Source organism: Diceros bicornis, chromosome 35, assembly GCF_020826845.1.
Source record: "Diceros bicornis minor isolate mBicDic1 chromosome 35, mDicBic1.mat.cur, whole genome shotgun sequence".
Classification (NCBI taxonomy): Eukaryota; Metazoa; Chordata; class Mammalia; order Perissodactyla; family Rhinocerotidae; genus Diceros; species Diceros bicornis.
This window is the reverse complement of record NC_080774.1, coordinates 16904013-16973964: the sequence shown is the minus strand read 5'-3', so window position 1 is coordinate 16973964 and position 69952 is coordinate 16904013. Positions and strand designations below refer to the sequence as shown.

Below are 69952 nucleotides of genomic sequence, written 5' to 3'. Positions count from 1 at the left end.
GGATTGGCATGGATGTTAGCTCAGGGCTGATCTTCCTCACACACACACACAAAATTTATAGCCTGTCAGTCAGAAGCACAGGTAACAACCACCTGGGCTTGTGACTGGCATCTGAAATGGGGTGGGTGGGCAGTCTGGTTGGACTGAACCCTTAACCTGTAGAATCTGATGCTATCCCCAGGTAGATAGTGTCAGAATTGTGTTGAACTGTAGGATACCCAGCTGATGTCCGGAGCATTGGTTGTTGGTGTGAGGGAAAACCCCTCTTCCTCACACACAGTAATTGGTGACAAGAACCCTATTAGAGATGCACAAGAGAACAAAACAGGCAAAGTCCCTTCTTCATGGAATTTATATTCTAGTAGGAGAAGAAAGATAAGCAAAAATATCTCAGACCCTGATAAGTGCAATGGATAAAAATTAAGTAGAATAAGAGCACCAAGGGTGACAGGGCGGGGGATCTTGTTTTGAATAGAAGTTTCTAGGCAGGACTCTCTGCAAAGGTGCCATTTGAGGCAAGACTTGATGACCTGGATACTGGGTGGAGGATAGAGTATGGGGAAGCGGGTGGGAGCAGAGAGGCCAGGTAGAGGCTGTTGCAACAGTCTAGGCATGAGGTGATTGTGGCTCGTGGAGAGGTAGGATGAGAGGTGGTTGGATTCTGGATATATTCAGCTGAAGGTGGAGCTGACAGATTTGCTGATTAATTGAATGCAAGGTGTGGGAGAAAGAGAGGAGTCAAGCACGACTCCAAGACTTGTGGCCTAAACAATGAGAAGAATAGATTCGGTTGAGAAAGGCTGGTCAAAACAGAAACAAAAAATTGTTTTGGCCATGTTAAGTTTATGATATCTATTAGACATTCCAAGTGGAGGTGTCAAATATGCAGTTGGATATATGAGTTCTGGGAAGATGTCCGGGCTAGAGCTATAATTTGGGGAGTCATCAGCTTATAGATGACATTTAAAGCCATGGGACTGGATGAGATCACCACCAAGGGAGGAGTACGTATACATGGAAGAGGTAATTGCCTATTCAGCTAGCAACATTCTCTGAGCTTTTTCCATGGGCCAGGCCCTAAGCGAGGTGCTAGGTATAGAGATTTATGTCCCTTGGCACCTCCCCAAGAGATACTCCATTTATTGAATTTTTCCTGCCTAAGTGCTTTGGCCACTTAAAGGATACACATTGAGAGTTCCTGCCCTGCCTCTTAGTCACTTATTCATTGTTTCAACAGATATTTATTGAGTACCTACTTGGTGCAAGGCCCCCCTCTAGGCACTAGGGACATTAAAGTCAGATATGGCTCCCGTCCTAATGGAGTTTACATTTTGTGTGTGGAAGAGGTGGGCTTTGAACAAGATGCACATGATGATGTGATTACAGTTGTGACAAATGCAATGACAGAGAAGGTAGGCTGGTATGAGAGCTGTTAATGGGGGCTCTGCCCTAGCCTGGGAGGCAGAGAAGGCTTTCCTGGGAAGTCACATTTGAGCAGCAATCTAAAGGAGCAGGAACCTAGGTAAAGGGGAAGTTCAGGGAGCTTCTCAGGTGGAAGGAACAGTATGCTCAAAGGCCTGAAGGCTGGAAGGAGGTTGAAAGCTGAAGAAAGGCCAGCTTGGCTCCAGAGAAGTGATCTGGGGGAGTGGAAGAGATGAGACTGGAGGGGTGGGCAGCAGCCAGACCTTCGGGGCCTTGTGAGCCTGGTTAAGACACTTGGACTCATCCTGGGGCCTCCAGTGGTAGTAAAAGGCCATAGGTGGGAATCAGATGATCAGAGGGTCACTGAGGAGAGTGGGCCAAGGGGGCCCGGTGTGGCAGCTGGGACACCAGTAAGGAGGTTCTTGAGTGTTGCCCCTTTGCCTCAGTCTCTCAGTTTCTCCATTTTAAACATGTTTGCAGAGGCCCAGTTCTCCCCAGGGCAAGGGGATTGTTCTCTCTCAGTAAAAGCAGAACGCTTGGTAGCCCCACACTTGTCATCTGGGGGTCTCAAAGCCAGAGTTTAAGGCTGGACATGAAAATCTGTTTCTTCCAGGAGCCACTTCCCCCCAGAAGCTCCAACGATGTTGTTTCATTAGCAGGAGTGCCAGGCAGTTCTGGCCAGAGCCTCTGTGACTCTCTTCTCTGTGACTATTTTCTATCTGAGTTCATATAAATCAGCCTCCTGGATTTATCGGCCCTTTACCACCAGGCTATGAAGTAAAATAATGTAATTAGTGCAGCCAGCTGAGGCTGTTCTCAGTCTCAATGTCACAGCCATTATGTGTGGGAAGTTTTTAACCAATTGGTTTTCCTTCCTTTCATTTTTTATTAAAAATTACAAAAATAATACGTACACAGCAGAAGATACAGAAGAACATAAAGAATAAATTAGAAATATTAACTGTACAGAGAAGACCATTGTTAATATTTTGCCCTAAATACATCGTCTTTTTTCTATGCATATGTGTATATATATATATATGATACCTATATATGTGTATATACACACACACACCTATACCATATATATGATACCTATCACACTGTGCATATCCTTTTTATTACCTGCTTTTCCATGTCTTTATTTATTTATTTATTTTTTGTGAGGAAGATCAGCCCTGAGCTAACATCCTTGCCAATCCTCCTCTTTTTGCTGAGGAAGACCAGCCCTGAGCTAACATCTATTGCCAATCCTCCTCCTTTTTTTTTTTTCCCCCTTTTTCTCCCCAAAGCCCTAGTAGGTAGTTGTATGTCATAGTTGCACATCCTAGTTGCTGTATGTGGGACGCTGCCTCAGCATGACCGGAGAAGCAGTGCGTGGGTGCGCGCCCGGGATCCGAATCCGGGCCGCCAGCGGAGCGCGCGCACTTAATCGCTAAGCCATGGGGCCGGCCCCTTCCGTGTCTTTAAAAAGCCTTCTACAACATAATTTTTCAATAGCTTCTTAATAGTCCATAACTTTTTGAAACAATGACTAATCATTGGACACTTGGGTTGTTTCCAATTCTTCAGTATTGTAACAATGTTTTGTTCTGATGAACATCCTTCAAAGTTAAAAATAATCTTTGTTTTATTCTACTTTCAGAAGTAATAGGTACTCATCATAGAAAAGTCAAACACTGCAGAAATTTAGAATCTGGAAAAGAAAGTTCCTGGTAATCTTACAACTCAAAGATAACAACTGTTAAAATTAGATTTTTTTAAATGCATATACTGTAACAGTTTTTTCCTTTCTTTTTACCAAAATGGAATGATTCTGCATTTTTCATGTCATGACATATAGATCTACTTCATTCTTTTAATGAACTTCCCTACATTCCCACCACCACCTCTACCCACCCACCCACCTCTGTATGTACACACTCTGCCTCCCCTCCAGTTACCAGGCATGAACCATTCATGCTCCTATCTAAGCCCTTCTCCTTGGCGCTGAGTCCATCTTCTCCTACTCCTGTGATTGTCTCTTCTCCCTCTCCTGCATCATCAGTTTCCCCTGTCTACTGAATTGTTCCCATCAGTGTACAAACATGCTGCAACATTCTCCATCTTTACAAAATGCCTCCCTTGACTATACATTCTCCTCTAGCTACCACCCCATCTCAGCTCTCCTCCAAAGAGTTGTCTGTACTCACTGTTTCTGATTCAGAACTGTGAGAAATAAATTTCTGTTGTTTACGAGCCACCCAGTATATGGTGTTTTGTTATAGCAGCCTGAACAGACTAAGACACCTTCCATTCTCTCTTCAATCCATTCCACAAAAACAGCTTATCAAGGTCACCAGTGACTGCCATGCTGCTAAATCCAGTGGCCAGTTCTCAGCGCTCTTCATTGATGTATTTGTCACAGTTGCTCTCCTCCTCTCTAAAGCTCTTTCTTCACTTGGCTTCCAGGACCCCCAGGACTCTGCAAGTTCTCCTCCTATCTCACTGGCTGCTCTTCCTCAGCTTCATCTACTTGTTCTACCTCTTCTCTGTGACCTCTAAGGAAGGAGTGTCCCAGACCTCAGACTTTAGGCTACTTCTCATGGTCTCCATTTTTATGACTTTAAATAACATCTCCATGCTCATGACTCCTTTCTGAGTCTGTTCAGGCTGCTATGACAGAATACCATAGACTAGATGGCTTATAAACAATGGAAATTTATTCCCCACAGTTCTGGAGGCTGGAAGTCCAAGATCAGCTGCCAGCATGGTTAGGTTCTGATGAGAGCGTACTTCCTGGTTCATAGATTGCCATCTTCTCCCTGTGTCCTGACATGGTGGAAGGGGCGAGGGTGCTCTCTGAGGCCTCTTTTGTAAGGGTCCTGATCCCATTCATGAGGATTCTACCCTCATGACCGAATCACCTCCCAAAGCCCCACCTCCTAATACTGTCACATTGGGGGTCAGGTTTCAACATATGAATTTTTGGGGGTATATAAACATTCGGTCTATAGGAACCCCCAAATTTGTAGTCAGCCAGGAAGAAGTGTGGGTAGACTGGGTACCCTATTTGCAGCTGGCATCTAAAGTAAGTCTTGTGGGACTAAGCCCTTAACCTGTGGGAGTCTGTACTAACTCTGGGGAGTATCAGAATCAAATTGTTGGGGCCGGCCCCGTGGCTTGGCGGTTGGGTGCGCGCGCTCCGCTGCTGGCGGCCCGGGTTTGGGTCCCGGGTGCGCACCGACGTGCCGCTTCTCCGGCCATGCTGAGGCCGCGTCCCACATGCGGCAACTTGAAGGATGTGCAACTATGACATACAGCTATCTACTGGGGCTTTGGGGGAAAAAAATAAATGAATAAATAAAATTAAAAAAAAAAAAAGAATCAAATTGTTGGACACCCAGTTAGTGTTGGAGAATTGGTGTGGAGAAACAACACATTTGGTGTCAGAGGTGGTATCAAAAAAAGACATCACAGGAAGTCACTGGGTATTAGCACAGTGCTAGATATACAGACTTCAATAAATATAAAAATTATAAGCCACAAATAAGAGGGAAAAAAAAGACGTGAATAAATGGAAAGTGATACCAAGCTTCTGGATGGGAAGGCCAAATATAGAAAGAATAAAAAAAACTTCCCCATGTAAATTTATAGATTTAACACTATTCCAATTAAATGCCAACAAGAAGCCATACAGAACTTGATAAAAAGATTCTAGAATGTGCTTAGACAAAGACTGGCAAAAATACTGAGGGAATGAAAGGAGCAATAGGGGACAACTAGTCCTTTCAGAGGGACAAACTGGGAGGAAAGGTCTAGACTTGGGTCACACAGTTCTTGGCACCACTGAATACCAACTCACTCAGTCAGGAACCTGAAGGCCAAGGAGGGCTTGGCCAGGCAAAAGACTGGGGAGGCAGAGATGGAGAGAGAATCAATGTTCCAAGGAGAATAAGTAGCCCCTGCAAAGACCCCTAGTCTTCAGACACAGTAGATCTTAGAGAAGCTGGCAGAGGAGAAGCGGGAGATGAGGAGAGGCTGGTGGAGGCAGATAAAGGGCCAAGATAAAGGTGTGGAGATGGGGCTTTCTCCCAGTGGGCAGACACTCTGTCTCCTACACTGCTCTGAACTTAGCATCTAGCACGGTGCACACAGTAGACATTCCATAGGTATCTTGGAGATCTTTCCATACCTGCACGTAAGGACTTTGTCTTTTGAGTGTCTGCATAGTATTCAGAACTATGCATTTCCTATTTAACAAGTCTTCGCTGGATGGACCTTGAGGTCGCTTCCAGTTTTTTTTTGGAATCATAGTAATTATTAATAAACATCCTAGCATCTTGAATACAGCTCCCCCTGCTCCTTCTTCCTCAGGCCCCGGAGGGATCATTGGATTTTCGCTTGGTCCTGTTCTACTCTCTTTCTGTCTTGCAAACAAGCACCCTTTTGCTATTCACAGCTCCTCTCAGAGACTGTGGGACTATACTCTCCTCAGCCTCTCCCCTCCCCTCATCCTGAACCTCCCATCTTCTTTACAAGCATCCTATTCATCAGGGATATACAATCAACATTTGTATGGTAAAGGCAACTCACACTGATTTCCATTGAGCCGCTGAAGTACTTAGGACTTACATGTATAATCTAACTCTGCCAGGCTCTGATTTACATTTCGGCATCTCACCCTAAGTCACTTGTGGCTCTGGAGTGAGAAAGAACACCCCTCACCCCTACCTCATGCCTTAACTGTGCTGAACTATTTAGCTCCCCTGAGGCACCAAGCTCTTTTCTGTCCTCCCAGCACATGCTTTTCCTTCTGCCTGGAATGCTTTTCTTCTCCTCATTCACCTGGCTAACAAGAGCTGGTTCTTCAGGTCTCAGCTTAGAAGCCACTCCCTCCAGGAAGTCTTCCCTGAACACCTCACTCCAGTCTGGGTTAAGAGCTGCAGGAGCACCTTGTATTTCTCATAGCACATATCTCATTTCATTGTAATCGCTGTTTTAGTTGTCTGTGGATGGTGTGACAGCAGAGTTTGGGTCTTGTTCACCATTGTGTCCCCAGCGCTCAGCACAGAGCCAGGTGGTTCTGTGGCTCAATAAATATCAGTTGAATGAATGAACAAATGTCAAGTGGGAAGGAGTGGGGAAGTCACCAATGTCCCAGATGCCACGTACACAACCCTGGGGTCTTAGAGCTGGAGTTGAAGCATTCCATGAGGGAAAAAAAACTGGTCTCCTGTAAGCATCTTTAAGCAGTGTGCCATGACAAGGCAAACTGGCAGCCGGTGAGAAGGATGGAATAACAAAAGAAACTGGTCCCCAGCTGCCTCTCTCCAGGGAATGTTTGTCAATGTGACATTCAGAGAAGCCCTGCCCATGTGCTGACTGAGGGGGAGAGCCATTCTCAACCAGACAGAAGGAAGTTCAGCCACTGTGCATGTGTTTTTTCTTTTTTCTTTTTGTGAGGAAGATCAGCCCTGAGCTAACATCCATGCTAATCCTTCTCTTTTTGCTGAGGAAGACCGGCTCTGAGCTAACTTCTATTGCCAATCCTCCTCCTTTTCTTTCCCCCCAAAGCCCCAGTAGATAGTTGTATGTCATAGTTGCACATCCTTCTAGTTGCTGTATGTGGGACGCGGCCTCAGCATGGCCGGAGAAGCGGTGAGTCGGTGCGCGCCTAGGGCCGCCAGTAGCGGAGTGTGCGCACCTAACCGCTAAGCCACGGGGTGGGTCCATGTGCATGTGTTATCACTGGGGGATGTGTGCCTTACAAGCTTCTTGGCTCTCCGTTCGTTTTTTCCGCTTTTTAAAAATCTCCAGATATTTCCCATATTTGTGTTTTTACCTTTAAGGAATGTTTTTACTTTTCAGGTGCCATTACCAAATTATATTGACACAGTTCATTAAAAATCTGTTTAGTACAAAATTGGTTTGAGTCCAAAACACATTAGGATTCTATTAAATAAATGCATCCTCTTGCTGCATCAAAAAACATTACTAGCATTGTCATTAATCATTTCGCAACACTTTGCTTGTATTTCTGGTTTACTCTGCTGTAAAATAAGTTTCAAAGGTATGTGACAGAGTGGAAAATGTTTAGGGAAAAGTTCTGTGTTGAGAGTAGGGAATTTGGGGCTTACAAAATAAAACGGTGAACTTGAGGAGCCAATTTGACATTTTGTACCTCAGTTCCCCTTTTCTGGAGCTAGAGTAATTCTTTTTTCAGTACTAGTGAATAAAATCAACAGGTGTTTATGAAGCACCTACTATGTGCCATCACAACAGGGCTGTAAAGGGAAGCAACTGGTCCCAGTGGTTCTTAACCTTTTTTTCGGGGAGGTGGGGGCGTGGTTTACACACCTTTGAGAATGATAAACTGCACCATCCCGTATACGGTAGCCACTAGCCACATTTGGCTATTAAGATTAAAATTAATTAATTATAATACAATTAAAAATTCAGTTTCTCAGTTGCAGTAGCCACATTTCAAGTTCTCAATAGCCACATATAGCTAATCGCTACTGTACTGAACTCAGATATAAAAATGTTTCCATCATTCTACAAAGTTCTATTGGACAGCACTTCATGGATATTCTCCCCAGAATAAAGACTTTCTGCTCATGTGCAATATTGTGCCATCCAACTTTACTTTTACAACTTTGCAGGGTCAGGGTGGGCCTTGGGTAGGGAGGCAGTGGTTCACTGAGCCCTGAAGCCCATGGATGCAAGAAAAAGAAGCCCTGATATGCCAAGCTATTTGAGGACTCCATGTCAGCATATAACAAGTTGGCAAAAATTGAGCAATGAAGCTGCTACAAATTCAGTACACTCACTGCTTTAAATGTACCTCATATAAAACCAGACCCTTGGGTTACTACCTGTCTGGCCACATTCAAAGAAACATCAGTTCATTATCCAAAAATAATTGAAAAACAATGTTAAAGATTTTCTTCAGTCTCTTAAGAAAACAACAAAGGGGAATAATACAACACACTGCAACTCTTCTTGAATTATCTTTCCCATCTTTCTCCTCTTCTCATCCTCCCACACATGGCACTTGCTTCCCTAAAGCTCTTTGCACCCCCCTTCCAAACTCTCTCCAAACCTCCTAGTTCTGCTGCTGATTCTCCCTCCCTGCATGGCTCAGCTCCAGAATATGTTTTATTTTACCCCATCACACAAATATAGTGGCAAAGAAAGACAGAGAGACAGCTCCCAGGGTGCTGTGACCGGGAACACATTCCATGGGGACCCAGCCCACAGCTCTCCTTGCCAGCCTGGACCAGTTTCTCTAAGATGACTCATTTTCCCACTGATGGTCTACACCCCCATCACTTCCTCTTCTGCCCATTCCTCCCAAGGGCCAGGGTCTGGGAAAAGATCATGTCTGAGCTTGACAGAGAAGAAAGCATTTTGCTGGGATGCCAGAGGCGACTGATGTCATAGGGAAAGGGAGGAAACCAGATGGGCAGGTTGGCAGCATGTTTTATCTCCAGTGTTAATTGTTTGTTTTTTGGGTTTTTTTAATTGGGCACTGCCCTACTCGCTAGTAGGGAGTAAATGGCTTGCTGTGGGAAATGCATTAACTCTTTTAACAGTCTGCCAAGGTCAAAGTCTTCTTTTCAGTCTGAAGACAAGCCAATTGGTGTCATTCTTATCATGATATAAGGACTGATGAATTTTATTGAGTTCCCATATATTGTAAGTGAAAGCTTCTCCCTGTAGGAAGGGCAGTCCTATCCCATGTATCTGAGGACTCCAATGCCTATCACCATCATTAGGTCATGCACCTGGAATTCTGTTTTCAGTGGAGAGGGCACAGAGAGCCTAGAGCCATCACACTTTTTATCCTTCCTTCTTATATCCTCCACACATACCTCATCATCGTCCATTCCCTGCAGATCAGTTCCTTCTGCTTTATTCCCCATCTCAAAATGATAACCACTGCCTGACCAGTCCCCCAAGCCAGAAATCAACCTGGACTCCTCCTCCTTCCTCAGCCCCCCTCCAATCTATCTCAAAGTCCTATGATTTCATCTCCTTGGAATCTCTCAGCTCCTTAGTATCTATCTCTATCACCTTACATCAGGCCACTGGCATCTCTTGCTTGGATGACTGCAGTGGTCTCCCAGCTGGTGTCTCCCTGCACCCGTTCCCGTGTTACTTCCCCATGTAACCTTTTAGGCAATGGGCCATTTGGGGCTATCCCTGTTCTCACCTATACTCACCTTTAGGCTAATCTAAGCACACTGTCCTATCTTCCCAGAACAATAAGAATCCAACTTTAAAATCATTAATGGATAATGTAGTTTTTAATGATGGAATCTATGAAGTCACAGGAGGAGGCTTACTCTGCAATCACACAGCAATACTTCTTACACTGGCCCCTTAATTCTCTCTCCTCTTTCCCCAAGTTTCCCTATCATGGCAGCTGCTGCAGTATCTCTCTTTCACTCCTTTTCCTTCCCCTATCTTGCAGACACTCTCTAGTCAAATTAGCTCTCAGTCTCCTCCCCTATTCTATATCTCTAATCCCCTCAGCTGCCACTTCCTACTGAGAAGGTCTCATCACAACATAACTCCTTAAAACCCTTCAGTGGCTACTCACTGCCTTCAGCAGAGTCCACACTCCATAATATGGTCTACTAGGCCTTGCCAGCCCCAGCTCCTTCTCTCTTCTTTACTCCACTTCAACTCCTTGCCCTAGCCATACCGTAGGGCGGTGGGATTTGTCCTCAGTCTGCCTTGCTCTCTCTTTTTATTTTTTGGTGAGGAAGATCAGCCCTGAGCTAACATCTGTGCCCATCTTCCTCTACTTTATACATGGGACACAGCCACAGCATGGGCCATGGCTTGATGAGTGGTGCACAGGTCGGCGCCGGCGATCTGAACCTGTGAACCTGCGAAGCCTGGGCTGCTGGAGCAGAGCTCGCGCTCTTAACCACTACACCACTGGGCTGGTCCCTGCCTTGCTCTCTTCATTCTGGGCAATCGCTCATGCTGTCCTCTTTGCCTGAAAGCCCTCCCCTTCTTCCCTATGGTTAACTCCTACTGGTCTTTCAGGGCTCAACCTAAACATCTCCTCCTGGAAGCCTTCTTTATAATCTCTAAGACTGCATTAGGTGGGGGCCAGCCCTGTGGCTTAGCGGTTAAGTGCGCGTGCTCCGCTGCTGGCGGCCCGGGTTCGGATCCCGGGCGCGCACCGAGGAACCGCTTCTCTGGCTATGCTGAGGCTGTGTCCCACATACAGCAACTAGAAGGATGTGCAACCATGACATACAACCATCTACTGGGGCTCTGGGGCGGGGGGACTGCATTAGGTGGTCTCACAGCAGCTTACCTTTATCACAACTGTACTCTAAGTGACTGAATAGCAACTTGAATATACACTTGGAGGACAGAGTTGTATTGCTACATGTTGTGGGCCTTGTACAGTGCCTAAACTATAGCATGCATTGGATGATGCTGAATAATTAGGTGAGCAAAAGCTCAAGAGGGCGTCCCTGTCTAGGGACGGTGGCCTTAGCAGGGAATGGAGCTCATGGGCCCCTTAAGCATTAGGCCAAAATTCTGGCCTCATTTGTGTTCTAACCTGCAAAGGTTAGTACCTGGGATCACAGAAACAAAATTCAACTTTGGGGTTCCATGGATGATCATAAATGCCTCCTAGCAATTTAGCTGTGTTCCTTCTAATCCAGAAAGGCTGTACTTGCTACATCCCCACATCTGGGCACATTTTCTAGGCTAGGTATGAACCCTTTAGTGATTGCATTCTGCAAGACTTTGCATAATACAAGCTGAATCATTACTATTTACAAGCAGTCTTCCTTCTAGAGTCCTATTAGGTCACTGAGCTGACTCCACTTCTCTCTCCTTAGGAGACTACCCAACTGCCTCCGACAGCATTTTTTTTTTTTCTGGTCTTTCCTGGCAACAATCACATAGGAGTGGTAGCACTCAGAGAGTGGTGTTAATACCCCTAAGCACATCCTCAAAATGAGGGAGCACCTGGACTTTAGCATGCCTTTAAGATACATAAGCTCCTACAAGGCTGTGTACTTAGACTCAAGATCATATTTGGCCAGGGCTCTTTCCTGCTTGCCTCCTGAAGGCCAGCAAAGAACAACTAGAAGCTTTACATAATCCAAAATACAACAGATGGTTCCAATTGTTTTACTTTAGAAATAATTTATTGGGTTTTATTACAATTGTAAAAGTAGTACACGCTATTTACAGACAATTTGATAAATACAGAAAAGCACAAATAGAAATAAAAATATAGAAATCATTTCCATCAAGAGATATCTCCACAAACATTTGGAAGGTTATTTTTGTCCTATACTTTTTTGTTACAAGCAATGAATATTTATATATATTTATATATAACATATATTCTCTTGTACATATATAACATATATTTATATATTTATATATATATTTATATACCTTGAATATATAACATATATTCTCTTGTACAGAACTGGATAATGCGTAAAATTTTATTTCCTTTTTTGTTTTTTTCAGAATATAAAAAATGAAACAGTTGCAGTAACATCTTCAACTTTACAAAAATGTATGACATCTAGAGTGAAAGTTCCTACAACTGCATTCTTTAGAGACAACTGGTGTCAATTAGTTTAACAGATTCATTCAGAATATATACTCACACGTGTATATGTATATATTAAATATCATTTTTAATTCATTTTCATTATAACTAAATCAGCATGACCTTACTATCCTTCAAAACATGATTTAATAATTGTATAACATCCAACAGTATTGCATGGACCACTATCTTATTATCAGCAGTTTAATTTTTTTTTAATTGCAGAGAATGCAATGAACATACATAATTTATTGTCAGAATTTCTTATTTCCTTATGTTAAAATCCTGCAAGTGGAATTACGGATCAAGTACGGATATGTACGTTATCAGGGCCTGACGTATACCATCAATTTGCCCTCCAAAAAGGTTACACACTCAGTAGTTCTGTGTGGGTGCCTAATTTTTTGTTTGTTTTGATTTTTAAAAGGCTCAGAGGTGGTATAACTACAAATCAGCTACCTTCAGATTAAATGTTTGGTTTTGTAGGATTCCAAAAAGGAAATCCAACTCCAGTCTCGGGAAGGCGTGGACCCACAGACACAGGAGACCGAGCTTGATGCAAATGCACGAGGTTTTATTAAGCGGAGCTCCGGGTCGACACGTATCTCTCGCAGGAGACAGAGGGGTCGACCCCGAACCTTAAGGGGCAAGCTCTTTTATAGGATTCGGAAGCATAAAGAGGGAAAAGGTTGGCGCGGTCTTACATGATTGGCTAATTTAAAACATTTAAACAGTTACATTTTATGGCGCGAATTGCTATGGCGCGAAGCAATTATCAGGTTACACACACGCGTCCCCATCTGGACCCCCTCCACCCCGACCCTCCCAAACTTATCCCTCTGGAGCACTCTCTTGTTCTCAATTTTCCCCGAACAGTTTAGGGCGAGTCTTCTATGAATAGAGTCAGTCAGGATCGATAAACGTTCCGCCTTATACCAGGAATCCTTAGGGTGTGGAGGTGCCTGTCTCTAAGGTATTAACTTTTAAATTTTTAATATAATTTACTTCCTTCATTCCCCACTTCTTCTTTTGTCCCTAGTTCTAATCTTAGAACTTAGTTTTCGGAGTCTACTATCAGTGGCTCATTGCGTGGGAGAGCTTGGTAATGGCGTTGGAGCATCATAGCATGCACTGCATTGACTCTTTTTCTTATGAAAGCAGTAATTCTATTGAAAACACATGGTCCGAAAACCAAAAGTAGACAAAGAATCAGCAAGGGTCCTGCTAGGGAGGATAGTAAGGTCGTCATCCAGGGGGACTTAGTGAACCAGGATTCAAACCAGCTTTGTTGCGCCTCCCTGCTTTGCTGCCTCATGTCTAATCTTTTCTTTAATCTTTGCATTGAATCTCGGACTACCCCTGTGTGATCTGCATAGAAACAGCAGTCTTCTTTAAGGGCCGCACAAAGTCCTCCCTCTCTTAAAAACAGCAGATCTAATCCTCTTCTATTCTGGAGCACTACTTCAGACAGGGAGGTGAGGGACTCTTCTAATTTAGAGATGGACTGTTCTAAAGTCCTGAGGTCTTCATCTATAGCATTGCTCAAGGCAGTTAATCCCCTTTCTCCTGTGACTAAGGCCGTAGTGCCAGTCCCTACGCCCGCGGCAACTCCCAGTCCCAGGAGTACAGCCAGGGTGAGGGATACTGGTTCTCTTTTCCATAATCTGGATCTCTGGTCAAATTCATCCTCGAAACTATTGGCAGTATGATAATAAATTCTAGGCACCAACTGCACAAGCACGCAAAAATCTTGTGACGAATTGAATACGCTAGTTGAGATGCAGGGGGTTAGGCCCGTGGTGCAGGCCCACCACCTATTGGGTCCTGGTACCAAAAAATGACCAGGAGTAGTCGGAAGGCTGACTTCAATCTTATTACATAGAGCCTGGTAGCCTGGGGGAATTTTTCCTAAGCATAGTCCTGAACCGGTCCCCGACACATCCGTTAGGGTTAGCCGCCCTTCTTTGCCCCAAAGACAAGTCGTGTGGTCTGGGGTGTTATTATAGACCCCCATGGTGGCAATTCCTTCATAATAAGGGGGGCTGACCGCTAGGCATAGCCAGCATGATTCAGTCATTTCAGGGTTGGAATCATTCAAGGCGTCTCAGTAGGTACTGCGGGAGGTGGCGTAGATGGTGGTCGCAGAGCAGATCTGGTGACCATATCTACGGCCCCATTTAGGGTTATGGATTTTACCTGGGGGGGTTTGGGGCTATTTAACCCTATCGGTCTGCTGGCGGGGGATTTTTGGGGCAGAGGGGACCTCTGATCGGCTAGGATCCCGTTTGGCCCTATTGGTCTGCTGGCGGGGGGTTCTATTTTTAATCTAATAGAGAAGGTCAGGCCATCATCGTACCGTTCTTTGTACAATCTTATTCCCCATGAATGACCATTCCCGATCCAGGTTTTAATTGTTTTTCCCTTCCCTGTGAACTGAATGGTTAAGGGGTGGCACCAGGTATTGCATTCTGAGCCCCGACTCATCTGGTGGCTATAATTTGCTCTAACCCTGATTAAATCCCAAGAAGAGGAGGGTTCCCAATAAGTAGTCCCACTGGTTTCACATCCCCAGTTTTTACAGTAGAAGTCTTCTTTGCCCCCGCACCAGGAGTCAATTGAACGAGGTCTGTGGTGACCGGGGCACACGTAAAAGGGGTATGCCTTTAGTTTACCCTTGCGATGGGGGGAGTGGCATCCTCCGGCTTGTTTTGCCCCCCTTCGTCGACCCATGAAATCCCAGTCAGGGGTTCCTATAGCCAGTTTACAAAGGTCAGGGTGTAAGTCTGGCCACCATGTCCAAGGGGAAGCAGTTTTTTGGATTGACCAGGTTATATCTCCTACCTGGGAGACGACTTGCCACGTGAGCAGTTGAGGAGCGTGGGGATTAGGATTGGACGACCTGCTCGCCGTTCCCATGACGCAAACGCAGCTTAAGAGGGTTATCAGTCTTTTCCACCTTCCAGAGATCTGCTGCATTCTGGGGTGCCTTCTTTACGTGTGTGGCGTGAACCCAAGAGGTTATACCGTCCACCTTGACTGCTGTGGGCGTAGTGAGGAGCACCACGTAGGGCCCCTTCCAACGTGGCTCTAATGACCCCGTCCGATGTCGTCTCACAAGGACAGAGTCCCCAACCTGGAATTGGTGCGGGATGAGCAGATCACCAGGCTGGTAGGCCTCTTTTAGCTGGTTCCAGATGTCGCGCCTGACGGCCTCGAGTGCTTTCAAGCGGGCTGACAAAGGTATAGAAGGTATAATGTCAGGGTCATGTATCCCTATTTGTGCCAAAGGGGGAGGGGTTCCATAGAGGATTTCAAAGGGTGTAAGTTTTAAGGGTCCCTGTGGGGTGTTCCGGACGCGGAACAGGGCAAAGGGCAGGAGGGCTGTCCAGTCACTATCGCCGGTCTCTATGGACAATTTAGTTAGGGTCTCTTTAATTGTTCTATTCATCCTTTCTACCTGGCCTGAGCTCTGGGGTCTATAAGCACAATGTAATTTCCAATTGATCCCCAGTTGACTGGCCAGTCCCTGACTTACCTGGGCAACGAATGCAGGACCGTTGTCAGATCCAATTACCTTTGGGATCCCGAATCTCGGGAGGATTTCTTCCAATATCTTCTTGGCTACTACAGAGGCAGTCTCTTTTCGGGTGGGGAAAGCCTCTACCCATCCCGAGAAGGTATCTACAAATACTAGAAGATATTTATTTCCATACCGGGCCGGTTTGATTTCAGTAAAGTCTATCTCCCAAAAGGTTCCGGGCCTATCTCCCCGGAGTCTATGTCCAGTGCGGTATTTGGTAACTGCAGCATTTGTGAGAGCGCAAGCTCTACAATCCTTATAAATTTCCTCAGCCGCCTTTCTCAAATCTGGTACCTGGTACGGGGAGGCCTCAATAATTTTAATTAGTTTCTGAGGGCTCAAGTGGGTTAGCCGGTGTAGATGTGATAGATATTCTCGCCCTTCTGCAACGGAAAGGACTTTCTCTTCTTTAGTTAGTTCCCCACCGGAGACAGTTTTGTTGACCTTAGCTCCCTGGAGAGTCAGGACCATAGGTCCTAGTGCCGCCCGCTTGGCTTCCAAATCTGCTAAGCGGTTCCCTTGAGCTATGGGGTCGGTGCCTTTCTGATGACCTGGGCAATGGATGATTGCCACCTTTTTAGGCAAATGTATAGCCTCTAGGAGGCCCAGAATCTCTTTTTTATTTTTGATATCTTTTCCGGCCGAGGTAAGCAGCCCTCTTTGTTTATAAATAGCCCCATGAACATGGGCAGTAGCAAAGGCATACCTGCTGTCCATGTATATATTCACAGTCTTATTTTCAGCTAACCTTAACGCCTGTGTCAGGGCGATAAGCTCAGCCTTTTGTGCAGAAGTCCCTTCCGGCAAGCTGCTTGCCCACAGAGTCTTTTTCCCGTCTACCACAGCAGCCCCAGCCATCCTCTTACCTTCTGCCATAAAGCTGCTGCCGTCGGTGTACCAATTAGGGGCCCCAGCCCATGGCTCATCCGGCAGATCGGGTCGGGTCCCCGTTTCTGATGCCAAGATGTCGCCGCATTGGTGAACAGGTATTTCATCATCTGCTTCGGGCAGTAGTGTGGCCGGGTTTAAGATGGCCGGTGGGGCGAAGGTAATTCTCTCAGTTAGGAGCAGACTTTGGTAGTGAGTCATCCGGGCGTTAGTCATCCATCGATCTGGAGGCTGTCTGATAATGCTTTCTAAGGCATGGGGGGCTACTACGGTTATCTGTTGGCCCAGAGTTAACTTATCTGCATCTTTTACCAGCTGGGCAGTGGCGGCGATTGCCCTTAAGCAGGAGGGCCATCCACTGGCTACCGGATCCAGTTTTTTTGATAGATATGCGACTGGGCGCTTCCAGGGCCCAAGGGCTTGAGTTAGGACTCCCCGGGCGATTCCCTTTCTTTCATCTACATACAAGGTGAAGGGCTTGGTCAAATCTGGTAGGGCCAACGCGGGTGCCTCTAATAATGCCCGTTTTAGAGTCTCAAAAGCCTTCTGGTGCTCTAGAGTCCAGACAAAGTTCCCACTTTCCTTAGTCAATGGGTACAGTGGAGCAGCCAGGGTAGCAAACCCAGGGATCCACAATCGGCAGAAGCCGGCTGTCCCCAGGAATTCCCTTACCTGGCGAGCGGAGGTTGGGGCCGGAATCTGGGTCACAGTCTTTTTCCGTGCGTCGGTTAACCACCTTTGGCCGTCCTTTAATGTGTAGCCTAAGTAGACTACTTTTTCCTGGCACAACTGTGCCTTTTTTTTCGACGCCCGGTATCCCAACTCACCCAACTCGGCCAGGAGGCGCTTGGTCCCTTCTTCACAGTCTCCCGGGGTTTCCGCCGCCAACAGTAGATCATCTACATACTGTAAAAGAGTCACTTGAGGGTTTTTAACCCTATAATCAGTCAAGTCCCTGTGGAGGGCTTCATCAAACAGGGTAGGGGAGTTTTTAAAACCTTGAGGTAGTCTCGTCCAAGTCAGTTGTCCAACGATCCCCATATCAGGGTCGCGCCACTCGAAAGCAAAAAGTAATTGGCTTTTTGGGTGAAGCCGTAGACAGAAGAATGCATCTTTCAGGTCCAAGACAGTGTACCATTTTCGTGATGGGGGGAGGGAGCTGAGTAAGTTATATGGGTTTGGCACGGTAGGGTGTAAATCCTGCACTCTCTTATTTACTTCTCTCAAATCCTGGACCGGCCTATAATCATTAGTTCCAGGCTTTTTTACAGGCAGGAGGGGGGTGTTCCAAGGAGACTGGCAAGGAACCAGGATTCCTTGTTGGAGCAGCCTCTGGATATGGGGGCGGATTCCTTCTCTGGCCTCTTTGCTTATTGGGTATTGACGCACCCTTATCGGGAGGGCTCCGGCCTTAAGATCTATCACGACTGGGGGAATTCTCGTAGCCGTCCCTAGTCCCCCGGTTTCAGCCCATGCCGTTGGAAATTCGATCAGCCACTTATCGGTATTGAGCCGAGCTCTAGGCTTAGGCTGCTGATGGAGCCGATATTCTTCCTCTAGCTCCAGGGCCAATATCATGGTGGTAGGTGCGGACCAGGATACTGTAGGCCGAGGTTGAGCAAAATCTATTTGAGCTTTCAGTTTGGTTAAAAGGTCTCGACCTAGCAACGGGGTCGGGCATTCAGGAATCACTAGGAAGGAATGGGACACCCTTCCTTTCCCCAAGTCCACTGTCCGGGAAGTAGTCCATGAGTATTGTTTCTGCCCAGTGGCTCCAACAACCAGAGTCTTTTTAGTTTTTAATTTCCCCAAAGGTTGCTTCAGTACTGAATATTCAGCCCCAGTATCAATCAGAAAACTCATAGGGGTCCCCTCAACAGTTAGGGTTACCCTAGGCTCGGGGAGGGGGCCCGAGCCCCGTCCCCGCTATTCTTCGTCCTCTCCTAAAGACAACACCTTGGGTGTGGCCCTTTTCTTGGGGCATTCCCTTGCCCAGTGTCCTCTCTCCTTACAATAGGCACATTGGTCCTTGTCCAAGGGTTGCCGTCTGCGTGAGCCTGGTCGTGGGGCGTTGCCCAGGTTCCCTGACTGTCTGTGATCTGGCCCTGTCGCTTTTATCACTGCGGCCAGTATTTTAGTTAGTTTTTTTTCTCGTCTCCTGTCTCTTCTGTCTTCCCTCTCCTCAGCCTCCCTTCTCTCTCTCTCTCGCTTTTCCTCTTCACTCTCCCTTTTATGATACACCTTTTCAGCCTCCTTTATTACGTCCCGCAGGTCGTAGTCTTGCAGCCCCTCTAGCCTTTGTAATCTCCTCTTTATATCTGGGGCTGACTGTCCAATAAAGGCCATAATGACAGAGGCCTTCTGCCCTTCCGAGGACGGATCAAAGGGCGTGTACCTGCGGTAAGCCTCCATCAATCGTTCTAGAAAAACGGAGGGGGGTTCGGTGGGTCCTTGCTGAATCTCTCTTACCTTAGCCAAATTGGTGGGCCGCCTTGCGGCTCCCCGGAGACCCGCCACTAGAGCCCGGCGGTAAGCGGACAGCGACCCCCTACCTTCAGCCGTGTTATAGTCCCAGTTGGGTCGGTTGTGCGGAAACCCTTCTTCCGCCTCAGCTATCGTTGCCGGCTGCCCGTTGGTGCCTCGGATATTCTTTCTTGCTTCCTGTGTGATTCTTTCTCTCTCCTCCGTGGTGAAGAGTGCCTGTAAGAGCTGTTGACAGTCATCCCAAGTGGGCTGATGGGAAAACATTAGGGACTCTATCAGGGCGGTTAATCCGGCGGGGTTTTCTGAAAAGGGGGGATGGTTATTTTTCCAGTTATACAGGTCTGAGGAAGAGAAAGGCCAGTACTGGAGGGGTGACAGCTGGTTGGGCCCCGCAGGAGCTCCATACTCTCTTAGCGGGAGCGCCACCGTGGTATCAGGCCCGTCCGGAGTGGCTCCGCGGCGGCTTCGGGTTCCAGCGGAGGGACCCGAGCCAGTCGCCCTCCGTCCTGATTGCGATCCTGGGGCGGGGGAGGGGTAAGGGGGAGGCGAGAAAGGGGGCCATTCGGGAGGAGGCTCAATCTCAGGGTAGACCCCGGGGGGGGCCGAAGGGGTCTCCGACTCCGCTGTTCGAGTTGATTTCGATTTTTGCCGTGTCTCCGCATCCTGCAGCGCCAGGACTCGGGGGCTTAGTTTTTCTGCTTTTACCCATGGCTTAACCCACGGGAGTGGGTTCTGCACCAGATCCTGCCACACTGTAATATATGGTCGTTGGTCAGGATGGGACCCCGGTCTCTCCTGGAAAACAATAGCCCTCACCGCGAGGATAACAGTTAGATTAAACGTCCCCTCAGGGGGCCAACCCACATTGAGGGAGGGCCACTCAGAGGTGCAAAAAGTCTGCCAACGCCCTTTTTTTATTTCTACCGACAATTCGTGCGCTCTCGCTCTCACTTCAGTCCAGTGGTCTAAGGTCAAAGAGAGGGGGGTCGTCATAGTCTGTCCCATCCCGTCAAATGAGGTCCACGTAACGAACAAAAACAGAACAATGAACATCAAAAACACAGCAAAACAAAAACAACTTTGCCCGGTTGGTGTCTGTACAAGCCAACCGAAGGCGGTTTCAGACGGGAGGGGTTTTCGTGTCCTCCCTGGGAAAAAGAGTGCCGTTTCTTTTTCTACCTTAAAGGGGGTAGTCAGGCTTTCCTGACTCCCCTTGTCCCTTGGGGCGTCCCCCAGGGTTGCAGCCTGCAGTTCCCAGCACGTCTGCCACTGCAGCCGCTGGGCCCTCTCGGCCCGAAGCGGCGGCTGCCCAGATACCGAGACCAAAGCAATGCTTCGCGGCGCCGCACACACTCGCACACCCAGTCACTCAGGCTTACCTCCAAGGGGTCTTCGGAGTCTGGGGTGACCGCGCAGATCCCGGACGAGCCCCCAAAATGTAGGATTCCAAAAAGGAAATCCAACTCCAGTCTCGGGAAGGCGCGGACCCACAGACACAGGAGACCGAGCTTGATGCAAATGCACGAGGTTTTATTAAGCGGAGCTCCGGGTCGACACGTATCTCTCGCAGGAGACAGAGGGGTCGACCCCGAACCTTAAGGGGCAAGCTCTTTTATAGGATTCGGAAGCATAAAGAGGGAAAAGGTTGGCGCGGTCTTACATGATTGGCTAATTTAAAACATTTAAACAGTTACATTTTATGGCGCGAATTGCTATGGCGCGAAGCAATTATCAGGTTACACACACGCGTCCCCATCTGGACCCCCTCCACCCCGACCCTCCCAAACTTATCCCTCTGGAGCACTCTCTTGTTCTCAATTTTCCCCGAACAGTTTAGGGCGAGTCTTCTATGAATAGAGTCAGTCAGGATCGATAAACGTTCCCCCTTATACCAGGAATCCTTAGGGTGTGGAGGTGCCTGTCTCTAAGGTATTAACTTTTAAATTTTTAATATAATTTACTTCCTTCAGTTTTATGCCCTTGCTATTGCTAGCATTAATAGTTTGTTTTGCACAAGTTTCATACCCCTCGACATTTTATTATGAAAATTTTTAAGTACACAGAAAGGGTGAAAGAATGGTATAGTGAACTCACTGAATACACCCGCGGTCTGGATTCTATAGTTAACATTCTGCCGCATTTGCTTTCTCATATATTTATTTACCCACCCACCAATCCAAAGAGGTTTCATTTTTAATACGAAAAATCTTTTTAGATCAAGAATCTTCTGATGCGAGGCCTCATTTTTGTACCGTCTCCAGGTTCAATGCCCTGCACAATGGGAGGTAAATGTGAAAAGGTGCCAAGGTGGGAGTCTACCTGGGCTCCTGAGCTTCTGAAGGACTCAGCACATAGGCTGGGAGCATGGCTCTGGGTTCTAATCCCGACCCCAATACGAGACCTCAGTTTTCTCACCCGTAATATCGGAATCCCTCCATCCTGGGTGAGGATGAAAAGTACAAACCGCAGGAAGCACTCTATAACAATAGTTGCGACAGTTACGATTCTTTTCCTCCCTCTTCGTCAACTATGAACTTTAAGTCCAAGCTATGGAGTCCGTCTCAGCCCTCTTACATCCATCTTACACCCTCAGTTCTAAGCAACTGTAAAATGGGGACAGAGTGGTCCAGAGGACTACTGACCTGAGGCTGAGGACCGCGACAGCCCCGCCGTGTCCAGCCGTCGGGACTCCTCCAGGTCGCTGCGGGGTCAGCCTGCGGCCGGGGCCTGACTCCCTCCCTCCGGTGCCCCGCACACAGAGTGACAGCCCGCGGGCGCCCCCTCCCTGGCACTACACCCGCGTCGTCTCAGTGAGCGCTCACAAAAGCCTGTGAGGTAGGAGCGCTACACAGGGAGAAAACTGAGGCCCCGGGAGCCTCAGTCACTTGCCCAAGTCCGCGAAGCTGGTGAGCGAACCGCCTTCGGGAATTGAATCCCACTCGCCCAACCCCACGCTCTCCCTCTCGTCGCCCCAGGGCCCCGCCTGCACCTACCGGGGGCGCCTGCCTGCGCGCAGGCGCAGTCACGGCAGCCGCGTCCCCTTTAAGAGGATTCCTTTTGCCTCCTCCGACCCCTTCGCTTCCGCTCCGCGTTCCCACAATGCAGTGCGGCTGAGCGCCTCCGAGCCCGCGGGGACGCTGCGGGGGGACCCCGGCTGAGGCGGCGGCGGCGGCGGCGACGTGGGCTGCGGCGGGCCCGCGGCGTCGGGCGGTGCGGATGTCGGGCTGGGCGGACGAGCGCGGCGGCGAGGGAGACGGGCGCATCTACGTGGGCAACCTTCCGACCGACGTGCGCGAGAAAGACTTGGAGGACCTGTTCTACAAGTACGGCCGCATCCGCGAGATCGAGCTCAAGAACCGGCACGGGCTCGTGCCCTTCGCCTTCGTGCGCTTCGAGGACCCCCGGTGAGGCCCCGCTCGGTCCGCCCGCCGGCCCGCGGCCCGGCCCCGCCTTCCCGCCTCCCTTCCGCCTCGCGGCTCCCCTCCCCCCCGGCGCAGACCCCTCAGGGCGCCCCCGGGTGGAGCATGAGGCCTCCTCTCGCCGCAGGCTCCGGGCCGTCCTCTGTCCCGTCGCCACTTCCTCTATTATTATTTTTGGACTTGACTTGAAAACACAGAAGCTGGGCCTGTGGAGGGCCGTGCCCGCGCAGACCGGCCTCCGGGACGGTGCAGATGACCATCCTCTCCCTCACGGCCGGAGAGGCGCCCTGAGGGGAAGCGGCCCGGGGCTCGGGAACCCTGGCCCCTGAGCCAGCCCGGAGAGACTCCGGGAAGAGCGGGAGTGGCCGACCGCCCTCCCGGAACGCGCCGTTAGGGGGCACAGACTGCGGGGCTGGGGCTGCCTTTGCAGGTCGTAAAGGGGTCTCTGTGACGGGTCAGATCTCCGTCCGCGCGCCCCGCGCCGCAGGGCCAGGGCTGCGCCTTGTGAAGGCACCGGGGATTTGGAAACACTTCTGAAGCAGTCTGAGGGGTCTCTGAGTTCACGCCCCCCGTCTAATGAGGGAGGCCGCGCTAGGTGCTAAGGGCCCCCCGGATTCGGAAGCTCTCGATCCCTAAATCGGCTCAAAGGGGTCTTTGTGCTTTTGCAAACATCGTGGGCCCTCGGCCCGGAAAAGACCAGGAACTTTCAGGTGGTTCCTAGAAGCCACCGCACTGCCCTGGTCACTGCGCCCGGGGTAGACAGGAGCCCGCGCTCTTTTCCAGCATGGTCTCAGGGAACGCCTTACCTGGGCTGCGCCCGGCGGCTTCACGACAGGGAGCGGGGCAGGGTGTCTTGCCTACCTGGCGGGGTATGGGGCGAGGAGGGCATCCAGGACGGGGCGGCGGGAAGCACCCTGAGGCGTTGGGGGCTGAAGACTGACGGAGCTCATTCCCAGTGTCTTGCCGTTTGCCTCAAAATGGAACTAGGCATTTTCACACCTAAACTGGAGAAGGTTGTGCCTCTATTAATTAGTAACAGTTCGGTGTGTTTTTTGAACAGTCATCATGCTACGTATTATTTAGCATTTTCCTCAATGTATAAGGTAGGTACTGTTAACCACATTTTACAGATGAGGAAACTGAGGGTTTAGAGAGTTGATAAAAGAGAAGGCTAGTAAGGGATTAAGATACGATTTGAACCTCTGTTCTGCCCCTTAAAATACAGGCTTATTGTATGATATGCTACATTGTCATCTCTTTCCTCATTCCTTTCATAAGAGAAAAGCTTTCTTTTGATATCACTAGATGCCAAGTTTCAAGCAACGCACTGCACACATAGTATCTTATTTAATCCTTACAATTACTCTGTGAAATAGGCATAGTACTCACATTTAGAGATGTAAAATCCTGATCCCTTCCTTACCCAGAGACAGCTACTAGTAAGAAGCAGAAGAATGATTTGAACGCAGGTCAATTTGTATTCAAAGTCTGCTCTTAAACCCTAACACTCTCCTTTCTCCCACTGCATTATAAATAAATGTAACTAGGGTTGCACTGGATGTGGTCCTCATTGCTTTTAATCCTGACTAGAATCTTGATAAGTGAGTATGTGCCTGTAACAACTGAATGACGCCTTCATTAGTACATCCTCAGCTCTGCTTGTCCACCCATGCTCTGAGGGCATTCTTTCTCCCATCTAATACTGGAGAACCAACTTGGCATTCTAACTCACCTAGAGCCCTAGAAAAGATTTAAAGAACTTTATTGAATATTTATCTCTTTTGGCAAAATCGTACCCAGAGGGTGGTTTTGACAACTTAGTTCCCAGACCGTGCTGAAAAGATACCCTTGAGAGAGTTCCATATTCCTCACAAAGCACTAATTTGCATTTGTCTTTTGAGCCTTCTTTTTAAATGGGTTTTTCTGTTTATAGACTTGATGGTACTAGGCCTTGTGGAAGAATATTGAAAGAATAGTGTATGGTATGCATTTTGAGAAACTGCTCACTAAAGTTAGAGAAACAATTTTATTGGCAAAATCAAACATCTATTAGCAATTTATTCTTTTTTTTCTGAATTAGTCTTAAGTTATGTTTACCCATTCATACCTAGAAAACCCAGTGTGTGACATTTGTGAAGTTTAATTCTAATATCGTGAAAGGTCTTCAAACCAAAACAGTAGTGCATCAAGACCCTGTTTGGTTTTGTTTTTTTTCCTCACTCTAGGTTTTCTTCTTATACTTGTTACTCATGCCCCTCACTGGGAAGTCAGTCAGCCTCCTGAGAAGCACTGACTCCAAACTTTTCTTTGCAGAGATGCTGAGGATGCAATTTATGGAAGGAATGGTTATGATTATGGCCAGTGTCGGCTTCGTGTGGAGTTCCCCAGGACTTACGGAGGTCGGGGTGGGTGGCCCCGCGGTGGGAGGAATGGGCCTCCTACAAGAAGATCTGATTTCCGAGTTCTTGTTTCAGGTATGTTCCTTTCAAACTGAATGAGATGATACATGTAAAATACTTAGCACAGAGTCTGGCCTCCAAGAAATGTTAGCTGTTATTCTTCAGTGCACGGGATATGTGGGGCTTTCTTTTCAATAGCCTACGCACAGTGACAGTATGAAGCCCTGCCCTGTCTTGCCATTGAGGCAGGTATCTTGCAAATGAAATTGCACCAGTAGTGCAGCCTTGGTAGAGTATAAACTTGCTTCTTATAAAGGAGTTTTCTAGTGTTGAAAGGGAAGATGATGGCAAAACCCCTTGAGCTGGAATTCTAAAGGTGTTTTCTTTTGGAATGTACCCTGGTATCAGACTAGCTAGAAAGACATTCCAGGACCCAGATTTGAACAATTGACCCAGCTTGAATCCTGAAAAGGGCCAGATTTTGTGGTGGTTTTGGAAATATGTAAAGAAGAAACAAAACAACAACTTGAAGTCTTAGGGATTGTATTGCAAAGTATAGAACAAAATGTCTAGTATTGACAAGTGATGAAATGCTAAGCTCAAAGGTTTATGCATCTTTTTGAAATATTAACACACTGGTAAAGACAAGGGGCCTTCTGCACATTGCAGGGGCATTTTAGGGCACTGGTGGAGTGAAATCTATTGAGGAGCTTGGCACCTTCTTAGATGTGAATGTCACACAATCAGCAGACTTCCATGGTGCTTAAGAGTGATACTGTCAGTATCTGCCTATCTTGTGTCCCTTTGTAATTTTTTAACCCCAGAACTCTATTCCCTCCTTCAGGATGTCATACATATCTTTTTTTCTCTCCATGCTGCTCTGAAATCCTGCTTAGAAAACTATTAGGAAATGGCTGCAGTCCTGAGCTGTGAGCGGTAAACACAGCCTTTGAGAGCAGGAGCACATTTCCCTTTCATGACATCAGGTAGGGTTGTATGACTCCCAACTAGTTTTAGCGTCTGAGTCTTACCTTTTCCCCCACTGTATTGAAGAATGTTGGTGATCTTTTAAGAGGTACTTTGTCTAGTTTGTAAGTCATTCACACCTATAAGAAAACAAACCTTAGATTTTCGTTGTGTTGTTACTTTCAGCTACACTTTGGTTATTTCATTGGATGGTTTCAAAATTTCTTTGTCCTGGTAACCCAGTCAGGCAAGAAATAATTGGTACTGATAAATTGCATAATGGAAGAAATTAGAACTCAAAGTCTTGAGAGTTTGGTATTAATCATGAAGGACAAAGAAAGGAAGGCTGTGAATTCTCAGAGATACTAAACCTGTAATGGAATGGACTTCCTACTCTGTTGGAAAGGCTTGGTCTCTGGAAGATTAGCCTAGGACCAGCTTCTTAAGGTGGTTTACCACATATACTTTAGTTTTCTTCTTTGGTCTCGTGTGCCTTATCAAGATTTATGATTTGGGGACCCTCAGAATTTAAAAGTAGTGATTGATGGAGAAGGGACTCTAGGTATTGCTAGCTCTTAACAGGGCATTTAACATGGCTGAAGGATGTGGTTTTTTCTCTTATGTTCTCCGTGCCCAGGACTTCCTCCATCAGGCAGCTGGCAGGACCTGAAGGATCATATGCGAGAAGCTGGGGATGTCTGTTATGCAGATGTGCAGAAGGATGGCATGGGGATGGTTGAGTATCTCAGAAAAGAAGACATGGAATATGCCCTGCGTAAACTGGATGACACCAAATTCCGCTCTCATGAGGTGGGTCTCCACCTTCTGTCAAGGAGCTTATACCCAGACCACTCCACCTGAAGCTGAACTAGCAGAAGTAGCAACAGGCCATGTGTTTGCCATTTGGTGACCTCACAGTACCATTAAGTGGACAAAGCCAAGGAATTCATCATGCGTAAGCCCTGCAGGGTCATAACAGAGAGAAGTCTGCAGTCATAGTATTTTTAACCTGGAGAGAAAACTGGTACAGTCTGTCATAATGTGGTGAGCTATGCTGTGATAACACCCTTTCACAACTGGCTTAATCTGCAATGTCCCTCTGTGAACCTAATTATTATGGCTGTCCCTCTGGGTCTAGTCTGGGCTCTACAAGCCAACTTCATCATCTCAGCCTTTCTAGGTACTGCTATTGGGGCTGAGTTTTCTCTTCACTTTTCCTTTCCCAAAAGTAGTACAGGATCCTTTTTGAAACCTGAGTCAGGTTGTTGTTTTCTTGTGGTTGATCACCTCACCCTTGGGACTTAGTTTAGTTCTCGATGTCCTTTCTTTTAAGAAGGTGGCTGCTGCTTTGGATCTCTCAGTCTGATTCAAATGGTGACTATCCCTTTGATGTCATTGAGACCAGATACCAGACCACCAACTGGATATCATTTTTTCTGGTTATCCTGTCCTGACTTGGTGTGGAATTCAGGGATGTCTGGGGACATAAATTTCTGGGCCCATTTCTTTTTTAAGGACTCATACATATAATCCCTAATTTTATGGTATGGAAGCTGTGCAGTTTAACAATGCTTTGCTCAGACTATCCTTTAGGACTTGAATTTGGAACAGAAACAAAACAGCACCTGGTCCTCAGTTACTCTGCAAAGGAGGCTCTCAGTAAGGGCAGTTATTGACTTCACCTGGGGAAAAGCATTTGGTTTCTTTCATCTTAGCATCTTTGTTTTTTTTTTTTTTTTAAATCTCCATGACCTTGGGTTTGGCGATGAGTTTTTATTTTATTTTTTTTATAATTTTTATTTATTTATTTTTTTCCCCCAAACCCCAGTAGATAGTTGTATGTCATAGCTGCACATCCTTCTAGTTGCTGTATGTGGGACGCGGCCTCAGCATGGCCAGAGAAGCGGTGCGTCGGTGCACACCCAGGATCCGAACCCGGTCCGCCAGCAGCGGAGCGCGCGCACTTAACCGCTAAGCCACGGGGCCGGCCCCATCTTAGCATCTTTGTATCTTCTAGTAATGCTGGCTGAGGGCAAAGGGCCTGGAGATAGGCCAGCCTGGACATAACTCCTCTGCTGCTTATTAAAGTCTTAGCCGAGCTACTCTCTGAACCCTGGTTCCTCCATATGCAAAATAGTCACAGTAATAGCACTGTCTTATATGACTTGCCAGGAAGCTAAATTATGAAGAAAACTAGGGCATCTAGCCCAGGCCTTTACACCTGGGAGGTGCTGAATACAGGTTACCTCCTTCCATTGGTGCCCATCCAAAGATGCATATATGAGGTGGCAGAGGATTGAACCATATATATGACCTCTGAGATCCTTTCTAGTTCTTAGATTTTGGGGCTCAGTGGCAGTAATTCAGATACATTAACAGTATTTAGCATTTACTACATATCAAGTTGCCATTTATTATCTGTCACCTTGGGCAGATAACATACAATTTTTCCCATTTTTGCAGTGGGCTAATTACTTATCTCATAGCATTGCTGTGAGGGTTTAAGGAGATAACATCGTGCCAGATAAACAGTAAGTGCTCAATACTTAAATATTATTGTTAGGCAGCCATGTTAGGTGTTGGTGTGCTTTATTCTTCTGGGTCTGACTTTTTCCTTTACTCTTTTTGTTTGGATTTCAGGGTGAAACTTCCTACATCCGAGTTTATCCAGAGAGAAGCACCAGCTATGGCTACTCACGGTCTCGGTCTGGGTCAAGGGGCCGTGACTCTCCATACCAAAGCAGGGGTTCCCCACACTACTTCTCTCCTTTCAGGCCCTACTGAGACAGGTGATGGGAATTTTTTCTTTATTTTTTAGGTGAACTGAGCTGCTTTGTGCTCAGACTCTACATTCCAGATTGATGATTTAGTGTCTTAGGAAATTTTTTTAATTTTTTTTTTAAAGGAAATAAAACTACATAATTTCTACCAGGGCCATATTAGCAGTGAAACATTTTTAACTGCAGAAATTGTGGTTTTGGTTCAGAACAAGTTGTATATTTTTCACCCCTGATTATGGGAAAAAATCAGTGCTGTGTCTTTGTGGGTTGCTCTGCAATGGAGATCAGCAGTTACTGTGACTGAGTCGGCCCATTCTGTTTAGAAATATATTTTAAACGTTTAGTAATTGACATGTGTGGTTGTCCTTGATTAAGTTCATAGATTTCACCAAACAGGCACAGTGATTAAAAAAAAAAAATCATTGAGTTGAAGTGGCAACTTGTAACCAGTTGGTAAGGAGCAGGAGTGGATAACTTTATTTGGGGATAAAGATGGTTGCTCTGGTGGTGGTTTGAGAACTTCAGTCCTAAGGGCAGATTCAGAGTTCTCTTGTAATTCAAGCCCAAGCTTGTAAGTTAAGCTGCTTTAAAGAAAAAAGGAGCATTTCGGATAGGGGAAGGGAATGGGAAGAATAAAAACAGACTTTTTAAAGTGGGTAGCAGCGTAAAGGTCATGGGGGAATTCTTAGCCAAAACTAACTTTGGCAGTTTGATTAGGAAAAAAACAATTCTGGTTCTATCACTTTTAGTCCTAAATCAGTCTCATTTATCATTGGTATCTGAGCTTTTTTTTTTTTTTCCTTGTGAGGAAGATTGGCCCTGAGCTAACATCCATGCCCATCTTCCTCCACTTTATATGGGACGCCGCCACAGTATGGCTTGAAGGCGGTGTGTCGGTGTGTGCCCAGGATCTGAACCTGCGAACCGCGGGCCGCCAAAGCAGATTGCGAGCACTTAACCACTTGCGCCACCAGGCCGCCCCGGTATCTGAGCTTTTTTAAAAAACAAAAACCCTACTATCTTGGATTCCACTCAATTCAGTGATTATGGTGGGGAGGGGCTACTTTGTTCCAGGTCCGGGGCTATTTTTAAAAAAAAACTTTTTTGAAGTATGAGTGACATGTAAAAAGCGGTACTTATTTAATGGATCCAACTCAGTGGGTTTAGGGTTACATATACAACCATGAAACCATCACCACCATCAAAGCCATAAAGATATCCATCACCTCCCAAAGTTTCCTCCCTACTCCTTTATTTATACCTGGTAAGTTAAGATGTACCCACTTAGCAAATTTTTAGTATACAATACAGTATTGTTAGCTACCTCAGGGCTATTTTTATGATAAGTTCTTTTCAGAAAGAGAAACTCTAGGTGCAGCTAGTGTCCTTTTGGCAAATAATCACTTTTGTGGGAGTGGATGGTTCTAGGTTAGGAGCTCCCAAGCTGTAGTTTGCTTTGAATACTCTCCAGACTTGAGGAGAAAGTTAGCCCTCTGCTTGGAATAAAGTGAGTATCCAGGAAAAAATTCAAGTGTGTTCAATAAAGATAAAAGGTTGATGGAAACAGGAACTAAAAAGCACAATTTAGGTTGTCACATGGTGATCAGATACAGTGTCTAACAGTTATGTAAACAGAAAAATTCACCAACGTGTAGTTTGGTAGATAGTCTTTTGGGGTAGAGATAAATGGGGATAACATCTTCCATACGGAACAGCCTGTGAGTAAATACTTGATCCATTTCCTTGGAAACTGACAATACCTTTTACTTCTATTAGCATCAGGAACTCATTGCCTTGTTTTGATGAGATCTTTGCCAATTCTGTCTTCAGAAGAGTTAGTTACAAAAAAATACTTAACCATCAATTTTTTCAGGTGACTGAAGGAAGTGGGAACATTAGTGTTCATAATAACAAAATATCATTGCGCTTCCACGTGTTTGCAGAGTACCCTTCCCAGAATAGCTACTCAGCTATGTGAGAAGCGCTCTTGTTCATCCAGCTTTGGCAAAGAGATATTACCTGTTTGAAAACAATAACAAAAAAGAATGTTTACAGCTGACCTTGCTTCCCAACTGGCTCTACTGAGCTAACTTACCACTTGATTTGTCATGGAAAGTAAGCAATGGAAATAAGTGTAGCTACTATCCTGTTTTTCTAACTATCTGAAAGAATCAGTTAATAAGAGAAGCCTAATAATACTTTTAAGTAAGGAGCAGAGACAAGTTAATCAGCCATTTATATGCATATGGGAGTGGAAGGAAAGACTATGAATGTGAAGTCAGTTTGCCCCAAGAAGCAAAGTCTGACACAAAGTTCTACTTGAGAAACAGCATATATGATCAATGGATATGTCTGCTGAAACAACTCTGAGATCAGGCTCTGAGATAGATTATAAAATCTTATTTCTCTCCACAGTTAACTCAGGTGGCTTAGTGAATCAGAGGCATGATTAAGAGTAGAGCTCACAGGGGCCGGCCCCGTGGCTTAGCGGTTAAGTGCGTGCGCTCTGCTACTGGCGGCCCAGGGTTCGGACCCCGGGCGTGCACTGACACACCGCTTGTCCGGCCATGCTGAGGTGGCGTCCCACATACAACAACTGGAAGGATGTGCAACTATGACATACAACTATCTACTGGGGCTTTGGGGAGAAAAAGGGGAAAAAAAAAAGGAGGAGGATTGGCAATAGATGTTAGCTTAGGGCCGGTCTTCCTCACAAAAAAAAAGAGTAGAGCTCACAAATTTTTTAGCTTTCCTTCCCATCCTTGCTTCAACCAGAGCTTTCCTTTAACTGGTTGGTCTTGATCAAAGAGGTAATCCCTGAGCTGGAGGGTTAATGTTTATCTCTGAAGCCTGCTCAGAATGGTTCTTGGAGGGGATCTGAACCTGAAGTTGGCACTTGGAAAGCTGTCTACCCGAGTACTTACGCTAGTCTATTCCCAAATGTCCAGAGGGATGTAGCAGCTCTGAGAACCCACCTATCTGCAGAGGAGATGTTAACAGTTCAACCTACCCAAGGTTCTTGATTTTATTATTGGCCCAGTGTTATTTTAAAGCTTCCATTTAAAATAGTTACAGTGAGGTTTAAAGATGCAAATCTCCACACCAGTAGTTGCAAACTGATGGCTTACAGGATGCATCTGGCTTGCAGGTATGTTTTATTTGCGTGGTATTTTATTTTTTTAAATCTTGAATTAGTTGCCAATACTTAAAATTTCAGAAATATCAGAAAAAATGCCAGGTGTCCAGGTTCTCTTGGAAAATGGACTCACATTCTTCCCTGGCACTGAGTGAGAAGCAGCAGATGCCAGTTGCCCCTTTAGGGAGAGCTTGAGCTCCAGATTTGCCACTGGACACATCCCTCCCTGTCCCAGTCCTGTTTTGCTTGTTCCTGTTACTGACTGGCCCCTAGAGGTGAGTGTGAGCCTGGGACTCTACTGCCACCTTAATGCCACCACCTATATGCACTTTATACTTATTTTTATTGTTAATACATGTGTTTTTTATTTTTTATTATTTTCAGTTTTATTGAGATATAGTTGATATATATCATTATATAAGTTTAAGTTGTACAACATATGTATATATTGCAAAATGATTACCACAATAAGATTAGCGAACATCTGTCACCTCACATAGTTACAGTTTTTTCCTTGTGATGAGAACTTTTAAGATCTACTCTCTTAGCAACTTTCAAATACAATACAGTATTGTTAACTATAGTCATCATGTTGTACATTACATCCCAGGACTCATTTATCTTACAACTGGAAGTTTGTACCTTTTGACCACATTCACATAATTCCCACTTTATACTTTTCAGAGTGCTTTCACATAGCAAATTTGGGACTTACAGTTTCTACTATTTTCTTAGGTCACTGTGGGACAGTCTGTTAAATCACTTTGGGGGACACGTACCTGGGGGGGCCACAAAATACTCCTCCACAACTCGATGAGAGTTTTGTAGTACTTCTTCAGCACAGTTGCCTTCTATCACATTATCGGATCTCAAGTATAGACATCTACAAAACCAGAAGTTTAAGGTTACCTTCTCAGAGGACAGGGCTTCTAGGGCATGGGTGGAGAGGGTCATGAATGGGAGAACAAGGGAGCAGCATATTCTTGAGTTAGGTTCAAAGATGGAGGAGCTGGGGTCAACAGTAGACCAAATAACAGTCTACGGTTTATAGATTCTCCAAACAACCCTGTGAGGTAGGTGGTAATTATTCCTTAGGATTGATATGTTTAATAAATATTTTTGGATGATCACTATGGGTAAATTGCTTGTGGTGGAGATATATAAAGGCAATTACAATACGCTGTTAAATCTAACAAATGCAAGCAAGGTTTGCCAAGGGAGTAGAAGGGCAGCTAACCCAGCCTGGGTGAGGAACAGGTACTCAGAATAGGTGATGTCACTGCTAAACGATAGGCAAGAAATAGCTGGATTGCGGGGATGGGAAGATGGACTTCCTGGCAGGTGCAGAAACTTGCTCAAGAGTGGGTTATAAGTGACTGAAGGATATTAGCTCTTAAGTGACAAGACTGAGATTTGACCCCAGTTCTGGTACCCCTAATATGAGTGCTTTTTTCACCACAGCCACCTTTGGGGATAATAAAAGTGCCTGCCCTTGCAAGATGCACCACAAACCATAGCTCAAGAATCTGCCACTGTTCTCTGGGCCTAGTGGCTTCATTAAAGTATCCAGATGGCAAACCAGTGAAACCAAATAGGTGAACATACCTATGAGGTTTCACTACTGTTTCAAGGTTTAACAGTGCATGATGGGGCCAGCCCTGTGGCGTAGCAGTTAAGTGTGCGAGCTCTGCTGCTGGCAGCCCGGTTCGGATCCCGGGCGCGCACAGAGGCACCGCTTGTCAAGCCATGCTGTGGCGGCGTCCCATATAAAGTGGAGGAAGATAGGCACAGATGTTAGCTCAGGGCTGATCTTCCTCACAAAAAAAAAAGTGCATGACAAGAGGTCTGAGCCTGCTTCCAGATACTTGGGCTGGAAAATAAGCAGTTTGTTCAATCACTGATTGGGGAGCAGCCAAGCTCTTTCTGCTTTGAGCCAGACATAGACTGAGGGCTAAACCTAATGGGACAAAGGGGCAAGCATGTGACATGAACATCTGGACAGAGGTTGCCTAAAGGGCTAAGCTGTCATGATAAGATTCTTTTAGGAAAGGACTAGTTCTGTTTCTTTTGTGGCACTCAGCCTAAGACTAGACACAATAAACATTCATAGTGTGGAGAGTGGAGAGTTGGAGTCTATTCCAGGATCTGGCACTGTCTTAACTGTGTGGCCTTGAACAAGTATGATCTTTCCAGGCCTAAGTTTCTTGCCAAAAAAAAGGTGAAGGCTGCACTAGATTTTTCTTCTTTAACCGTACAAGGATTATGCATTCATTTAAGAAAACTTGGAGGGCCAGCCCCAGTGGCCTAGTGGTTCAGTTTGGCATACTCCGCTTCCGCGGCCTGGGTTTGGTTCCCAGGTGCAGACCTATACAACTCATCTGTTAGTGGCCAGGCTGTGGTGGTGGCTCACATAAAAGGAAAACGAGTAAGATTGGCAACAGATGTTAGCTCAGGGCGAGTCTTCCTCAGCAAAAAAAAAAACAACAAAAAAACTTGGAGAACAAAAAATAAAAATCATCCATAAAGGTGACCATTGGACTTTTCTGGAGTTTATATTTATGTTGGGCAGTATAACAAAATGGCTAAGAGCTTGGGTTCCTGAATCACAGCTGAACTCAAATTCCAGAGCCACATGTGGCATGTGTGCAAGTTACTTATCCTCTCCATGTATCAGTTTCCTTATGTGTAGAATGCTTCATAGAATTTCTGGGAAGATTAAATGAAATGATGTTAAAAAAAGATGATCTGCTAATGCTAGGCCTGCATTCTCATGGCAATAAGAGGAGGGTGCTAAAGAGCACCTGCTCCTTTCAGAAGGAGTTAGTGCACCCCAGGTCCCCCTCAGTCTCCACCACTCAGAGTATGCCTATGCACATCACCTGCTGTAATCACACATAACCTGCCTAGTACATACAGACTGGATGGAGGCTGCTAATTGTTCCTGAGTGCTTGGAAATTTTGACAGAAGTAAGACTACTCTGCCGACAGGTAGTTAAAAGCTTCTGCTTCCCAGCAGATCTAATAGTAAATGATTTATTCACTCATTTGGTAATCAGGTTTCCTATGTAAGTGACATTTCCAAGAAAAACAAAATTCACCTCTTTCACTATCACACACTTCCACCTAATTACTGTTTATGATGGAGTTGTTTCTAGAATAAACCCACACCACCCTATTTTCTTAATCATAGGCTACTGAACCCAGGATCTCCTTGAGGGTGGCACACCAAGCAGACCCCTCAGTTGGCAAGTCGCTTAACTTTTCTTGACCTCGGAATCATGCATAAAACACAGAATGAGACCAGATGAGCTGTTTAGGTGCTATCAATTACTGATTGACTAAAAGTCCACCTCACCTCATCTTTCTCAGTTGGGGTTCTACAAGAGAATTAAGCTCACATACTGTAGGACACCCATTTTGAGAATAAATCAACTTATATGCATCTGGGCTGACAGTTATGTACCATCCTTGGGGAGAACTGAAAAAGTCACTTGAATCTTTCTGTGTTCTGGTTCAGGTGAAAAACCCTGGTTGAGGAAGGCTTCACCTGTGAACTAGAAATTCCTGCCCTCTAAAGCTCACAGACAAGGCAAAATTTAAACCAGTAACTGGGAAATGCTAATAAATAGCATTTAATTTAATGGAAAGCACTATGGCAGCATGGAGGAAGAAGCGCCTCTGTCAGCCCTTGGATTGACCAATGGGACAGTTCTGCCACTGTTTTAATTTCTTTCTGCCTCTTTTCCTGGTATTAGGCTGCCAGGAGTCATTTCTGTGGGCACCACTCTACTTCCATCTACAAGCCTTTTCCCTCCCTCCTAATTTATTTCTAGTTTAATGCAGACTGGAATGAGAGCTAATCGATTTGGCTAAGAGTTTTTGTTTCAAATGAGGCTCTGAGGGACATCCTTTTTTTTTGTTTTTGGTGAGGAAGATTAGCCCTGAGCTAACATCCGATGCCAGTCCTCTTTGCTGAGGAAGATCGGCCCTGGGCTAACATCCGTGCCCATCTTCCTCCACTTTATATGGGATGCCACCACAGCATGGCTTGACAAGCGGTGCAATGGTGCGTACCCGGGATCCGAACCTGTGAACCCCTGGCCACCACAGTGGAGCGCGCGCACTTAACCGCTTACACCACCGGGCCGGCCCTCTGAGGAACATCCTAAACACTGAAGTATTTGGCTGCAATCAGAGACGTCGTCATCTGAGTCAGTCTCTGGATTTGAGATGAAAGTGTCTAGTAAAGTTTCTAGGGGTTGACTTTAGATGGCATATCTAGAGCAGTATTTGGGAGCAGAGGCTCTGAGTTCCAAGTCCTGGCTTCACCTCTTACTACCTGTGAAACTTTGGGGCATAACCTTTTTGAGCCTCAGTTTCTTCACCTATAAAAGAGATACTAGTATTTACCTTCCAGGGTTGTATGTGATAACTGAGATAATACATATAAAATCTTAGTGCTTTGCACATAAGCACACTAATGCTTTTTAGCTCAAACCAAATGACAGGTTATTAATATGCCAAGAGATTTCTATTAGCCAGTCAGGGCTTTTACAGGTAGTGTGGCTATCACCTAAAACCGTTTAACACTTGTCTTCACTTAACTAGGTTCTGTTTCAAATGCCAGACAGTATGTTCAAAATGTCGAAGTCCTACAAGTGTCACATCTCTAAAATAGAATCATTAACCCACACTGGTTCCCAAATTTATGGCAAGATTGCAGATCGCTGAATACGAAGTCACCGTTCCAGCTGCCAGATCCAAATCCTTCATCTTTTTCACAGACTCTTCCCTGAGTAATATGTGCATTTTTTAATAGTTACCCTCTAGATGACCTGGGAAATTCTGACATCTCTTTGAGCTTCTAGTCCCTCCTTTCCCATAGATACTAATAAAGAACATTCAACAAATATTTACTGAGTGTATGCTCAGTGCTAGATACTGAGAACATGATGAGCAATAACAGACATGCTCCCTGCAACAAGGATGAGCAGTAGGAGAGGGGCAGAGAATGAAATATCACTCAAACAGATGTATATAAATACATGTAAAATTACAACTCTATTGAATACCATGAGAGCCACAGGTCCTGGAAGGGAACTTGACTTAATATAGAAGAATGAAAACTTCCTTGAGGAAGTGGCAGTTGAAATCTGAAGAAGAAAGGAAATTGAGTAGGCAAAAAAGAGGAGTGGGATGAGATGGGGGTAAAGGCAAGGACCCAGAATTCTAAGCAGGAAAAAAAATGGAGAGCTCAAGGAATTGAAAGTTACAGCCCTGTCTAGGAGAGGTGGGCAGGGGCTAGGTTAAATGATGCCCTGCAGACTGGTGAAGCTTTCGTCTTTATCCTAAAGAGCACTGGGAAGCCACCTGAAGGGCTTGGGTAGGAGAATGACATCAGATTTCTGTTTTGAAGTGCTGTATAACTTTGGGCAAATTGGTTAACCTCTCTAGACCTGAGCATCTGATTACAAAATAGAGACAGGATTTGAAGGAATCAAAGCCTGGAGGTGAGAACAGGAGGCTAGAAAGCACTTTACACAGAGGTTATGGTGACATATAGGTCTGTCTCTCCCTATTGGCACTGACTAATGGCAGCTAATCTTTCTTGCTCCCACCTGTACTAGGAGTTTGTTTTTTTTAATTCCAAAAGGAAAAGTTGTAGATTGCACCTATCTTTATGAGCTACATACCCATCCTTTCTAAGAAGCTGTAGTCCCCAAAAGCAAACAAGTATGCTTTTCAAAAAGAAGCATTTTCTTTAAAAATGTATTAAGCAACAATAGGTAGAGGTGGGTAGAGGCTTTAAGGTGCTCTTTAAGTATAGTGTTCACAAGCTCCTTTGTCCAAGACCCACCCCTCCCTATTGCATTATACTACACTACTTCACTACTTGTATTACTACCCTGCCCCCTTAGGCATTTGTGTTTTTGGCCCTTGATATAAATGAAAAGTTAAAACTTCACTCTGCATCTCCACTTTCTTTAAAACTAACCACAGTTAACAGTTTCCTGCATGCCCTTTCAGGAAACAAAACAAAATGCATACACCAGAATACATAAAATAGCCTACACATAAAGTATCAATAATACCATACACAATGTTCTCAACTTTGCCATTTTTATTAAATATATCTTGGAGACCTTTGCATACCAGCATATACTATGGTTATCAGTTTCACTGTATTTAACAACTGCCAAATATTACATTTTATGATAATGTGTTTAGCCATGAAGGACACTTAGAATTTTTTCTCTTTTTTGTTTGTTTGTATTGTAAACAGATTTGCATACTTTGGAAACTAGTGCATATATCTTGATGCACTTTCACAGATATTTCCATAGGGAACCACTAGGTCAGAAAATATGTACTTGTAAAATTTTGAGACAGGAATCCAACAATAAGCAACTCAGACATAAGCTCACGTTCTAACAGCAAGAGGCACAAATCAACAAAAATAAGATGATCCAGAAAAATATTAGAAAACCCAACAGGATAAGGAGTTAGTGACTGGAAGAGGAGAGGGGATTTGGAGTGGTCAGGAGAGGCCCTTTGGAGGAAATGAGCCAAAACCTGCTAAGGAGACACTGTCCAAGAAAAAGGGAATAGCAAGTGCAAAGATCCTGGAGGAGGAACGAATTGCGTATGCTGGAGAAACTGTAAGGAAGTCAATGTGGCTGTATTGATGAGCAGTATGTCCAAGTAGTAGGCAGGGACTCTATGAAGTAGGGCCTCGAGGGCGATGATGAGCAGTTCGGATTTTGTTCCCAGTTACACTGGGAGGCCTCGAGGATTTTAAACAGGAGTCAAAGGATCCACAGTGAATAAGGAGAAGAGTGAAACCACTTACCTGCAGGGTGACTGTGGGCAAGTTCCTGCATCTTGTTAAGGTTCTTTCTCGCTCTGTGAAATGAGACTGATCGCCACCTTAAATGGTAGGCAAGGCTTTGGGGGCCGCAGCCGCGAGTTTACCTGTCCTCCAGTACTGACTCCATGGGCTCCACTCCGTCTGTGTCCACGGCGCGGAGCCGGTCCGCAAAGGCGATGGCTTTCTCCAGCCGTGCCACGGCCTCTTGGCTCCCGAAGTCCACTAGCGCTAAACGCTCCAGGTGCTCGATCATCTCGGCCGTGATCCGAACACTTCCCTGGGGGATGAGGCGGAGGGTATGGGTCACAGGTGGGGCCTGCTCCGCCTCCCGACCTGCTGCACCACCCGCCTAGACGCTCCTGGCCTTTACCTGAGGACCCGCCTTGGCGGTGAGGCCGCGGCGCCCGCCCGCCGGGGCCCGAAAGGCCAGCCACACCGCCCGCGCCCACATTCCCCTCCTTCTCAGCCTCCGTAGTGCGTCTTCACATAAAGCCAAGCGACGCGCCTAAGAGTGATGACATCAGAGGGCGCCGCTACTGCCGCCGCCGCCGCCGCCGCCGCCATGAACAGCGTAGGGGAGGCTTGCACGGACATGAAGCGCGAGTACGACCAGTGCTTCAATCGTTGGTTTGCCGAGAAGTTCCTCAAGGGGGACGGCTCCGGGGACCCGTGCACCGACCTCTTCAAGCGCTACCAGCAGTGTGTTCAGGTGAGCTGCGGCCCGAGCCTTCTCGCCTCTACCCCCGGGTTCTCTACGGTGTCCCCGGCCACAGGCATGTTACTGGAACACGGGTCCACTTGGTGCTCATCCTAAACTTGCAAAGTTGGCATAGTTATTCGTATTTTATACATGGAACACTCACGCCCAGAAATAAGAAGTCATTAGTCCAAGTTCACTAGAATCAGTTTCCTTGATGTTTGCAGTGGTGCACTTTTCCACTATTGTTGGGGGGTTGGGGGGCGAGGCGGGATGTTAGCCTCTCTCGGGCCTGTTAGACATTATGAAGGGTCTCTTTTTTGTTGTTGCTATAATCCCTTCATTGGCCTGTTTTCTCTCTCCTGACCAACCAGGAAATTTTCATTCCAGCCCAGTGAATGTGCAACTGCTTTGAATTTTAAGAATAGCACTGGGCAAAGTACTCCCAGTTAGTTAACTTAAAACATCCTCAGGGTGACTCCAGGTGGAGTTGCTATCTTTATCCCATTACAGATGGGAAAGTGAGGCTTACTCAAGGTCAAATAGCCAGTAAGTCCTGGAACCCAGATTTGTACTTGTGCCTGTCACAAGAGTGGTGATACTGTTTAAATTCCACTTCTGTATTTTGACGATTCCCTCACAACTCCTTTCCAATCTCTCTCTGGTCTTAAACTTAATTTCTTTATGGCGTTTGAATCATGGTTGGGAGTCCTTATAGTCCAATCTGATTTTACTTTTGTACCATCGTATTTTCTTTACAAAGTTTGGTCCTCAAGCTTCATATAGACCTTTATAATGTGTTGTTTCCTCCCATCAGAAAGCAATAAAGGAGAAAGAGATTCCCATTGAAGGACTGGAGTTCATGGGACGTGGCAAAGAAAAGCCTGAAAGCTCTTCTTGATCTTGACAGTCACCTTGAAAATGGACTCCTCATATCAGGAAATTGAGGAGTTCTGGATTTTGTCAATTAAGGCTGTGAAGATAGCCATCAATTTGATGAGTTTAGGAGGGAGGAGTTTTCTTTCCTCTTCGATGTTTTCCTCTCACTTGTAAAAGATGAACCATCTCTGCTTTGAGATGATTTCTCACTTGCTCTGGCATCTTGCAGGAACTCAATGTGCTAAAATTGAATGATTTCTTGGGATTATGGTTGCAATATTTGATCTGGCTTTAAATATACCTTGTATGTAAATACTGATAAACTTGTCAGGATGGTCAGGGTTGCCTGACCTCTTGAGTTATGCTGCATAGGAGATTAGGCAAACTGTACTGGGGTAATTGTTCATAGAAGCAATTGGCTAGGACCTCTGTTTTCTCTCAGGGAGCTAATGCTCTGAAAAGGGATCCCAGCACAACAGTTTCAATCAATGCTTGAGAACAGTTTTATTTTTATATAGTAACTTAACTGTTAAGATTGCTGATGGACTGAGTTAGCCAAGAGGAGGACAGATTTTAACAGTGTTATCTCTCAGATTCAGACCTGAAAGCTTCAAGAATGTTGCAGTGAGCACCATTTCAGAGCTCATAGTGTAGAATCAGGAATTAAGATCCTTGGATTAACTATGGAGGAAGATCCTAAATTATAAAGATTTGCTGTTGCCAGCTTTCAACCTAAGTCAATGAATTAAATCAATCTATATATCATAAAATGCCAAAATGCTGCATCTGGTTAAATAGGAGAAGAGTGATTTGCCTTGTGTGCCCACCCTGCCCTGTAATGTCTGTAATCATGAAGATGGAATAAACAGTAACATTTAGCTCCTCTCATTTGTCCCTGGAACTCAGTGCACTTTATGGAACAACTATTACTCTAACCTCACATATCCCATATATACACTGGGAGGAGTTTTATGTTTTATAATTTAAAGGTGAAGAAACAGTGAAGATTTATCTAAGCTAGGTAGTATGGTATAGTAATTAGAAACCTCACTGATTTCTAAAATTTATTTCCACAGTAGGCTACACAAATATCCTCTTAAAATGTTTATATGATGGCACAAAAAATGTCAAGATCAGGTGAGCACTTCAGAATGTCACGTAGTCCCCCACAATTGCTTACCTTGAGTAATTTGGTTCAATTTATTATATATGCCCAAAGACAGTATGAAACTTGATTTACCCATTACTACTTCATATTTAATGTGACCGCTCCTTAATGTCATTTCAAAACATTCTAAAAAAAAACTCTACATTTTGACTGTTTAAGGTCCATTATAAAAGATAACTGGAACCTAGCTGAGGGACGCCAGACAGCAAGCTAAAGTACATCTGTCCTGCGCTCAGACTGGGCACAAGCACAACAGCTCTCCAAGGACTTGGAAGCACAGGCTGGGGTTAGATCATGAAATGGCAAAGACAGCAGGGATTCTTTTTTCCTTACTGTACACGGTTCCACATCGTGCATTTCCATATGCAGCACCTTTGCTGTACAAGCTTGTATGTACTACACAATACCAAAACCTTGTAGCCTCTTGAATTTTACCACAAAACTGTCTGGTTGAGCCTTGAGAATAAAACTAGCTCAAAGCCAACCATGTTCTTTTACTGTAATTGCTACTGAAGGAATAAGTTTTTCTGATTGTTCCTCATGCTATTTTGACTTTATCCTTCCCATAAAGTGCCCCCAACTATCTTAGCCTCTTCAAAGGTTTTAAATTTTGAGGAGGAATTCTTAAGTGCTCTTTTAAGTGATTTTGTATATTGTTTCTCCCTACTTCTTATGGCTACAGGAAGGCTTTAATTCCAGAAACAAATAAAGCCACTAGGGCAGAAATGTATCATACTGCCTTTATTTCTCCAAAGGTTTCTGACCCTGCCAGCCTTCAGGGTGCTGATATGACCCCAAGATGAGAACTTGACATGGAGAAAATTATCTGACTACAGGGAGTATCCTGCAGCAAATGCTGGTGGAATGGGACAGGAGAAAGCTGAGACACAGAGGAAGCACTTCCTTTTGGGCATCACAGATCTCCTTCAGATGTAAACTGCAGCCATTCTGCTGGCCACGCAATGTGTTTGCCATCCAAAGTCTGTCAGGACCCAGTCTTGATCCTTAATTAGCTCCACTCATGGTACCTCTGCTTTACCCACCTCAGGCACAAGAAACCAAGGACAGGCCTGTTAGAAACACTGTTATTCAGAGGCCTGAACTGGACCTGAAACAGTGTAAATAGCAGCCATAGACCTTCACTGCAGAAACAGAAATAACAGTAATGCTAATTTCTGAGGGAAAAACACCACCAAAGAATGCAACTCTCAGCTCATGACTAATCTATTTATTTAAGCCATCTCCTGCCATAAGCAAAGACGGAAGATCAGTATATTGGTCATCATTTGATACAAGTGAGGAAGGCAAGCTTAAGGTCCCATACACTTTTCTGGTCCATGTGCACAGTAATAGTCCAAACCAGTGCTGTGGTCCCCATTGGGCGGTGGTCCCAGTTCTCTTTATTCCTCTTCATAGCCGGTTGGAAGTGGATTCACATGAGCGTTATGGAATAGAGTATGGTTACCATCTCCCCAGGGAAACGGCTGTGGAGTAAAGATGTCAATTAGGCACTTCCACGAACTGCTTAAAATAGGGTAAGTGACAGATAATACATAAAAGAATATGGAAATTAGTCCTTTATAACTACTGGCATAGTTTAGGCTTCCCATAATTTAAGGGAGCTCTTATAACTTCCAGAGGAACCCTTAGATAGGAAAAGCAAGCTCAAGTTCATGACTCATAAGCTTCTCCCTGGTAACTACAGTCTATCACTGCCATGTTTATGAAAGCATAATCCTCAAATCGCCTGTATCAGAATGGCAAAGGTGGGTATAGGAGAGGACATGCTTATTTTAAATGCAGATTTATGGGATCCATTTCAGACTTGAAACAAATCTCTGGATTGGAAACCGCAACCTACCCTCAATTATTTTGCATACTACCTTTGAAAAGCATTGTTCTACGGCAGTGGTTTCCAACCCAGGACGATTTTGCCCCTCCAGAGACACTGGTTATATCTGGAGACATCTAGGGGAGCGAGGGACAATACCAGTATCTAAGGGGTAGAGGTCAGGGATGCTACTAAACATCCTGCAACTCACAGGATAGTTCCTTGCCCCCACAAGAATTATCCAGCCCCAAATGTCAATAGTACTGAGCCTGAGAAACCTTGCTGTATGGCTTCTAATTCTTCTGTACCAGGGTGGAAGTGGGACTCAGACTCAAAATTTCTTTCTCAATCTAACAGTCTAGGTTAAGTCTCTATGAGGCCAGTCTTACTTGGGCTAAGTGATGTAACAGTTATTAAAGAACCAGAAGAGGCTCTTGTTAAGACTCTTTACAGCAAGCAATGGAAAACAAATGATATTATATCTACATCAACAGCCAAAAGATAAAATAGTTGAGAAGGTGGGGAACAGGGGAAGCTGTCAGTCTCTAATTATTCGGCTAGCACCTGCCAGAGGCCCAGGTTCTACAAAGGTGAACCACCTTCCGACTTTGTCACTCTTAAGGTGGTTTCCCAAACCTTCAAGTTTTATACAACCGACAACTGTTTCAGAACACAATCAGAAGGCAGAACATGGGATGAATCAGAGAAAAGGAAAACTAAAAGGCACTTATTGTATCACCTCGAAGAAAAGAATTGAAACGTGACTCCCGAGACTCAGTTTCTCTTCCCATAAAACCGGAGGAAATAAAAATTTGTGAAGATTAAATGAGAAATCGTACCCGCCCAGCATCCACGCTTTTAGAGAATAAAGAACTTGGACTAGGGCATTCGGAATGAAAGGAGAACGGACACTCCGAGAGGCTGCAAGGGCGTACCTTGGACCTGATGCGGAGATGAGGGTAGGCGACGAACTCGGGTCTCTCGTGCTCTCCGTGGTGCGACTTCAGGAAGACGTTCAGCATGCTCACCCCGACCCCGGGGAGCGCGACGAAGTAGGTGAGGGCCTTCCACATGCGAGCTGCGGAGGGGGCACGACCGCTCAGGCCCCGCGCGGAGTCGCGCCGTCTCGCCCCCGCCCCGCCCCCAAGGCCTCAAGCCAAGGTCACAGTCCCGCCCTGCCCCGCTCGAGTGCGGCTGAGGCCCGCCCGCCGACCCCAGCCCCGGTACCTGAGCCCTCCTCGCCGTGGGCGCCACTCGACATACGCCGCCCCAGCTGTGCCCGGGAGCGACCCAGCAGCCCAGACACCCGAGACGCAGCCACTGCCGCCATTTCCGACCTGGACCGCCGCAGCGCCGGAAGCGGAAGCAGGGTGGTGCGCTTGGGGGCGGGACCACAACCTCGAAAGGCAGCGCCTATTGGGCGGCGCCTTCTCGCTCGCCTTAACCGGGGAGCCTGCGCACTCTCCTCCCGGCTGGCCGAGTCCTTGTCAAAATCCTCGCAGCCGCTGAGCTGGAGGGAGCATGCGCTCTGCTCCTTCCGTCGCACTCCCCTGTCCCCGTCGTCCCCACCCTGGTGAAACTAAACGCAAAAGAAAGGTTTGTGGAGGGCACGCTGGCGTCCGGGATCGCTCCCTTCGTTGGAGTCCGTGGACAGCAACGGGAGGTTCAGAGCACAACCACCCCAATTTAAAATGCCATTCCCTTCCTCCTCCTCGGGCATCACTTTTCATCGCACCTGACATAATAATCGTCGTCATTATTATTATTATTTTGTCTGTCTTCCCTACTGGAATTTAAGCTCTGTGATGCAAGAGTTTGCCACTGCAGCATTTCCAGAGCCTGGAATCGTGCCTGGTACGGAGCAGATGCTCACTACAAATTTGCTGAATGAATGAATGAGTGAGTGAGTGAATGAATGAATAGCAACGGGAACCAGAAAGAGCCCTGGAATTGGTGCCAGAAGATCTGGATTCTAATCCCAGCTCAACATCCTCAGCTTTTGGCCTCCTTAGTCACACTAGCCTTCTCTCCCTTGAAACTCTGGAAACAAAAATTGGCATCTGTTATGTTTTGTCTCTACAATTCTTTTTTCCCTCCCACCGCTTCCTTCTTTTTTCTTCCTTCTACTCATCTAAAAACAGTTTTAAAATAAAAGTGAAAAGGAGCCGGCCTGATGGCGTAGTGGTTAAGTTCACGCGCTCCACGTTGGCGGCACCAGGGGTTCGCAGATTCGGATCCTGTCGCAGATCTATGCACGGCTTATCAAACCATGCTGTGGCAGCGTCCCACATATAAAGTAGAGGAAGATGGGCATGGATGTTAGCCCAGGACCAGTCTTCCTCAGCAAAAAGAGGAGGATTGGCAACAGATGTTAGCTCAGGGCTAATGTTCCTCACCAAAATAAATAGATAAATAAAAGTTAAAAAATAAATACATAAGATAAAAGTAAACCTTTTTGGGCCAGCCCCGTGGCTTGGCGGTTAAGTGTGTGCGCTCCGCTACTGGCGGCCCGGGTTCGGATCCCGGGCGCGCACCGACTCACCACTTCTCCGGCCATGCTGAGGCCACGTCTAGCAACTAGAAGGATGTGCAACTATGACATACAACTATCTGCTGGGTCTTTGGGGAAAAAAAAAAAAAAAAGGAGGAGGATTGGCAATAGATGTTAGCTCAGAGCCCGACTTCCTCAGCAAAAAGGAGGAGGATTAGCATGGATGTTAGCTCAGGGCTGATCTTCCTCAAAAAAAAAAATAAATAAACCTTTTGATCGTAGACCCCTTTAAAATATGATGAAAGCTATGAACCTTTTCCCCCAAAAAACGCACCTGCTCCTAAGCACACACAGTTTAGTAGACAATGTTGGGGGAAGAAGGTACCATAAAGTACATCCAGAGACCCCCTGGGAGTCCTTGTACCCCAGGTTATGAACCCCTGAGTAGGGGAACAAACAGGGACTCTGGCACGGGAAAACTGGGTTCCCATCTCATTTCCTTCCCTTACAGCGTGCATGACTGGACAAGTTAGATAAATGCTTTAAGGTCATGCAGTCTCATGAAAACAAAAATTTAGGATCATATTACTAGAGCTTCACAATTTGATCTAGCATTCGATCTTTCTTTCTCTGAGTAGCCTGGGTTTTTATGTGTTATGGTGTAATCAGGGTCATCAAATCCCTGGGCATCCTCAAACACAGCCAAAGAGTGTAAGGTGCCACGGTGTGGCCGTGGAAAGGGTCCAAGCTCAGTGATCAGGAAATCCTGGGTTCAAATGTCTGGTCTGCCACCAGCTGTTTCCTCTTCTCTAAAATGGGAATGTAATACGCATTTATTTATCCCTTCATCTAACAAATATGTATTAAAACCCAGGTCCATTGGAAAGTTACCCACCCGCTATCTGTAATAATGAGGGTTCATTTAACTGATATTAACTAAGATGCCTACTGTGTTCCAGGTGTGTGCAGGAGTACAGAAGAGCTATAAGGTCTCCCTCATGTAGCTTACACTCTAGTGAAGGACAAGGGATTAAATGACAAATGCCCAGTGCCTGGAACATGTTAAGAATTCAACCAATGCTCATTTTCTCATAGGGCTTTCACCCACCATGCAGAGTGCTACGGTGCTACTGCTAAGTAAAAATTCTGCCTATCCTGTGCTTGGCACACAGGACATACTCCAGCATGATAGCTATGATGTTATTGCCATGTATGCTCAACATTTGCAAAGCCTTGGCTGCCTGAGTTTAGACAGCCCAGGAAACCAAAATCGTCAATACAAAGACTAGCTAATACTTACTGAGCATTTATTTCGTGCTTGTATCTATGCTAAGCACTTTGCATAAATTGTCTTCCCCACCTCAGTAAATGGCCACTCCATTCCTCAGGTCAGATGCTTTGGGGTCATCTTTGACCCTTCTCGCACTCTACACACACACACACACACACACACACACACACACACACTTTATATCCAATCCATTAATAAATCCTTTCAGCTCTTCCTTCAGGCATATCCAGAATCTGACCACTTCTTACCACCTACTGCTACCAGTTTAATCAAAGATGTTCTCATCTCTCACCTGGACAATTGCAACAACCTCCTAACTGGTCTCCCTGCTACCTGGTCCGCCTACAGTCTGTTCTCTACATGGCGGCCAGAGGAATCCTTTAAAACCTGTCAGATCATCTTCCTCCTCTGCTCAAAATCCTCCAGTGCTCCCATCTCCCTCAGAGAAAATGCCAAAGTCCTTACAGTGGGCTACCAGGCCCTCATACCCTGCCCTCAGCCACCTCTCTGACATCATCCCAATAACCCACCCCCTTGCACACTTCATTCCAGCTACACTGCCTTTCCTTGAACATCCCAGCCGCAGGACTTTTGCACATGTTTATTTCTCTGCCTGGAAGTGTTTCCCCCCAGATAGCCCCATGAATTGCTTCCTTATTTCACTCAGGGGTCTGCTCAGAAGTCATCTTATCAGAAAGGCCTTCCCAGACCACCCTGAAATGAAATAACTCCTCCCCACCCTGACACTCTATCTTCCTTACTGTGCCTTATCTATTTTCGTGGCACTTACCACCATCTGCTGTATTAAATATTTATTGGTTTATTGTCTGCCTTCCTTCACCAAACACCATGGGAGCAGGGACTATGTTTTGCTCACTGGTGTGACCCCTGCACTTGGCACACGATAGACACTCATTGAATATACATTAATCCCAACCATGATCCTGTGAGCTAGATACTATTCTCCCCACCTTTCGGATAAGGAAACTGAGACTTTGAAATGTGCAGGAAATTGCCCAAGGTCACAAAGCTTTAGGCAAGTAGTCGACCCAGGCAGTCTGGGACTTAAGCCAGTTTTTTTAACCTCAAAGCCATACAGACTTTGCTTTTGGTAGCATGATACCAACTCCAAAAGGTCACCCTGTCAAGCTCCTGCTGATCTGATGCTCTGAATAGGGGTTAGCAAGAAAAGCAACAGCTATTTAATTTCTGACTTCAGTGGGTTTGGAAAGAAAAATATTTCAAGTTATGGGGTCCTTGAAAATGGACGGCACCATCAGATGTGTCCTCAAGGTGCTGAGCTGGCAGTTCGCAGCGTGTGCTGCCTCTTACAGTGACCCCCAGGGCATCAGGCCTCTCTGTGCAGGGAGCCTCCCAAGGCCATGGCCAGCCAGGCCTGGATTTGACGTCATCCTCTCCAGCAGCTGCTGATGTTTACGCTCATGCTGAAGCCACTAAGGTCTCTAATGCTCTATTTCTTTGAAACAGGGAGGGAGCAGGTGGGCACCTCAATAGTGAGGGCAGCTGCTGATGGCGGGAGGCATTGGAAAGAGACTGGGAGAGGCTGCCTGGTCAAGGACATGGCTTGCTTAGAGGAAAGCTTATCTGAGGCATCCTGCATGCTACTCCTGAAGTGGTTGTGCCCAGTTAAGAGCACCTTCAGTTCCTGGACCAATAAATATTTATCTGTCAAGAGACTAATCCTAGGAGAAGGCACTGAAGCATTTTTCCAAGCAGGCTGCAGGGGAAGCCAGGGTGTTATGATCACCACCTGCATCCTCTGAGTAATTTGTCTGAGCTGCTCAGCATCATTAATTCATTTCATTAGGGTCTCAACTGTGTCCTTGGGCTGGGGTGACAGCAGTGACCCTCATGGAATACACACTCTAGAGGGAGAGACTGATAAGTAAATAGTTGTTACAACCAGTGTGGTGGGCTGTACAATGGGAGGCAGTACAGCGTGGGCCTTGACATCAAATTCAAGTCCGAGATCTGCCACTTAGGTACGTAGTCGTGGGCAAGTCAAGTCACCTCTTAGAGCCTCACCTGTGCATTGGCGTCATTACGAGGACTTAACAGGACAGTAGATATTAGCTGACATTAAGCACTTATGTACTGGGCCCATCACATGTGTTAATTTAGTTATTAAGACACTCCTGTGAGATAGGTGTTATTCTTATCCTCATTTTACAGATGAGGAAACTGAGGCACATAGAGAGTTTATGTCATTTGCCTAAGTTTTGCAACTCTTTAATTGATCAAGCCAGGATTTAAATCCAAGAAGTCTGACCTCAAAGCTTGCACATTTGACCACTATGAGATGCTGTTTCAATAACTCCAGGGACTTTAGCACAGTGCCTGGCACAAAGTGAGTGCTCAATAACTGTTAACTATTATTATTGCCATGATCAGGGAGAGGGTACAGGATCTATGGAAACAGAGCAGAGGGGCATTTGGCCTGGACTTTGGAGGGGCAGTCAGGGAAGGCTTCCCGTAGGAGGTGGCATCTAAGTCATCGTCCACCTCCCCCCCATGTAAATATGAGTGAGTCAGAGACAAGTTTGGGTTGGGAGGGAGATGGGAAGAGTTTTCCAAGCAGACATCAGCACAGAGAAAAGATGTGGGTACTGTATCCAGAACTCCAAACAGTGCCTTAAGCATGGAGGGTTCTGCAGACCATGCTGAGTTAGGGTTTTATCCGAAGGGTACAGAGAAGCCTTGGCTTTAAGCAAGGAGAGAGGTGATCAGCTTTGCAATTGAGAAAGATCCCTGATTGCAGCGCACCTAGAGGTTTGCATAGGGGGCTGGATGTGGAAGTCTGTCTCTTTGGGGCAGGAGGGGGGCGTTCGGGGCATGCAGAATAGTGTAGCTGGGCAGGTTAGAGCACTGGATGTGGACACTGAGCCACCTGGGTTGAGTCTCTTGGCCCTAGCCCTCTCTACCCGGAGGACCTAGAGCAAGCCACTTTACCTCTCTGAGACTTCCTTTCTTCATTTACAAATGGGGCGAATAACTGCTGATCTTCCAGGGATGTTGTGAGTTTAAATGGGATAGTGTAGGTAGAGAACCTGGCATGCACAGTGAAGGGTAGCTGTTACTTATTTCTATGGTTCCCCCCAACCCTCTGCCTAGCTAGATTGTCAGTTTTGGGAGGGCAGACCCCAGGTATTGTCCCTCTCTCTAACGCCATAGAACTTGGCGCTCAATTATCGTTCCTTACTGCTCCCTGTTTATGCTCATACACTTCTCTGCACCTAAGGCTTTGGTCAGGCTGGCCCCTCTTGGCTGGAAATGCCCTTCCCACCCTGTAGCACACACCCCACCCAGTCCTCACCTCCTACAGGCAGCCTTTCCTGGTTACACCATGCCCCCTGGCCTCTGGGCCCCCAGTGATGTTTAAGCTTACTTATCTTGTATGAAGACTGTTCCATTTCCTCATTGCTTAGCTGCAGGAAATCCCCCCCCCCTTTTTTTTTTCCAGATTCCTCTGAATTCCCATGCAGCATAGAGCAGAGTAGGCATAACAAAATGGTTAATAACTCAAGTTCTCAGAAAAAGCTGGATTAAAATCCTGGCTCTGCTACTTTTGCTGGACAAATCACTTACTTTTCTATACCTCAGTTTCTTCATCTGCAAATTGGGGAAAATCATAGTACCTACCTAATAAGGTTGTTGGGAGGACTGAATGTGATGTCGTGTGTAAAAACACTTAGCACTTTGCTCAACAAATAGCAGAATTCATATCATATTATTATTAATCACCTACTGTTACATTAAATTAAAAACAAGGCTGTTGTATGGTATGTGAAATATATCTCAATAAAGCTGTTAAACACAACAAAGCAGGCTACAAAATATTGTGAAATACATGTATCCGTTTTTGTAAAATGCATAGAACAATACTGTAAGGGTTATATTCACACGTTAACAGAAGTTATATCTGGGTTTTAAATTTCCTTTTAAAATTTCTACAGTGACTATATATTACTTATGCTATAAAAACAAAGCCTTTGCCAAAAAGCAGATTATGAAGTTAGTTGCTATCAGCACTTCCGCTGCTGGTATTCGTCCCGTTGGACTGTAAGCCTCATGAGGGCAGGGACCCCCTTCTGCCTGGCGCCGGAAAGGCGCTGAGGAAATAGACAGAAAAGTGACTGGATGGGGCCCTCTCTGGCACCCGCGCCTGCAGTACCGCTCTCTTCCTGTGGGTGGCAGGCTCCGCATGTGCGGGCGCCGCCCACGAGTCCGGCCAGAGAAGAGTCTGCCTGCGACCTTCAACGTGGCTGTCTGGTCTCAAGATCCTTGAAGAGGCGAGGGAGGTGGAACCTGCGAGAGGGGTAGAGGGAGCCCAGCCTGGGCCTCGGGACTCCTTCTTAAGGTCTTGCCTCTGAGACTTCCGCATCTTCCCCGGATTGGAACAAGAAGAGAAAACTTCACTTCCTGGAGAATGTCCCCCCTCCCCCGCTCACCCCTTAGTGGAGGGCAGAGAGGAGAGACTGAAAGGCCCCCTGGGCCTGGGAGACAGAGAAAGAGAAAGAGAGAGAGAGGCCACCCGGAAAATCTTCATCTTCATAACTCATAACTCACAGGGCGCCGCACTTGGCAGTTGACTAACTGTCCCCACCCAGTAGCCCTTTGATCTTAGGAAGGAGGTGTGTTAGCATCCCATTGTGCAAAGGAGGGCCGTTGTGGCTTAGAGAGGTAGCGTCCGCTTCCAGAGACAGACCTCAGCTGTGTCTGATTCCAGATCCCTTCCCTAGACTCACCCCGGTGTGTCAAGCTGAGACATCTATGGATGGGGCGTGTGCCCACCTAACTGATCATTATTAATTATTAATACTAATTGCATCTATTTAGCTTATCATTACTGCGCTGCTGGCACTGGACATACATTATTTCGTTTAATCCTTCCAGCAACCCATGAAGTAAGAACTACTATTATCTCCATTTTACAGATGAGGAAACTGAGCGTCAGAGAATCAAAAACCGACACAACTCAAGACAAGCTTGACAGAGCCAAGATTGAAATGCATGGCTGTCTGACCCTAAAGTCTTTGCTTTCAACAAGTACAAGTATTATTTCTTAATAATTATTTAAGTATTGAAGTAAGGAATAGGTAATACATCTACATGGTTCAAAATACAAAAAAAAAAAAAAAAGAGAAGGCTGTCCCCCAGCCATCCAGTTTCACTCCAAGGATTACCATACCAGAGATTTCTGATGATCCTTCTAGAGATATTCGGTGCATAGATGAGCACCTATTGCACTGCCTTTCATACACTCACCGCTGACTTTCTAAAATATAAGAGGGACCACATCCTCTTCTTCTAGAACCGGTGTAATTTCTCTTCACTGACTCCTTGGATTGGCGTATAGGGCCTCCCGGAGGCACCTCCGCCCACTTTCTGTGTCAACCACACAGGTCTTCTCCAAGCTCCGCATCCTGCTATCATCTCCCCAGCCTCCTTGTCTCCAGCTTCCCCCGAACTGCGCCATCTATTGTGATCTCTTTACCCTCGGAGGCTCCCCAGCCAGAATCTATCCCCCACCCTCTCTGCCCCCAGAGGCCCTGCCAGCATCTCTCTTTTAGCACATTTCATTGTACCACGTGTGATGGATGGTTGTCTCCATGCCTTGTTCTCCCACTAGATTATTAATTTCAGGCGCCTCTTGTCATTGGGTAGGTGGCCTTATAAGGGCGCCACCATCCACACAGTCCCCAACTGACAAATGGAATCAGTCTTCTCATTGTCTCCTTCTCCTTCGTCCTCACAGCCAATCAACCACCAAGCGGATTTCACCTTAGAAATGTCTCTCTAATCTTCTCCAGCCTGCTTGAATCATGGCCACTGTTCTCTCCCCTGGATTATTGCAGTAACCTATGGACTAGTCTCTTTCCTCACAGCTTCCCCCTCTCCAATCTGTTCTCCACACAGCAGCCAGGGTGATCCTTCTAAAGGGCAAATCTGGCTATACCTCCACCCCTCTTTCAACCCTTCAATGGCTGCCTGTTCCCTTAGGATAAAATCTAAATGCCTTACTCTGACCTCCAGGGTCCTAAAGGATACAATCACTGCCTATCTCCACCATTTTCACTAAGGACGCCTCATTCATCCTCTGAGCTAGCCTTCTTTCTGCTTTTGCAATACTGTATGCCAAGCCACTTCCGACCTCAGGGCCTTTGCTCATGCTGTCCCCTTTGTAGGAATGCTCTTCCCACTCCTCATCTCACTAACTTCTAGGTTAGCCTGGGAGCTCCATGAAAGCAGAGACCTTGTCTGTCTTGCTTACTCCTGTATCCCAACACCAAATACAGTGCCTGACACAATCGCATGCTTAATCAATATTTCTTTAATGAGGTGATTCTGCTTCTTTAAATTTTGACACAACTTTTAGACTGTACCATGCCATAACCTCATGAGTTCTGTTTTTATCTGACAACTTCGTGTGCTCCACAGCTATATCCTAAAGTCCACCTGGGCAATCACCACACCCCTGTGTCTGCATTTCCCATGACAGGTTGTACAGTTATAAATACTAATTGTTCTAAAAAAAATTTCTTTACATTCAAGATTTTTATTGTTATTTTGCTGTAGTGGTTCTTCTTCTGATGACAAAAGAAAATATGCCCGCTGTAAAAACTTCAGACAGAAATAAATTAGAAGGTAAAAGTCCCCCATGGGCCCATCCTTTAGAGCTATTGTTGATTTAAATGGCACCTGTAACCTTGTTTCCATGTGTAGACTTTGCAGGGGAGGAAGAGAAGGCAGCCTGGCCTGCTTGGGAGCCTGACCTTAGACCCGTCAGTTTCTTTCCTTAATTTCTAGCCCCTACCTCACCCCCGCCCCCAGTTATACACATAGCATTGATCTCGACATTAAACATTATCCGTGCTGAAGTTGGCAGACTGGCACAGATGACTCTGGTGGAGAAGTCCGTTGAAACCTCGCCTGTGATGGAGGTTGTTCTCAGGGTTCAATCAGACTCCAGGTCTCCATTCAAGTTTGTGAACATTGAATGAACTTGAACCCTGCTGCGAAATGGTGAAATTAAAACTTGATAAAGTTCCTGGTCAAACTGAACCCAGGTTCGCATGTTGCCACCATCTCTTCCTGGGTCACACTCCAGCCTCAGCACCTTTGCAATGGCTGTGCGCTCTGCCTGGAACCCTGTTCCTCCAGCTTGTCACATGGTGTGTCTCCCCTTAAGTATCAGCCTTCTCAGAGAGGCCTTCCCTGGTCCCTCTCTCTGAAAGAGGCGCTCTTTCTTTATAGCAAATATCACATTTTTTTATAGCACAAATCATAATCTGTGTTATTCTTTCTATTTAGTTTACTTCGTTGTTCATCTCTCCCCTTACGGTATAAGTTCTATGAAGGCATTTAACTTGTCTTTTGTTGGTGTATCCTCAACACTTTGCACTGTTCCTGGTGCCTAAATGATCATACCCAACATTTTCTGAGGTCCTACTGTGTGTCAGGCACTCTTCTAAGCATTTCATAGGAAAATTCATTCCATTCTCAAAACAACTCTTTGGAGACAGGTGGTACTATTATTAGTCTCCTTTGCCAGAGGAGGAAATTGAGGCATTGGAAGGTCATGTAACATGTGCCCGAGGACAGGTCATTAGAAAGTGGCAGAGAGGAGGTTTGAATCCAGGCTGACCGGGGTCAGAGTCCTACTACCCCCCTAACTATGCGTCATCAGTGGTGGCCACGAGGGTTATTCCGAGAGGGAAGGGATCCTGTGCTTCCTGCGTGATAGGGTGGCTCTAAGACGCAGGTGTTCTCCTGGTCCCATTACAAAGGAATTCTCCTGCACTTATTCAAATGTTGCCATTTCCCGCTGGGCATTGAGAACTTTAGATAGAAGGACTCAGTTCAAACAAACAAAGGCTTAGCGTTGACAATGGAGGTGAAAACAGCATCCAGATTAGAGGAGGATTGGGCTTCCACCCACCGTTAGTCAGCTGATAAGAGGCCTCTAATGTGCCGGGAGACCACACCTCTTGGCCAGCCCTGATTCTCTTCCACGCCCATTCTCTTCGCCCAAGATGTGATGAAGCAAAAGCTTGTGTCTGACAAAGCATTGGAAAACACAGTCACTTCCTCTGCGAAGTCGCCCCGATTCCTCAGATTCCTCAGGCTGAGTCAGGCGCTCTTCCAAGTTCCCACAGCCCCCTGGGTGCATCGTTCTGCTGGGTTGCTACGCTTCTTCCCGCCCCTTGCTCCCCTGACTGTGAACTCCCTAAGGGTGGAGACTGGCTCCTTCGCTGCTGTGTCTCTTCGCCCTTCCTCTTGTCCTGTTTACTCCTACTCACCCCTCAGGGCTCATCTTGAAGGTCACCTCCTCCAAGAAGCCTTCTTTGGCAATCCCCACAATCCATCTAGAAAACTTTTCTCTGTGTAATAATTGCTTGTTTGCTCATCTAGGTCACTCCACCCTCCACGCAGGGGTTCCTACACCTCAGTGTCTGTAAGTCACCTGGGGAGCTTGTAAAATCCCCAGGCTCCAACCTCAGAGAGTCTAATTCCAGGGACTGGAGTAGGGCCTGAGAATCTGCATTGTAACCGCTCACACCATGAATCTGGTGTGAGGGGCGTCAAAATGCGATAAACGAGGCTGCTTGAGGGCAGGGACCATGATAGTCTAGAGCCCCCATCAGCCAGTCTGTGCCTGGTACACAGGAGGTGTTCATACGTGATTGTTGGATGAATGCTTGAACGAATGAATGGTTGCCAGGTTATAGTACATTCTCCAAACACAGCAACTTGAGTTTGGCCTTGAAAGAGCCACATGGAGGTCATATGTTCATAGTCTCCCGGAATAGAGATGGGAGAGAGTCGAGGTTCTGGTGTCCACAGTGCTAAATTGGAAACTAAGGACCCTACTTCCTGACTGGTGATATGAGCAAGTTATTTAGTCCCTCTAAGCCTCAATGAATTCATCAGAGAGGATAATAATAATGCCCGCATCACAGGGCTGGGAAGAGACTGAAACAGGTAAAGCTCTTAGCACCATGCCTGGCGCAGAGTCAGTGTTCAAAACCTTCTGGATCCTATTGTTATTATCATTACAACTATTAACATCAGAGTGGGAAGGGACCTCAGATCCTCGAATTCAGGGGATCCCTACTCAGGGTTCCATGGATCATCCCCTCCTAAAGAAACTCTAGTGGGGGTTCGGGAGGGTGTTCCAGGACATCCAGAAATAGAGTACAAAATCGTGTACGTCTGTCCTTTTTCCTAAGGAGGAAAACCTTAGCTTTCAACCACTTAAAGATGAGGAAACTGAGTCCAGAGAGAGAAGGGGCCTTGTTCCAAGTTTCTCACTTCATTCATTCATTCGTTCCTTCATTCACTCCTCATTTTTTCAACCAAGCACCAAATATTTCCTGAGGGCCTACTGTGTGCCAGGATCCAGAGATGAACCAGAGACAGTCACATGGTAGACTCTATTTGTAACTTCCTGACTCCCGCCCGAAGGCATCTTCTCCTCGGCTGGTAAGGGCTCAGTGCTTTTATTCTGAATCCTTTGCTAACACGATGCCCCGGGGATAGTTAGGCACTTCGTCAATTAAGTCGAAGTTCTTCCTCAGTTGAATGTCCTACCGGTAGGTTGCTTGAAGGCTTTATTTCCCTTCTCTGAGCCTCAGTTTGCCAACCTGTAGAAAGGGGGTAATAATGCCTGCTGCCCAGCATGGTTATGAGAAATAAATGAAATAAATAGACTTGAAAGTGCTTTATAAACTGTAAAGCGCTGTGCCAGTATTAGATATTAATGGCTGGAGAGATATGAAGTAGAAATCAATAAATAGTTAAGAACTGTATCATCCCCTCCCTCTTTTTAATTAAAAAATAATCTGTAGTAGGAGCTCTCTTATCGAATCTGATCAGATGAGTAGTTGGTAAGTTTATTGAAAAAGTCCGCTGAAGCAGGAAATGATAAAAAAAATAGTTACAACCCTTAAATATTCTATTTTAACTTAAAAACCTATTCCTGTATGTTCATTCACCAACCCTTTGATGGAGGGCCAAAGCCTTTTCTTTGAGCCTGATCTGAGTCAGCTAGTTGGTGTTTCCCCGCATCTTTCTTGCATGAACCACTCCCCTGAGTTCTAGTTTGGGCTTCTTAAAAGTTGATGTAGATTTGAAGGCCCTAGTTGTCCAGATTTTTAGAATTCCACCTGCATCCCCACCCAATAGTCTAGTTGTCTAAGGCCACATCTAACCCAACTAACTCTTCCCCCGAACCAGTGGCGTATGACAAAAGTTTATTCTTGGCTCATAATATATGGCACTGTGGGTCGAGATGGGACTCTTTCTTTCTTTCGTTCTTTCCTTCCTTTTTTAATTGACTTTATTTTTTAGAGCAGTTTTAGATTCACAGCAATATTAGCAAGAGGTACAGAGCTTTCTCATATATCCCCCACCTCCACACATGCACAGCCTCCCCCATTCTCAACATCCCTCACCAGGGTGGTACATTTGTTACAATGGATGAACCTACATACAATGGATGAATGTCACATCATTATCACCCAAAGTCCACAGTTTACATTAGGGCTCACTCTTGGTGGTGTACATTCTATGCGTTTGGATAAATTTATAATGATACATACCAACTAACTTTCCAAAGCATTCAACTGTGTTTATAGAAACATCAGTTTTCTTTTCCCACTCCTATGTCATCAGTTTGTCATATAAAATTATGTGATTTAATAACAAGAGTAGCTGGCTGATTGGAGAACCAACCCAGCTGAGTCTTGGTACGCACACAGTCACATCATTAAATCAGCAGGAGGAGTTAGTGGCTGGTCATACCGGAGATGAGTCCCCCAGCGGCTGTGGGCAATGCATAGTTCTGAGTCCTACGGTAGTTAAGGTTTGTTACTCCAGTGAGCCAGTTCCAGTGAGTTCTTAATCCAGCGAGTTAGTTCATCCAGAAACTTCTACTATACAACCATGTATAACAAAAAGCCATCTCTCTGAGTAATTGATGAGACCAGAGCTAGTTCTGTCCTTCTTTCTGCTCATTTATATTTTTTGGCTATTTTTTGTACCTTTAAAATAGATGAAAGGTTTTTTTTTTAAGAATATAGGGTCATATGTGCCAAGTGCTAAATGAACTATACTAGACTTCAAATTCTTTGAATTGAGCCTATTGTAGTAGGCTGGACGTGACATAACACGTCTAATTGGGATAATGACAGTGGAGAAATCTTGGTATTAGGCAGTGGTTCTCAAAGTGTGCTCCAGGACCAGCAGCAGCAACATCATCTGGGAACTTGCTAGAAATGCAAATTCTCAGGCTCCACCCCAGACTTGCTGCATCAGAAACTTCAAGGTGGGACTCAGCAATCGGTGTTTCAACAAGCCCTCCAGGGGGTCATGGTGCTCACTCAAGTTAACAGATGGTTCACAGCCCAGGCTTACCACGTAGAGGCTATGTGATCTCTGACAAGTCCCTGCATCTTGCTGAAACTGTTTCCTCTCTGGAAAATAAGAACAATAGCAAACCTACCTTATGAGGTGCTTGTGATGATTAAATGAGGTAATACACGTAAAGTGCACAGGACAGTGCCTGACACACAGTGGGCACCCCAATAAACGTTAGGCATAGTTAATATTATGATTGGGAACTCATGAGTGGCAGCTCTGATTAGGGTGAAAAACATTGGGGAGAAAAGGAAAAAGATGTTAGGGAGTTTAAAATATTTCTGAGCAGCTACGCAATAGCAGGCACTTTGACCTCATTATCTCCCTTTGCCCTCCTAATGAATGCATTGAAGTGTAACTATACTCCCTACCCATTTCACAGATGTGGAGACTGAGGGTTGGTGAGGCTGAATGACAGCTAAGAAGTAGAAGAGCTGGAACCTGACCACATCCCTGTGCCTCACGCGTCCCACCCCACCCCCACCCCCAAACAGATGCAGGCAGATTGACGGCTCCTAGTGCTGGGGCCCCCCTCCAAACCATCTGCCCTCCAGTGTCTGGCTGTTCTCCTCCCGGCCCCCTGTGCAGGAGGAGGTTTGAATTTCCTGCCGAGGTCACAGCAGGATTGTTTCCTCCGTACTCTAGAAGGCAGGCCTTTCAAATCATCTCTGCTGCACAGGGATTTCCTGGTTCTGTCCCCTGGCCCGTTTCTGCTGCTTCGGACACTCACCCAGCTCCAGCCAACACCAACAGGATTCAGTTGGGACCTCAGACCAGAACTATTAAATGCATTAATTCATTAACGCATCAGACATTCCACCTGCTCTGTGCTGGGCACTGGGAGCACTGAGATGAACAAAACAGACACAGGCCCTACTACGGAGAACTTGAATATTCACATGAAGGACACACAGAACCAGACAAATACCATACAGTATGATCAGTGCAGGGATGGGAATACAACCTGGCTCTGTGAAAACCCAGATGAGGAGCCTGATCCAGTCCGGAAGTGGGAGGCGATCTGGGAAGGCTTCCTGGAGGAGGTGACCTCTGAGTTGATTGAGACGTGTTCCCCTTAGTGTTTCTTCAACTTCTCAATTTATAGATGGAGAAATGGGTCCAGAGAGAATTATTTAGCTCATTCATTCATTTAAACAAGCCAACATTTCCCCAGTATCTACATTTCCCCAGTATCAGGCCCTGAGCCTGAGGATACAGATGCAAATAAGGAAACAGCCCTGCTAGAGGGAAGGGTCCAGAGAGGCCCCATTGGGGAGAATGAGCACCCAAGGAACTTCACTCACTCATGGCCCATGGGCGTCTTTGGGTTTTTTGTGTGTATTTTATTTATTTTTTATTTTCTATTTTATGTTTTTGAAGTCGGGGTTATTGCAGTATACTTTACATAAAGTAAAATTCTCCCTTTTCAGTGTATAGTCCTATGAGTTTTGCCAAATACATACAGTCCTGTAACCACTATCATAATGGAGATGGAGAACAACATTTGCATCTTATGCTCATCCCACTTCCTGAGTCCAAGCTTTCCTCCTAATTTCCTGTGGAACCCCCAGCAGGTCTTCCCTCCCTGAACCTCAGTTTCTTCATCTGTAAACTAGGGACCATCATGTCTCTCTCACAAGGGGGATGTGAGGATGCCGGGCACAGAGTAAGCACTCAATAAACACCAGCTGTTATTAGGATGCCCCTCGTTCACGCTCCCCCTTTCTGGCTGTTTCTAGCTCTCTCTCACCCACTGGGTCTCTCCCTCTCTCTCCCTCTCTCTCGCTCTCGCTCTCTCTCTCTCTCTCTCACACACACACACACACACACACACACACACTCTCTCACACACACACACACACACACACACACACACACACACAGACATTTCTGAAGCCTCTTGTTTCTCAGAGAGGTTTTATTTATAGGCTGCGCCTCATTGTGAATGTGAAAAGGAGAAAGCCCAGGCCCTCCGTAGACCTTTCATGTGTAAATCAGCCCGGCCCCGGAGCACCGGGGTCACCAGGAGGAGGATTTCACTCTTAATTACTCCTAGAGAAAGCCGGCGGGAGGGAGGCCCGGCGCAGACTCCACCCACATTGGAGGGAGGCCTCGCTGGGAGCGCTGCGCCTCTCCTGGCCCTGGGCCCCTCGCTCCCCGGGCTGGGAGCGCTGGCTCTCTGGGCCCGGGCGGGCCGGGCTGGGGCGGGTGCTTCCTAGGCCTGGCCTTGATTCCTGCTGAACCCGAGCCAAGGCAGAGGCGCAGGTGCCTCTGGGGAGCAGGGCCCCCAGTGGGTTTCTTTGAGGGCAAGATGCTTGGACGTGGAAAGAGGGCAAACAGCTTGGTGGAGTGGGAGGTAGGGAGGGATGGTCCGCCAAAGGGCCAGGGGAAGCCTTAAATTAAAAAAAAAATTTTTTTGAAGGTCTTTTATTTATTCTTTCTTTTCTGGTGTAAAAATAACATGCTCTAGAAAATATGGAAGTATTCTCACCAGGCCTTGAACATTGTTTACTTCAGGAGATGAATTTGGAGGTGAGGAGAGGGACATTATTAACATTTTTATAACACATTTCTTTATTTTTGACTTATTACAATGACTATGTATTGCTTTTAGTAATTAAAAAAAGAAATACTTTTCATAATATCTGTGACACTGTTTTCTGATTAGAAAAGAAATTCATATTCAGTGTAAAACACTGAGAAAATAAAGTATAAAAACACCCATGATCCCTCCCAAAGAAAGTCACTTTTAATATTTTGGTATTGTATGGCCTTTGATGATTTATTTCTATGCAAAGTTTTTATTTTTGTGTGTTTGTTTTGCATACTTATACTGCACAGTTTTGACACCATGTGTGATTTTCTTCCATTTGTCTTTTCTTGTGTTATATATATATATATATTTATGTTACTGGATGGCAATATCTTGAGATTTAAAATACGCAAACCCTTGGGTCAGCAATTCCACTTCTGAAATTCTGTTCTACAGATATACTCACATGAGTGGGGTAAGGTAAATAATATAAACAAATATATTCATTGCAGCAGTGTTTATAAAAGCAAAAGCTGGCAACAACCTTGATGTTCATCGTCAACCTTGATGGTCATCAGGAAAGGGTTAGTTAAATTATCATGTAACATTGCAGTGGAATATTTTATAGTCATTATAAGATAATATCATACATGCGAAGATACTGAAAAATCTGTACTACATTGAATAACAAAGCAAGTTTCAGAATCATTTATATTGTGTCTTTCTCTCTCTATTTTTTTTAATGGATAATCCTATCTAAGTGTATATGCACAGAAAATTCCCAGAAGAACATACATGAAACCAGTAACAGTTGCTTTGGGGGAAGAGACTAAGGAGTAAAGAGGGATCGAGAACTTTTACTTTTCACCTTATACCTTTGTGTACTGATTGAATTTTTCTTTCAATGTGAACATATATTATATTTGTAATTCAAAAAAACTGGCTAATAAAAAAATATATATTTATATATAATTCTAATATATGTTCCTTAAAGAAAATACAATGGTCATTTAATAAACATAAAGTTCATTAAAGAAATACAGTGTTGATGAAAGAAAATATAATCCCCTCTACCATCACAAGACAACCACTGTTAACGTTTTGGTTGATTTCCTTCTAGTTTTATCTCTAACTATATTTTTTTAACTTAAAAAATATATTAATGGAAAAATGTACATGAATGATATATTTGTAGAAAAGTTAGAAAGTAAATACCACTCAAACCCTACTATTCAGAAATAACCACTGTTTACACTTTAGTGTATAAACTTTGAATGCCTCTCTGTAGTGTTTTCTCTGGGGAGTTGATTTGGGTCTTTTTTACACCATTCCTTCTATATATGTAAATTTGTGTTTTCCTTTTATTCATTCGCTTATTTTTATATGCTTTTCCAGGTTATTATAAACGATTGGCAAATATAATTTTAATAGTTACAAAATATCCCAGCAATAAAAAATCCTTCACTCAAACATTCCAACCGCTAAGTTGTTTCCAGGTTTTTGTGATTATAAACAACTCAGATGAACATTTTATGCTTATATCTTTTCCTCTATATCAAATAATGTCCTCATATCTCAGCAGTGGAGTTATTGGGCTAAAGGGTATACCCATTTTTCAGGCTCTTAAAAAGCATTGTCAAATCGTTTCTCAAGTGTTACTCTTCTTTACAACCCCACCCATAATCTAGGCGACGTCCTGTCCATTTCACTAAGTGTGAAGCGGGTAGGCATTCCAGGAGGGGAGGAGAAAAGATGGGAACGGGAAGGTTCAGCTTGGCAAGACTGTGTGGGAACACCTGGAATTTAAATATATATCTCTGCCTGTCTGCTGCCAGCTCTCTCTCTCTTCTCTAGCATTGTAACAACTACCACCAATTATTGAATGTTTACTTTGTGCTTCACACTTTACGTGCATTATCTCATTTACTTCTCACAAGAACCCTATGAGGTGGGTGGTCTTATCATCCCCATTTTACGGATGAGGAAACTGAGGCTTAGAGAGGTAAGTGTCTTTCCCATGGTCCGGTAGCTGGTTAGTGTGCAGCTGAGATTTGAACCAGGCAATCTGATTCCCTTGACATGAATTTACAGACTGATCAAGTTCTCATTTTACAGACAGAAAAGCTGAGGCAGAGAAGGGATGTGAGTTGCCCAAAGTCAGAGGAAGAACCTAGCCCAGATTGCTGGACTTTTTCCCACTATGCTCCATTGTCTGGTCTCAGGGCGCTAATCCAGGGAGTCAGGACTGCAGGAGCTCCAAAATTCTTTGCCTTAGAAAATCTTCCTGTGGGGCTTTTGGGTTCCAGGACGACTCAGAGTCTCTCAGAACCACGGCCCCAGCTGTGCGTCTCCCCTCCAGGGCTGGGTGCTGCCTGTCTGTCATAAAAAAAGGGAAATAGCAGTTAAGCACCCACATGCCCAGACAGGGAGGAAAGCAGGCAGCCTCAGTGCATGTTCAGCCATGGCCATTCCATGGTTAGAAGCATGAAGTATTCAGATCAACAGAAAAGAGGAGAGAAAAGAGGACAAGGAAAATGCCCGAAGAAGGAGTGCATTCCTCGGAAAAGCTGCAGAAACAGGCAGTGGAGAAGGCCATGGTGCCTGGAAGAAGTGAATGGGAAATTGGCTGGTCCCGCAGATGAAAGATGACTAAATGTCCTCGCTTGAGTTCCCACTCCAGAGAACTGTAGGGTGTCTCGCCTAGAAGTTCCAGCCACTGCATTTTACACATGAGGCCTCAGCAGCATGGAGAGAGAGAGGAAGGCTCTCCCCAGGCCACAGAGCTGGCAAGCCTAGGATTCTGCCATTGCCTCTGAGGTCTCCTTTTGTTACATTGTCCCATCATCTCTTGGCTGAGGGTCAGAGCTCCAGGAGGTGAAGATCTAGACCCGTCTTCCTTGCTAGGGGCTGGGCCATGCTCCTTGCTCATTAGACCCAGACACTCAGATGCCAAGCATGGAAAGGCATCATCCTTGATGGAAAATTTCAGGAAGTCCAGGACACTAGGTATCCATCCATCCATCCATCCATCCATCCATCCGTGTATTCATCTATCTGTCCATCCAACTGTCCATCCATCCATTCATGCATTCATGCATTATAATATCCATTGATTTGCCCATCTCTTTATCTAGCCACTCATTTATCCACCCACTCATCCACCCACTCATCCATCCATCCATCCATCCATCCATCCATCCATCCATCCATCCATCTGTCTATCCATCCTTCTGTCTATCCATGGATATCCATCATTCATGTTAACACTAACCACTAGTCACAGGGGCATGCTAGTTAAGACTGAGTTCTGGAACCAGACTCGCTGAGTTAGAATCCTGGTTCCACCACATACAAACTGTGTGACCTTAGGCAAATTACCTAGCCTCTCTGTATGTTAGTTACTTCATCTATAAAGTGTAGATAACGATATTATATCCTCTTCATAGGGTTGTTGTAAGTGTTAAATGAGTTAATCCATTTAAAGTAGTTAGAACTGGTTCATATCTATTGAGCAAATGCTCCTTAATGTTTACACCACTTATTATTATTCAAGGATGTGCTAAATGGTGTCCTGAGGTTTGAATAAGGTGTTGTGGAATAAAGAGGCAAAAGCAAACAGCTCGGTCTGAGGCCCAAGTCGGGAAAAGTTGAGGTTCCTGTTCCTTGATTCATTGCTTTCAGGGTCCTTTTTTAGAGTCCAGAGATGAGAGGAGGGAAGAATGGACCCCCTGGCTGTGGTCTGGGGGGCTGTGTAGCAGATGCTGTGGGGCACTGCCCTGAACCCCCTTTAGGACCCAGGCATGCATTTCCCTAACTGCTGGAGGTGTTAGGTGTCATAGCTGAGTCATCTCTGTGGCTTGCCCACAGTTGAAGGGAGCCATTGCACCAAGGTCACACCCCCTTCTCAGGGCAGCTCATATCCTTGGACTGGTCAACACAGGTATAAATACTCAGTCCCCTCATGTCAACTCAGGACAACTCTGACGGACCATCTCAGCTTCATAGCCCCCCATAGGGTTGGCTGAACTTCCATTGAGACTGCATTACAGCAGCCCAGTTCCTCCCTCTTCCTGCTTCCTTCCCTTCCTTTCCACAGGTGTTGACCCCAGGAACACCTCTTAATAAAATTCTGCATGGTAAGCTCCATCTCTGAGTCTGCCTCCCAGAGAACCTGACCTGTTGGATAAAGGATACAACATCACTTCAAGGCTGTTCACCATGTGCTCTCTCTATAAACTTCCTGACAACACCCTCAGGGAGTAGATACTATGATTACTCCCATTTTCAGATGGGGAAATTGAGGCATAGAAAAGTGAGAGGATTTTCCCAAAATCACACAGCTGGTATGCTGCAGAACCAGGATTCAAACCCAGCAGTCAGGGGCCGGAGTCTGTGTGCTTCGCCATTCCACTATGCTGCTTAATGAGGTTCTGACCAAGCCAGGAAATTCAGCACAGGGTGGGGTGGGTGGAGGGGTGAGTGTGTGAGTCGGGGAATGCATGTACTTGTGAGGTCACACAAGTGCACACATGGACACGTGTGCTCTGCTCGCACGAAGGTGACCAAGCAAGGCGTGTGGGGATATATGTGCACATGGAGTCCCCCGCTCAGGTTCCCACAGGACCTGACTCTTTCCCCGTGGTACACAGGAGGCATGAGTGTGTGTATGATGGAAGCGGCAGGATTTGGATTCCAAAGCCAAATTGCCATTTCCTTATTCCCACCCTGCCTCCCAAGAGTAGGTAGTGTCTGGACTTGTGGAACATCAAGCTCTCTGTGGAGGAGAGTTGGCATGCGGGGCAGGGAAGTCAGAGAATGATGTGGTTCCCCCTAGGAGGCAGCAACCCCAGCCGTTGGCCCTGCCTGATCTCCAGTGGGGGTGGCTGGGATCCACTACCTCAGTAGGGGCCCTGGAGTGATGGGTAAGAGAAGGCTGTGGAGTGAAACCGTTGGGTTCGAATCCCAGCTTAGCCTCTTAGCTGTGCGACTTCAGCAACTTACTTACCCTCTCTCCTCCTCTACTCCCTCCCCTGTAAAGTGGAAATCTAATAATAGTAACAACTTCTTAGGGTTTGTGGTAAGGCTGAACACCACTTGGAATAATACTGAGCCCATAGTAAATCCTCAATAAATGCTAGTTTTATTATTATCTTGAACCTACACTAGACAAGCAAAGGGCAGAGGAAAGTGCTTTTGTCAAGTAGCTACATTATCCAGTCTTGTGAAGCAGGTACTATCATGCCCATATTGTAGATGAGGAAACTGAGGCACAGCAGGGTGAAGTAACTTGCCCCAGGTAACACAGCAAGTGAGTGACAAAGCCAGGTTTCCAATGTTGGTCTCACCTCAATTCCAGTGCTCTTCCTACCCCCCCACAGCTGCCTCCTTGTTTGGCCTAGAAGCTTCCGGGTTGTGACAACTTGTCCTGGAAGCTCCATTCAACGTAGATATTTTGCTGCCTACATGTTTTTCTCTCATGTTGCCTACTGGCAAGAGAATATGTAGAGATTTGCGGGTGGTCAGACTTTATGGAAAAAAATAGACATTTCTCTTTGTGTAGAAAGAGATACAAGGGAGACAGTTGAGCGGAGGCTCTTAGAGGAAAATGGGAGGTTCAAAAGGCAATTAATGCTTCTGTCTGAAACTGTAAACAGATAGTTACCAGCTCTGACACCACCAGCGCACAGACAAAAGGCAGACAGAAACAGCGCACCACAAGGAAGCTGGGATAGACTACGCCCAGGGTGGAAATTAAATGTTTTCCTGAAAGCAGAAAGGAAAATCATGGTTAAAGCCAAGCCATGACTCCAAGTCTGTGACTCCATGGCAATATAAGTTTAGTGAGTTAAAGGTCCATAATTTGTACCTAGGTGTTGTGAATCTTAAAGTCTTACTCGACATACTCTCTTGACCTAAGTTTGTAAAGCAAAAGTGATAATTAGAAGTGAGTCGTCAATGCGCACTGTCATTTTAATCAAAGATATATATGTGTGTGCATATATTTATATATGTATATGGAGAGAGAGAATCATTGGTCAGAATATTTAGTCAGAAGTCGTGGTTGTAAGCAACAGAAAACTCAACTCAAACAGATGCAGACAAAAAAATTGTTAATAATAATTATTACTTAATGGCTCACGACTGGATCCAGGCATACAAAGATTTCAATTAGTGTCCTGGTCATGTCTTAGCTCTGCTTTCTTCTGTGACTTTGTTCTCAGGCAGACATGCTCCTCCGCAGGGTGACAAGATGGCCCTCAGAAGCTCCATGCTTGCTTTCTTTTCCTAGTGGAAAAGAGATTGCCTCTCTCCAGCTAAAATCTCAGGGTTCCCTCTGATTGGCTCTCATTGGGTCACATGCCCATCTTTCAACCAATCCCGTGGCCAGGCTGGATCACAAAGGCAGAATAAGCCCCATCCATGGTGCAGGGACTGATATTGATTGGCAAAGAGAGAATTCCCCAGGGAAATTGGGTGTTGTTTCTAGAAGAAGACACATATTCACCATCTGGTTGTTTCTGCCTCTCTGTTAACCAAGCTTAAGGAGAGGCTGTCATCAGGAATAATACTAATTAATAATTAATAGCAATAATAGCTAGCTCACTGTGTGCCAGGAATTATGCTAAATGCTTTATATGCATTATCATATTTACTCCTCATATTTACTCCTTATCATCATCTAAATTTACCAATGGGCAAACTGATGCTTAGAGTGTTTAAGGAACTGGCCCAAGTTCATACAGATAGTAAGGAATGGAACCAGGCAGTCCTTTACCAAATCCCGTGCTTTTAGCTTCTCTGGGAACTAAGTTTAGAGCTGGTCTATCTCAGAATTGCCAGTTTCATGCCAAAGAAGAAGCACTGAGCCTTCTAAAGGGCTACCTGCCAAAGGCTACCCGGTGTGGGGCGGCAGACAGCATCCTGATGCTCATTTAGAGCCATTCATGATTTTCAGAGGGCTTGTCCTGGAGCAGCGCCCTCGACCCAGTGCCATGGATACCGAGAGGTTTGACAACAAGGGAAGTCCGATCCAAGGATCATTGTGGGTTTAAGAGCCTGGATTCCTTGGTGCCCCTGCCTTCCCACCCACCGGGAGTGGTAGAAACGAGTGTGCCATGGAGGATGTGCCAGGTTTGAGCCCTTTACTGCCACTAACCAGCTGTATGTGTCCTTGAATAAACTCCCTGGATGTCTCTGAGCCTCAGTTTCTGCATCCACAAAATGGGTATAATAACACCTTCCTCAGAGGGTTGTGAGGATTTGCATTGCATGCAAAATAATGCCTGCTTGTCACCCAGGGGTGTCACCCAGAAGTTAGTTCTCTCGCCTCATCCTCCTTCTCACCACCCCAGAGATTTAGCAAGGGGCACAGCAAGGAGAGAAAGGAAAGCCCCTTCTGCCTCTTCTGGCCAGGCTGCTGGACTCTCCTCCTCACCCCCTCCTCTGTCCAGCGTCGTTCTTGGATTGGAATCCCCGATCGGTTGTCCTCTTGGTGTCGTGACCTTGGGTAAGTCCCTGTCACCCCCCACTCAGCTGAAGAACACACCTCCCTCGTGAGGTCGGATGAAAACCCCTCTGTAAACATGCCTGGCACACAGGTTGTTTATCCTCCGGGTCTGAAAATGTGAAAGGGACAGAGCTGGGGGGCGGTTAGGCTGCTGTGGGCAGGGCCTGAGATGTCTGGTCAGCAGAGGGGCCCTCTCCACTCTACTCCCCATCTCCTGAATAATTCATGACAAACAAAATGGCTGGCCCAGACTTGGGCCCTCCCTCCTCCAGGCTGGGGAAGGGAGAAAAGTTTCTAATTACAGGTCAGCCGCCTGGCTCCCCAGCTCCCAGGCCCCTGGGCGCTGCACACAGGGGGGTATTTATGGGAAGAGATGGGAGGGGAGGGGCTCAGTCCCAGGCCCTTTCCAGAAGGAACTTAACTCCTTTTGAAATTGTAGCCTGAGCCTGCCAAGGCCGGGGAGGGACTGGGAAAAGAGACTTAGAAACAGCAGGAGGAGAAAGCCCTGCTGAGGGGTCAGAGAGAAGTGTCCAGAAAAATGGCAGGTCGGGGAGGGGCTCTGGGGAAGACCTGGCAAGGGGAATACACTGTCCAAGTCCCATGGAGAGGGTGGCCAAGCTGGGCTTCAAAAGGACATCCTGACTCCAAAACCACAGCCTCTCAACTACCTGACAATTTCCTCACCTGTAAAATGGGGAGAAACATGGAAAGTGCCTTACATCGTGGTTGGGGAATTACATGAGTTAATATATGGGAAGTGCTCAGAATACTGCCTGGCACATAGACCCCCCCAAATTTATTAGTAGTAGTATAGTTCTTTTATACTCTATGCTGCCTCCAGGGGGAGGTCAGTAAAGGAGGAGAGTGACAAAAAGAGAAGGCGCAGGGAGATTGTGGGAGAAGAGGAAAGTGACTCGTGAGGCAGCTTAGTATAGTGATTAAGAGTAAGAACCCCATATATTTTGCCATAATAATAAAAAAAAAGAGTAAGGACTCTAGGATTAGCCTGCCTGGGTTCAATCCCAACTCTGCCTTTTACTAGCTGTGTGATGTTGGGCAAGTTGCTGTACCTCTCTGACCCTCTGGATTTACCACCTCTAATAAATGGTAGCCACTGCCATTAATGGAAGGTGGTGAATAAAACAGAAAAGGTCCCTGTCCTCATGGAGGTTACAGTCTAGCAGAAAGGTTATGCTAACCAAGAGCATTTATTCAATGCCTACTGTGTGCAGATTTTGTGCCTACCGTGTCATGGAGCTTTCAGTCTACCAGAAAAGCTATACTAATCTAGAACATTTATTGTGTGCCTACTGTGTGCAGGTCCTGCACACTTTGAAGACACTTCCTCCACTAAACCTCACATCTTTCACCTCCATTTTCTGGAAGAAGAGGCTGAAACTCAAAGAGATCAGAAGCAGAGAAGGGACTTGAAACCAAGGGGTCATTCAACAGCATGGATAAATCTCCAAACTTGCATGTTGAGCAAAAAAAGCCAGACACAAAAGAGTACACACTGTATGATTTCATTTATATGAAATTCTAGAAAAATGCAAACTAACCTATAGTGACAGAAAGCAGATCAGTGG

At 45.9% G+C, this 69952-nt stretch overlaps 5 protein-coding genes across 5 annotated transcripts; 2 read left to right on the top strand and 3 right to left on the bottom strand.

Moving 5' to 3' along the window:
- Positions 1 to 12563: 12563 nt before the first annotated feature.
- On the bottom strand, positions 12564 to 20393 carry LOC131398241 (uncharacterized). Its single transcript, XM_058531567.1, has 2 exons — positions 16457 to 20393; positions 12564 to 15241 (listed from the first exon to the last, which is right to left on the bottom strand). The coding sequence occupies exon 1, from the start codon at positions 20013 to 20015 to the stop codon at positions 18405 to 18407; it is 1611 nt and encodes a 536-aa protein (XP_058387550.1). The 5' UTR covers positions 20016 to 20393; the 3' UTR covers positions 12564 to 15241; positions 16457 to 18404.
- A 1714-nt stretch (positions 20394 to 22107) lies between these two features.
- On the top strand, positions 22108 to 28679 carry SRSF9 (serine and arginine rich splicing factor 9). Its single transcript, XM_058531568.1, has 4 exons — positions 22108 to 22366; positions 24695 to 24855; positions 26384 to 26556; positions 28387 to 28679. The coding sequence occupies exons 1-4, from the start codon at positions 22179 to 22181 to the stop codon at positions 28528 to 28530; spliced, it is 666 nt and encodes a 221-aa protein (XP_058387551.1). The 5' UTR covers positions 22108 to 22178; the 3' UTR covers positions 28531 to 28679.
- Positions 28627 to 38996, bottom strand: GATC (glutamyl-tRNA amidotransferase subunit C). The gene is made up of 4 exons (XM_058531569.1): positions 38901 to 38996; positions 38635 to 38807; positions 32442 to 32545; positions 28627 to 30545 (listed from the first exon to the last, which is right to left on the bottom strand). Exons 1-4 carry the CDS (start codon positions 38979 to 38981, stop codon positions 30493 to 30495), a joined length of 411 nt encoding a protein of 136 aa, XP_058387552.1. The 5' UTR covers positions 38982 to 38996; the 3' UTR covers positions 28627 to 30492.
- TRIAP1 (TP53 regulated inhibitor of apoptosis 1) lies at positions 38966 to 40991 on the top strand. Its single transcript, XM_058531571.1, has 2 exons — positions 38966 to 39239; positions 40045 to 40991. The coding sequence occupies exons 1-2, from the start codon at positions 39045 to 39047 to the stop codon at positions 40126 to 40128; spliced, it is 279 nt and encodes a 92-aa protein (XP_058387554.1). The 5' UTR covers positions 38966 to 39044; the 3' UTR covers positions 40129 to 40991.
- Positions 40992 to 42482: 1491 nt separating this feature from the next.
- LOC131398245 (cytochrome c oxidase subunit 6A1, mitochondrial) lies at positions 42483 to 44456 on the bottom strand. The gene is made up of 3 exons (XM_058531570.1): positions 44333 to 44456; positions 44041 to 44183; positions 42483 to 42758 (listed from the first exon to the last, which is right to left on the bottom strand). The coding sequence occupies exons 1-3, from the start codon at positions 44433 to 44435 to the stop codon at positions 42675 to 42677; spliced, it is 330 nt and encodes a 109-aa protein (XP_058387553.1). The 5' UTR covers positions 44436 to 44456; the 3' UTR covers positions 42483 to 42674.
- Positions 44457 to 69952: the final 25496 nt, after the last annotated feature.

Bases quoted from the DNA above. Each gene is read 5' to 3' on its own strand.
- LOC131398241 (XM_058531567.1), bottom strand. From the start codon at position 20,015: ATGTTCATTGTTCTGTTTTTGTTCGTTACGTGGACCTCATTTGACGGG.
- SRSF9 (XM_058531568.1), top strand. From the start codon at position 22,179: ATGTCGGGCTGGGCGGACGAGCGCGGCGGCGAGGGAGACGGGCGCATC. The intron at 22,367-24,694 runs GTGAGGCCCCGC...TTTTCTTTGCAG, and splicing joins GTGCGCTTCGAGGACCCCCG to AGATGCTGAGGATGCAATTT. The intron at 26,557-28,386 runs GTGGGTCTCCAC...TTTGGATTTCAG, and splicing joins CCAAATTCCGCTCTCATGAG to GGTGAAACTTCCTACATCCG.
- GATC (XM_058531569.1), bottom strand. From the start codon at position 38,981: ATGTGGGCGCGGGCGGTGTGGCTGGCCTTTCGGGCCCCGGCGGGCGGG. The intron at 32,546-38,634 runs GTAAACTCGCGG...CTGGTTTTGTAG, and splicing joins GAGTCAGTACTGGAGGACAG to ATGTCTATACTTGAGATCCG. The intron at 30,546-32,441 runs GTACGTGTCCCC...GTTTTCAAACAG, and splicing joins GTATTTTGTGGCCCCCCCAG to GTAATATCTCTTTGCCAAAG.
- TRIAP1 (XM_058531571.1), top strand. From the start codon at position 39,045: ATGACATCAGAGGGCGCCGCTACTGCCGCCGCCGCCGCCGCCGCCGCC. The intron at 39,240-40,044 runs GTGAGCTGCGGC...TCCTCCCATCAG, and splicing joins GCTACCAGCAGTGTGTTCAG to AAAGCAATAAAGGAGAAAGA.
- LOC131398245 (XM_058531570.1), bottom strand. From the start codon at position 44,435: ATGGCGGCAGTGGCTGCGTCTCGGGTGTCTGGGCTGCTGGGTCGCTCC. The intron at 44,184-44,332 runs GTACCGGGGCTG...CCCCCTCCGCAG, and splicing joins CCACGGCGAGGAGGGCTCAG to CTCGCATGTGGAAGGCCCTC. The intron at 42,759-44,040 runs GTACGCCCTTGC...TTTACTCCACAG, and splicing joins ATCTCCGCATCAGGTCCAAG to CCGTTTCCCTGGGGAGATGG.